Source organism: Cannabis sativa, chromosome 3 (assembly GCF_029168945.1).
Source record: "Cannabis sativa cultivar Pink pepper isolate KNU-18-1 chromosome 3, ASM2916894v1, whole genome shotgun sequence".
NCBI classification, from domain to species: domain Eukaryota; kingdom Viridiplantae; phylum Streptophyta; class Magnoliopsida; order Rosales; family Cannabaceae; genus Cannabis; species Cannabis sativa.
In genome coordinates this window covers 48,774,411-48,846,499 of record NC_083603.1, presented here as the reverse complement: position 1 = coordinate 48,846,499, position 72,089 = coordinate 48,774,411, and the positions used below count along the sequence as shown (strand labels likewise).

At 33.0% G+C, this 72,089-nt stretch overlaps 2 protein-coding genes, 1 non-coding gene and 1 pseudogene across 4 annotated transcripts; 2 read left to right on the top strand and 2 right to left on the bottom strand.

Annotated features, from left to right (window-relative positions):
• Positions 1 to 13,384: 13,384 nt before the first annotated feature.
• LOC115701095 (uncharacterized) lies at positions 13,385 to 14,964 on the top strand. 2 transcript variants are annotated; one of them, XR_009686671.1, is made up of 3 exons: positions 13,639 to 13,653; positions 13,762 to 14,300; positions 14,449 to 14,964. It is a non-coding gene; the product is annotated as an uncharacterized LOC115701095 (transcript). The 2 variants fall into 2 exon arrangements; XR_009686670.1 differs by having other exon boundaries at positions 13,385 to 14,300.
• Positions 14,965 to 49,438: 34,474 nt separating this feature from the next.
• Positions 49,439 to 50,827, bottom strand: LOC115710402 (uncharacterized). Its single transcript, XM_030638767.2, has 2 exons — positions 50,261 to 50,827; positions 49,439 to 50,176 (listed from the first exon to the last, which is right to left on the bottom strand). Exons 1-2 carry the CDS (start codon positions 50,825 to 50,827, stop codon positions 49,439 to 49,441), a joined length of 1,305 nt encoding a protein of 434 aa, XP_030494627.2.
• Positions 50,828 to 55,426: 4,599 nt separating this feature from the next.
• Positions 55,427 to 57,450, top strand: LOC115710235 (carbonic anhydrase 2-like; annotated as a pseudogene).
• Positions 57,451 to 64,352: 6,902 nt separating this feature from the next.
• LOC115709024 (carbonic anhydrase 2) lies at positions 64,353 to 71,791 on the bottom strand. Its single transcript, XM_030637055.2, has 9 exons — positions 69,492 to 71,791; positions 68,749 to 68,832; positions 68,203 to 68,385; positions 67,424 to 67,472; positions 66,232 to 66,348; positions 66,039 to 66,092; positions 65,647 to 65,732; positions 65,414 to 65,519; positions 64,353 to 64,639 (listed from the first exon to the last, which is right to left on the bottom strand). Exons 2-9 carry the CDS (start codon positions 68,799 to 68,801, stop codon positions 64,502 to 64,504), a joined length of 786 nt encoding a protein of 261 aa, XP_030492915.2. The 5' UTR covers positions 68,802 to 68,832; positions 69,492 to 71,791; the 3' UTR covers positions 64,353 to 64,501.
• Between the last annotated feature and the right edge of the window lie 298 nt (positions 71,792 to 72,089).

Below are 72,089 nucleotides of genomic sequence, written 5' to 3'. Positions count from 1 at the left end.
AGCACTAAATTAAGCGAGTTGTTAATAAAAAGCTGACCTGTGACAACTGATGGGCTGGCATCTGCATCAGCCTGCGTGATAGCGAACACCCTGGCTGGAGTGGGTATCGCTGGAGCTCTCTGTGCCTCTGGTCGGAGCTGGGGACATTCCCTCTTGAAGTGTCCGGGCATGCCACAATGAAAGCATCCCTGACCCTTGCACTCACCCCGATGGTGCCTCTTGCAGCTAGGGCACTCGGGATAGGAGAATCGGGTCTCAGTACCACCAGGACGACTCCTCGTTGCGGTTCCCCGGAACCTCTTGTTCGACTCGAGCCGCCGGAAGCAGTGGGTGCCCTCTTCCTCTGATCAATGGCCGAACCACTACTCCCCCTGCTATAGCCTGATGCAGGAGGGGTAGGAGCCCCGCCACTAACCGGAGTACTCGCTGATTCTGACATGCACCCCACTGCGCCCTCAGCTCGCAGTGCCTTCTCCACCATCTGAGCATAGGTGGTGCTGTCGTCTGTGGTGATCATCAGGTCATGCCTGATCTTGGGGTTCAACCCGTCCAGATATTTCTCCTTCTTGCTGAAGTCAGTCGGCACAATTCCCGAGGCTAACCTCGCCAACCGATCAAACTGAGTAGTATACTCAGTGACGCTCATGTTCTCCCGCTGGGTCAGGTGAACGAACTCTTTCCTCTTGGCGCTTCTGACCGCCTCATTGTAGTACTTTGCGTTGAAGAGTTCTTGGAACCTTTCCCAGGTCATGGTGGTGACGTCATGGATCTGAGACACCATGTCCCACCATACCAGGGCGTCCTCCTGGCCCGAAACGTGGCGCACACCACTCGTCGTTACGGTGACACCCATGAAATTCGGGATTTTGGTAATCACCGTCGGCCACGTTCGGCTTTCATCACGTCCGGACCTCCCGGGAATACCGGAGGTGCTTGCTTCGGAACCGCTCATACAATGGTTCCAATCTATGGGCCGCCACCACTATCTCGGCTGGGCGGCGGGGGCGGGTGCCACGGAACTATGGGCACGAGGCTGCGGAGCACCTGCTGTCTCAACCTACGAATCTCGAGGTCTTGCTCTTCGATCCGGGCTTGCATCTCCGCAAACCGCAACTCCCAATTCGGGGCTCCACGATCGGGCTGGGGAGCACAGGGCAGCTGTGGCGGGTTCTCATCACCCGGCCACGAGCCACCGCCTCGGGGACCTCTGCCTCGGCCCCTAGCGAGGTGGGGAAGCCCAGCTCCCTGTCCTTGGTTCGACCCCACGGAGTTGCCCTGACTCCTGGTAGTCCGCCTGGCGTCCATCTAGTTAGAACCGCCTGCGAAACCAAGAGTTGGCATATCAGGTCGTATTCAAGGCGAGCTTACTAATGCCGCTTAATTTGGAAATTAAAAACGAAACATGCGCCTATTCTACTATCAGGCTACTAACATGCTTCCTAACAGGCTTTTCTTTTTCATAGCGAATAAAATAAACTACTAAAGCAATAAAGGCTTGCGAACCGTGAACCGAGCTAGCTGGCGATGATGATTGTACATGTCGTGACGATCTTCGGAAGACAACACAGCGGCTACGATACAGCATTGTAACACCCTAACTATCTTAGGCGTATTACGTGATTTTTAAACGTACTGTGCAGCTCGTTGCTAATCAACAAGGTTTATGGAAAAACGTGATTAATTAAAATTTTGCTTTTTAATTAAACTTATAAAACCATATTACAAAAGACTCGGGATCCCGATTATAAAAATATTTACAAAAAGTTTAACTGTTTATCTGTTACACCAAAATAAAGTCGTCTAACGACCAGTTACAAAAATTCAGCCTTGCTGTCCCGAGGATCGTACGCTCCAGGCCTAACCGCCCCGACATGTACAATCTCATAAGCTCGGTCACGGTCCATCAGCTATAGCCTTGCCTTTACCTACACATGAACATAAGCCGTGAGTCGACGGACTCGGTAAGAAAAGCATAATAATATCATACATAATACTAGCTGCCGTGTCCAACACGATGCCGAGTCCCGCTCGCCATGTCCAACATGGTGCCGAGCCACTCTTGCCATGTCCAACATGGTGCCGAGTTTTGAACGTTCATAGGGACGGTACTATTGACAAGTATCCTCACGATCGGTCGAGCCGGTCATACTCCGGCTTGGTCATACTCCGGCTGTCTGCGACGGGATAAGTCAATAGACGAACCACCAACCAAATGTCGGCTGATCGGTCGAGCCGGTCATACTCATTCTTGGTCATACTCCACTGTACCGACGTGACGGGGTTGGATGGTTCGAAGCCTAAATACATAACTAATGTAATCTAGCGGGCTTCCTACATGCACGCTAAACATGTAATCTACATATGCATCTTTGTTATACTAATCTTACACGGATTCCGATTTCGGGTGTCTTGGTCAACCTGACTGGAACTGAAGCTGAGCGGCGGATTACTGGCTCCTAAACCATAAAAATCACAACGCTATAAGTGACACGCTAAATCACTTTCCCGGGGACTAAAACTAGGAACTAAAAGTTTCCCTATCGATAAAAAGCATGGCAATACCCCTAAAAACATAAAAACGAGGAAAACTAGGGTCCCTGAATTTTCCCCAACCGGTAGACCGGTTGCCCAACCGGAATTCCGGTTCTGGAAAATTCAGAACCCTCATCCGGAATTCCGGATGTACAACCGAATTCCGGTTCCTCGCGAGCGACCAACTAAAATTTTCATAACTCGACCAATTCAACCCCAATTGGTACCAAACTTTCCAGGCCTGCTCTAAACACCCCAAAGAACAAATCTAAGGCCTCAAAACCACCCAGAAAACACATATACAAAAATCACCATTGGAGCTCAAGCTTTGAGTTCCAAACTCAAGCTTGAGCAAATCCACCTAAACATGCATTCCACTAGCTTAAATCTACTTAAACTAGCATATAATCACCTCTGAAAACTATAAAGAACAACCAGCAACTTCACAGCAACAAATAGAACCATTTCATTCAAAAATCACATATTTTAACATAGAAACTAAAAGCTTTGAACAACCTAACTAACATGCTTCAAAAAACTCAATTAACATCAATTAAATATGCTTTGAACCTCAGAAAATAACAACCAAACACAGCAATAATAACAGCCACAAAAGCATGCATTTTACTCAACTTTTTCATCATTTTTTTCATAATTTTAAGGAAGAAATCAAGAGAGCTAACCTAGCTTGGAAAAATGCTTAGATTTGGATGAGAATCCACTTGAAAATTTGAGCAAAACCCAGCTCCAAACACTCACATGCACAGCCGAAATGGAGAGGAAAAAGGGAGCTTTTCTTTTCAAAGTTTTCTTCTAATTTTTTGTTAAGTGTTGAAAATGAAATAAAATAAAAGAATGAAGCCACTTAACTATTTTATTTCAGCCATTAAAACACATAAAATAACTATTTAAATTCAAATAAACAATTCACATAAGACAAAACACTAATGGGGCAAAAAGACCATTTTGCCCCTTTACCATAAAATCATGAAAATCATACTAAAGGGGTATTTTTGGGAAATTCTAAATTCCCGGCCATTCCCGACATTCCCAATGTCTAAAACCCGTCCCCAAACTACTAACATACTAAGTTGTGATTTCTACTGAGCCAAACGCCGAGTTCCAAAATACCGGACACCGGAAATGCAAAATATGCAAGATACTGAATAACATAAATAACCGAATAATAAATTATTTAAATAGCTATAAATAATTTCATAATTAAACATAAACAACTGCTAATTTCCAAATTAACTAAGCGGGCTTTACATGGTCTACTTCCATTATAGTATTAAATTTTTCTAAATAGTCTATCGGGTTAGAAGTACCTTTATATTTGAGGGATTCGGATAGACGAAACCCTTTTGGAAGTTGAGCCTGCCGCAACTCTGTAGTAAAAGGCGAGGTGCCATGCAGCTTATATATAGGCTTACGCTGCTGCTCGAGCATCTTCAAAGCCTGCAGAAGCATGCTTTGGTCGATTCCTCCTGTCGCAGGGGCTGGAGTCGCTGCAACTGCGGGGCTCGCAATTACTGCGGCAAGGTTTGCTGGGACATTAATCCCAGTGGTTGCGATCGGCGCGTTAGGCGGGTTATTATCTGTGTTGACACCCTGATCGCCCGCCTGGGGATCACAGAGTGTCTCGGTATTATGTGGGCCGCGGGAGCGTGTCCTGAAAACTGCGTTGAGATGATCACGTAGATCACCTCGGTGTACTTGATAACGTCCTCCCTGTTGTGTCTGTACAGAGCCGGACCTTGTATACCTGCTCGGAGTGCGACCATGCGACGACGAAGAGGCTGATTCTGCGTCGTTGTCTCTCGATGGTCGACTGCGAGGATTACGGCGCTCAGGATCTTCGTCAATTTGTGCGCTCTGGTTTGAAAACCTTGCGGATTGATCCCTTGACATCGGATGGTTCAGGTCCAGAGCTTCAGGGTTAGTTCTTCGTTCCCTGCGTACACGGTTAGTATGACGTCTAGAAGTTGTTACTTGAGGGTTATCGTTGCGAATGGCGGGAACTCGAGGAGGGCGTCGAGCTCGACTCTGTCCATCTACTTCGGCTTGTAGTGCCCGCAGTTGATCCTGAATCGCAGCATATTGATCAGTGGTGAGCTGGATCATTCCTTCGGATACAACCGCAGGAGTGACGGGGGGAAAATGCATGGTTGCTGGTGGCGTGGACGTGTCCCTGACTTGAGGGCCAGTCGTTTCTGGGAATAGGTTGAGAGGTCTGATATTGCTCCTCCCTACTCCGCCGTTGATGACGTCCACAGGTGGCACTCCAGCTCCAGATAGTGGTACACTCATCATTCCAATATTGATGGACCCGTTGTTAGCTCCGTTAGCGTGACTTCCAGCCATGATGATTAGTGTTCTTTGAAGTGAATGAAATCTTTAGTCGATTCCCACAGACGGCGCCAAATGTTGTCGAGTGAATTTCGCAACACCAAAATATATTATTTAATTAATATAAAAAGAGAAATTTCAGAGAAGTGACAAGTGCGAGTATTCAACCTAGAATGGCGAGTACTCGACTGGAAATGCAAGAACAATCAACAAAGCTGGAAAATATCAATAAGACAAAGAATTATAGTGGTTCAGTCAGATTATGATCTGCTTAGTCTACTGTAGCAAAGGATTCGTAAGTGTCATTTCATGGTGGATCACCCCTTTATATACAAAGTAGGTGTCCAATCGGTTACATAAGGATCACATTCATTGTTAATCCATTATTTACATATTGAATTGCAATAATTAAACCCAAACAACGTTAACATTAATAAATGAGTGACAGTTACTAAGTCCATCAACGTATGCGTCTTCCGCATCTGCGAGTTGACTGTTCATGTTCTGTTTGTTGAGCTCGCAAGGTTATCATTACGTTTGGACTGTCCGAGTCCTTAAGCAATCACCTCTTGTAAACCTCGCATATCGAGCTGATAGAACCTAGACATGCGAGCCTATAGCGGTTTATCAAGGCTATTGGGTCGTTGGGACCAAATCGCACCATAGAGAGTTGATCTCTATGCTTTCGCAGAAGTATAGAGAGGATACTCGCATATGTCCTGACACATGCGAGTTGGATCCATTCTCTCCTCCTGCATAACGCGAATTACGCGATCCGACTTTGGTCGTGCTCGCAAGATCTCGCTGGCTCTATCCTAGCGAGGATCAAATTTCGAGGAGCCCCTTATGGACATTTCAGCTTCCATTGGAAATCTGAATATACGTGTCCTTTAAATGGGAGTCTTGTCTCGAGTTTCTAGGTGAGAGGAATCTCACTATAACAATATTTAATTCAACATTTAATAAACACTTTTTGGTTTTGGAGTAAAGCTAACTGTTGTTCGCCATTGACCTTTTTGGTTTTCGAAGCCTCTTCCTTGAATCTCTTTATGAAGTTCTTGAGGGTCTCCATTAGTAGTTGTTTTATATTGGTCAAGACACTTACTTCGAGGTTAATCTTCCTTACCGCCACAAACTGTCGTTGAAAGCTAACTTGTAGCTTGTTCCAATAGTCTACAGATTTGGGTTCTAACTTCTTGAACCACTCCTCAGCGGATCAACTCAGTGTTAGCGGGAAACATAAACACTTTGCGTCATTACTGTCTCATGATAGTCATTACTCTGTTGAATCGAGAGAGATGGTCACCGGGGTCAGTGTTTCTTGTGTATACTGCCATTTAGGGCATTTTGAAATTTTTGGGGAGTTTCACCTCCAGGATATTTCTGGCGCAAGGCTCTCGATCCTCACAATCGGACTCTGAGTCATCTCCTTTCTGTCTCCGCGAGACCCTAGCGATGTCTTTGCGGAGGATTGCCAATTCGGCCAAAATTCCCTCATTTAAGGCACCCTTCGACACCGGTATTGCCTGCTTCTTTTTCTCCAGGTGCTTTCTCAAGTCACCATGCTTATCATTAAGCTTTTGTCTTAAGTCGGCAGAGGGATACTTGCAACTTCTTCTCCCTCTCTCCCCAGGTTCCTGATGCACTGATACGCTCTTTCTGTCCTCTCGTTCCTGACCAGTGCTCTCTCGAGGGAGCATGCCCCTTTGCGGACCTTTCCCTTTCGCGAAATTAGAGTAGACTTTTCGCGGATCTTGGGCTTTTTTGTTCTTTTCGGGGAACGATATAGGAATTCTCTTAGGGTTTCCTTCAGAAGCTTGGCTATCTATTCTTAGGATTTTAGGTACTTGGTGAGAACTCTTCCTGTGTTTTTTCTGGTCTCGGCTGCACGACCTTGGAATGCACGTGGATTCCAACTGTTTCCATATATAGCCTTTTGCATGGCGACCATTATTTCTTGCATCCTCCTATTTTGTTCCTTTTGTGCGGCTAGTTCGACCTCATGATCAGCCGCTTTTTGCCTTAGGGTCAGTAACTCAGTATAGCTGCCATCGTTGTAAGCATCATACCCTTCTTGGTTTTCTTCGTACTCCTCGTCGTTTGTTTCGTCGGGTTCCTCAGAGTCCATGTTTACTCGTGAAGCTGCTTCTTTGTCCCTTGGGTTCTGAGGATCTTAGGGGGGACGAGGGTAACGGGTATGGTTTCGAGTCTCCACCATTGAGGTCTAGATCTTCTGTTGTCATCCTCTAGACAATGCTTCCCATAGCTCTCAATTAAAGTACCAAATATTGACTGAGGTTTTCAGCAATCAAATATCTAACGTAATAACGTGGCCTTAGGGATAATTAATGCAGGTAATTTTTACGTGGCTCGGGCATTAATAAGTCGTGGAAGAGTGTAAGCTAAGAAACATGTGTGTTAATTGTACCTAACAGAGTAATATTGATATCTCTGTATAGTATAGCACTACATAGCTAAACTAAAATATCTTATACTTGTAAACCAATAACGTGCTCAAATTTAATATATATATATATGGGTATTACCCATGTATGGGTATTTTATTCTTGACCATTGGATCAAATATCTAATGGTTGATATTTATAATCATTAATTAAATATTAAAAAATTAATATTTCCTATTTTGTTATTCTCTATATTCCTAAAATAGATAAAACTATTAATAGAAATAAAAAAAAAATTATAAATGGAAATGTTATTTAAAAAATAAAACACACCAAAAAAAACTAACAAACTATTTTTTTTTAATAAAAATCATTTTAAAGATTAAAAACAAAAAAAATGTATATTTATCTTTTTATAAAATTTCTTCAAACTAGAATTCTAAATTGCATTACTGAAAACAAAAAGAAAAATAATAATTTTAAGCTTTAAACTGTAATACATATAAAATGTATAAGATTTTTTCTAAACCTAAAATCATTAATTTTATAATAATTAACAATTATTTATATATTTTTATTTTTTTTAAAATACTTGAGCTTACCAAATCTATAAGAACAAAACCAATGAAGAAAATTTTAACAAAAAAAAATTGAAGAAAAAAGTGTCATGAACATTATTAAATAATGGTAATTGCCAACACAAGAATTTCATGCACAAAAAATTATATTTAACCCCTAGACAAGATTATCATCTTCCAATCCTAAAAATATAAATAATGAACAACACCTCATTAGTTATTCTAGGAAAATGATGCATGGTAATATCAAAAAAATTATTGGATGATAATAATATTTCTCTAACAATGATAGCCTATGTAAGAACTAAGAAGCATTGTAGCGTTTTATTTTTAAGAGTATGAATAATATTAAGACAATTGGATTCCACAATCAAGCTCTTATTCTCCTAATAAAAAAAATACATTAATATACATGTAAATGATTTTTAGTTTTACAATAATAAATTATTAACAAACTCACAATTTCATAAAATAATAAGATATTTTTACATGAAAAATCCATTTTATACAATTTATTACAAAATTACTCATACACGCTTATACCTACTTTTTTACTTACAAAGTTTATTTTATTACACATATACCACTTAGTCATCATTCCATCCATCATCAATCAAATCCTACCATCTTCCCTCTCTTTTTTCATTTTCTATCAATCAATCCATCATTTCACTCTTTTTTTTTTCTTCTTTTCTTTTTATTTTTAATTTTATTTCAGTTTTTTATTTTTTATTTTTAATTTTATTTCAGTTTTTAATTTTTTATTTTTAATTTTATTTTTAGTTTTTAATTTTTTATTTTTTTTCCATAACAATTCTTCTTTTATTTTTATTTTTAATTTTTAATTGTAAAGCTAATTTCTAATATATTGTTGCTTAGGTCTAGGATTGACTTCTATCAATCAATCCATCATTTCACTCTCTTTTTTTCTTCTTTCCTTTTTATTTTTAATTTTATTTCAGTTTTTAATTAAATCTTTTTAACTTATTAGTTTAACTTTACAACTTCTGAAATACTTTCATGACAAAAGAGAAGACTTTGACTAGGCCATTCAACTGATATAAGCATGTACAAATAAATTGGTACAATTTTAATGTCATTTTCATTCTCGCTGGCTCAAAGCCACGTCGAAATAATTAGATAACAAAATAAAATAATAAGAAACAATTACCGATGATATTCTATACTTGAAAAGAAAACGATCTAATTCATGCTTATAGTAGTATTGACGTGAGTAGAGTTATAAAATTAATATTAGAAAAGTATTAGGACAAACATGATTAAGATTTATGAGTGAAGGTGGCAAAGCTAATAGATTAGATTAACCTGGTCAGTCCCATTTTTATCTCATGAATGGGTAACAATGAGATCTATCATGGATGTTGATGTTCAAAGAGTTTTTCCTGTATTTTAGTTTGTATACAGTTGTTTTGTAGTTTTATTATAGTTTTGCTACTTGCATATGTTATTTCACTATAAAATTAATATGCAACTATTTGCACAAAACTTACTATGTACAACTACTATTTCTTAGTCCCCATCAAATTAAATTCTTGCATAATATATAAACTATCATAAAACGATAATGCAACTATAAGGCAACTATTTGCACTGGCATACAGTTGTTTTGTAGTTTTATTATAGTTTTGCTACTTGCATATGTTATTTCACTATAAAATTAATATGCAACTATTTGCACAAAACTTACTATGTATAACTACTATTTCTTAGTCCCCATCAAATTAAATTCTTGCATAATATATAAACTATCATAAAACGATAATGCAACTATAAGGCAACCAAAACAAAAAATAAATCAAAATGCAACTGTATATAACGTAGATGTATTATTCATGAGGTTTTTTTTTAAATTTTTCACATCATACATTGTTTTGGATTTAGTGGGAGCTCCAGATCTGTTTGTTACCGATCTACATTTCATGAATATAGATTTCGATATTAGGGGGAGTTATTTTGATCGAATAAAATAGAAAACAAATGTGTAATTTCAATTTCTTCACAGTTTTTTTTATTTTTTTTCGTCATTTTCAGTTTAGATCATTGCAGGTATTCTTTTCCAGTTGATTTTGCCAGAATTAATAGTTGTATTTTTCTCGTTTTGGTTTCATTTTGGTTGTTTTGCGGTTTTGAAACGAGCGCGTATTTTCATCTTCATGGTTCGCTCTGTACAGCTGAAGGCTTAGTGCATGTGGTATTTTTGTAAATATTTGTATGTGGACTGTATAAATGTTTAATGGGCCGGCCCAAAGTATTTTTGTAATTTTTTTTCCTTTTTTGTATTTTTTTGTTTTTTTCCCAAATAATAAAGTAGTAATTTTAATTAATTTTTAAAAATAATTTATAATTTTTTTTTTTCAAACTATTAGTTGTAATTATTATTTCTAATTTTATAAATAATAAATATAATTTTTTTTTTAAAAAATAATTGTTAGAAACTTGCTATAAAAGGTTATTAGATTATTACCTTATTAATTTTTTTTTGTTTCCATCAATGGGTATTACCCATTAAGAAGTGTTCCATATATATATATATTATACTTAAATATTGTCATATAGGTTACCATATAAATTTTACTATATAAGAAGAAATTTTAAATTACTTAATTCATTTTAGCAAAAATAATATATTTACTTCAACATTTAATAATAAAGAATAATATATATACATGTATATCATAAAATAAAAATAAACTAAATAAATTTGTGGTCATAAGCATATCCTAGTAATTCCACACTTTTTCTCAAAAAGAGGAGATCTCAAGTTTTAATCCTCTCTCCCAATGTAAAAAAGAAAACTAAATAAATTTATAGAAAAAAATGTACTAAATAAATATAATTGATTATTGACAATATAAATAAGACAAAACAAAAGAAAAAAAACTAAAAAAATTAAACTTATTACAAAGTTATGTATAATTTAAAAAAAGAAATTAAAATTTTAATTAAAGTAAAAAAAGTCATATACATATCGATAAGTAAAATACTAAAGGCGAGTGTCAAGCATCAGAAGATTGACATACCGTTATTAGTGCATTTCAATATCAGATCTTATAAATTATGATTTAATAAATGATATGGGAAGACTCTATTTATATATATATATATATATAAATACTAATAATAATTAACTATATATGGACAGTATAAATAAGTGAAAAATAAAAAAGAACTAATAAACTTAAAAAGTTATATATAATTAAACAAAAGTTAAAATTTTAATTATAATAAATAAAGATATGTACTTATAAGGAAAATGCTAATGTATTTATTTTCCATGATTAAAAAGAAAAAAAAAAGATCATTCATAAAATTAAAAAAAAAAAAAATTACTAATAAAAATAAAAAAAAAAATTACGAGCAAAAAAAAAATATAATACAAAAGATCATTTTAAAAAATAATAATAAAAAAAGTAGATCATTCATAAAAAAAAAAAAAAAAAAAAAAAAAAAAGAAGAAATAAAAAATAAAATTATTATTATTAATGACTCAATTAAGGGACTGAAATATAAGACCTTTATTAGGAGTGTTCATAAAATAGCCGATCCAATTCAATCCGCACGATCCAATCCAATCTAACCCACAAAGTGCGGATATCCGCACTTGTGCAGATTGGATTGGATTGGAAAATTCAAAATCCGCACTTGTGCGGATTGGATGTTGATTGACATGTAAAAGTAACCGATCCAATCCAATCCACACATATTTATAACAAAATTAAAAAAATATATATACAAATAACATTTTTAATATAAAAAAAAAATAGTAATTTAAAAGTGTAATACATATAATATATATTGCAAAATTTAATAAATAAAATGTATATTCTATTCTTATATTTTTTTTTTGTACCTATAATTTAAAATAAAATTAAATAATTTTTTATATATACAATTTTTTTTTCTTCCTTTGAATTTGTTATTTGTTATTTTATTTATTTAATGTGTTATTAGAGACATAAAAATAACTATAATTTATTTTATTCTGTTGGTAGTCATGTCAATTTTTTTTCATAAATATTAAATAATTTAATATTAAAAAGTAAGCAATCCAAAGTAACCGATCCAATCCGTACTTTTGCAGATTGGATTGGATTGGATTTGAGCTATTGTGCGGATTGGATTGGATCCAAAAAATAAAATTCGCACTTAGTGCGGATTAGATGTTGTTTAACCAAAAAAGTGGGGATTGGATCGGATGAACAGTCCTAACCTTTATAGTTGACACATGGTCTCTAGAAATGTTAAAAATAACAAATAATAAATAAAAATTAAATTAAATAAAAAATAAAAAAGATTAAAAAATTAAATTAAATAAAAATAAAAAATAAATAAAATATAAAAATCACAATTATAAAATATCATAAAAGTAAAAAAAAATAAATAAATAAATAATACATAAAAATTATAAAAAGAAAAAAAAGAAAGCACAAAAGACAAAAATATTCCTTGTTTGTTTGTCAACATCATTTTTTCTATTGATGTTAGATATATTTATATATATATATATAGGTCATGGATTCAATCTCTCACCACTTTTTTTTTTCAGACCGGTTACTCACTTAATATAACTCATTTATTTAGTAAATTTAGACTTTCAGGAACTAACTTATATGTATGTAGAGCAATATATTCACACAGTAAGTAATAATTTATATCCAGAGTAGATATTATATACTCACGTGCTAATATTTAATAGTTAAGTTAGAAATCGTCTTATTATATAGTATCACTACAATAAAATTTATCAATAGCCGCAATATTATTAGCGATGGGCAAAATTCTCTTCTAATAGTAGTAGCATTAGCGACGGAACCTGAATTCGCCGCTAATTCTACTTATTTATTTTTTTAAAAAAAAAAATTAGCGGTAGACTCCGCCGCTAATAGTATCGCGAGCCCCACTGCTAATAATATTAAAAAAATAATCGTTAGAATTATTAGCGACAGGGCATTAACAGCGGTCCCACTGCTAATAATTGTATATCTACCCAACCCCGACTTTCGATACTTATTTCAATACTTTGTTTTTACTCGTAAGCTTTTTTAGACATAGTCAATTTTATGAGTTCAATATATGCCATTTAAAATGTCACGTTGTCGTGAGGTATAAAAACTCAATAATTGTGCTAAAGAATTAAATGTCTCAAGCATACGATTAATTATAGAATTTTTTATTACATACAAACACATACGTCATGATAAGATAGAGGTTATTTAAGATTTAGTTCATAAAAATAATGATAAATTTTTTTTATAGAATTTGTTATAAATAATTTAATTTTTAAAAATAATTATAAGTAATTAATATTATATATTTTAAATTTTGCTACAAAAAGCAGTTTTTGCGTCAGTCAATACGACGGTCAACGGTCGTGACCGACGTAAAAAACAAAGGGGGAATTTTGGCGTCGGTTACTAACTGTCGCAAACAAATAACAATTAGCGTCAATTGTTAATTCGACGTTAATTGAAAACCGACGAGATAATTTATATATTTTTTTTAAAATATATTTACTTATGCGGGGGTTACTAACGGACACTATATACAAGTTAAGTGTCTAATTCAAACTGACGCTAAATACTTTAAATATAACAAAACCTAAAATTTACAATCAGATCTCTTTATCCCCATTCGAAATTTTACAGCCAAAAACCTAATAGAACATCTCTCTCTTCGATTTTTACAGCCCCAAATCTAAAGGTCTCCATTAACGTTGACAGGCCACCCCGAGCCGCCCTTTAGCAATCTCTCTTTCTCTTCCCTTCTCCGTCGGACATCTCTCTCTGTCAATTAATTTTTTGATTTTGATTTTGCTTTTAGTTTTTATGGTTTGTTGATTAATTGATTTTTAATTAAGTTTATTTGATATTGTATAGCTTGACTCGTCAATTGCTCTACCCCGTTGGCTTGAAGTTCTTCTCTGTGAAAAGTTCTACAACACTTGTATAATTCACGAAGATGCCAAAAAGAACGAGAAGAACATCTTCTGCTTGGATTATTGCATCAGTATCTGTCCTCACTGCTTGCCCCGTAATCGTTCTCATAGACTTTTGCAGGTTTTTATTTTTATATAATTTGTTCATAATTCTTCTTATGTTCTTCACAATTTAATTTCAAAAGGTTTAATTTTTTGATTTTTATTATGCCTTTTTTTTCCTTCTTTTAATACAAAACATAATTTTTACAACCGCAAATCTAAAAGTCTCCATTAACGCCGGCTGCCAAAAATGTAAGTCTCTCTCTCCCCTCTTTTTCTCTCTGCGCGCTAATCTCTTTCCGTCTCTTTCTTTATTTTCAGTAGAGAGGGGAAGTTGGTGGAGTGACATTATTGGTTGATCCAATCTTGGTGGGTAATTTGGATTTTGGAATCCCGTGGCTTTATGATGCTGCCAAGAAGTTTTTGAGGAGTTTTCAGGTACTTTCTCTCTTGTACTGCATCGTCTATTGTTATCTTTAGTCCTCTTTTTTCCTTTTGGGTGAAAAATTAATGGTAGGAATATTTATTTTGGGAGATTGTAAGGTTAATATGGATGAGTGTTCTTATTGTTTAATTTTAAGTGCAGCTAAGTGATCTTCCTGAAATTAATTGCCTGTTAATTACACAAAGCCTTGATGATCACTGTCATTTGAAGATTTTGAATCTCCTCTCTGCTAAGTACCCCAATCTTAGAGTGTTGGCAACTCCAACCTATATATCATTCTAATTGTTAATTATATAAGCACTGTGGTTTGCTGAGTCTTGTCTTGGTAAATGCATACATATAAGCACTAATTTCAGAAACATGAAATGGAATATCTCCATTCTGTTATGAACTTTGTATGTTACTTATACGTTGTGTTCTAGAGTTAATATAAAACATCGATGTTTTGTTCTTAAATCTCTCAGTAAGTGGGGGGGTTTCATCTTACAATGGCAAGAGCAAGGTCCTTGTATTGTTTCAATGTTGTTTACTTCTTTTCTTTTTCTTAGCCGTTTTGTTGTTTTACTAATGAACATCTTTAATCTTGACAAATAGTTGAGATAGTGGATAGTGTAACTTGATAAAGTAATATTTTGGAAGGTTTTATTTCTGTGATTACATTACCTTGCCATTTTGATTATTGCCCTTTATTTTTCAGCAAACTCATTTTTAACCAATCAGTCTTTATTTTTTGTCCCTACCATACCAAAAAGAGGTATGGGAAAATGAATTTTGTTAGACATAATAAGTTGAAAATAAAAATGGTATACACAAAAGGTTGATTAGCTGAATTTGTGAAGCCATAATGGGTATTATTAGTTATAAAATAATTCACTCTAATTGTTACTATTCACTAGTGTTATGCTGTGTTATGTGGTGTCTTCATTTGTTTGTATTATATTAACTATAACATCCAACTCTCCGTTCATTTTTATTTTTTTAAAAAAATTATGATATGGAGTGAAGGATCTTGAAGATTGTAATTGAAAAACCAGCTTAATTAATTATATTTCTAAGCTGAAAGAAAATTCATTATTAGCCACTCTGAAACAAGAGTATAATCAGTAGTGTTGTGTGTCTTCATTCGTTTGTATTAGCTTCAACATCCAATTCTGTTCATTGGTTTGATTTTGATACTTGTTAGTTGAAACTAGTTTATTTAATTATCTTTCTAAGCTGATAACTTATTATAGGTGTGCACCTGTTTGACTATAGTTGTCAAGTCAATAGTGAAGATTTTAAAAGGAAATGATTCTATTACATGACCACACCAACTTTTACAAATACAAAAGTTGTTATTCTATTTAATTCCCAACCTATATATCTTTCTTATCTTTGCTAAATAATATCGTATCATTTTGCCTTTGCACAATTGAATTTAGCTTACAAAACACAAACACATGTAATTTTCTCTTTAGGAGCCAATAACCTCTACCTATACTCTTCAAATTGTGCATTGCTCTCTCTTTTAATATGATTCTTTGTGTAGTTGATATCAATAACTATTTTTTTTCCTTCTAAATTATTTTTTGAGCTTGATGGGGGCAATGAGAAGAGTTGTACGTTTCTTTATTAGTTGTAGTCAGTAGAGTTTGTCTTTTATTTTTGAGAACTATGACCTGATATAAATTGATTTGAGTGGTTGGAAGCTTTTTCTTCCTTCTTTTCCTTCTTTTCTTTCTTTCATTGTTTAATTCAGGTCTTAACGGTGAGTTGGTGATAATTGTACAAATTCTATGTTGCTTGCATCAAGTAGATATGTTGGCTAGAGATTTATTGAAATTTCGTAATCAATATTGTATTATAAAAATATCATATTTTTAGAATTTATAATAGCTTAGCTGTACAATCTTTAAGTTTTTTCTTGTATATGATATTGTTGCCACAGCTAGTTCATTTTTATTCTTACTCTTATATTAGCTAAATTTCTAGTGTGAAGTCCACATGAATAATATCAATATATTATATTGTCATTGCAGATACGAGTAAGTCAATGTGAATAAATTTGCCAATGTCAATTCTTTTGGTTTGCGCATTAAGGATTCTTTTTAACGAGGTACTTCGAATAATATCAAGAGTTATGAAAGTTAGGAGTAGGAGAATCTTTTCTAATCACACATATGGAGGATAGGCTTGTGTATTGTAAGTGTAAATTTTTACTAAGTTATGAAGTTGGGCTTGTATATTGAAAGTATTGTTAAAATATTTGTTATATAGACACTTTATGTAATATTACTTATGTAATTGTCTTAATTTAAATTTATCTTTTATTAATTCTAACTTTATATTATTATTTTTTAATAGTGAACTATCAATTAATAATGTATATGTTTTTATATGGATATATAATATTAACTTATTTTTATATATGGACAAAACATTATTAGTTTATTTGTGGTTTTTTTAATATGTGGAAAGTTTTACTGTGGAAAATATTGTGTACACATAATTGTCAATTTAGAACTGACGCAAAAATTACTTGTTGCGTCGGTTTAAGATTGACGCATAGCTTGTTGTGTCACTTCAAAACTGATGCAAAATACTTTAATTTTTTTTGAATTTTTTGCGTCGGTTATAAAATGACGAAAATAGTTTTTTGTGTCATTTTATAACTGACGCAAATAAATTGGAATTTGCGTCTACGGTTTATACGTCGGTTTTCTAAACCGACGCAAAATCTTTATTAGTCACTTGAAAACCGACGAAAATACCACGTTTTGTATTGGTCCCACTGCTAATAATTGTATATCTACCCAACCCCGACTTTCGATACTTATTTCAATACTTTGTTTTTACTCGTAAGCTTTTTTAGACATAGTCAATTTTATGAGTTCAATATATGCCATTTAAAATGTCACGTTGTCGTGAGGTATAAAAACTCAATAATTGTGCTAAAGAATTAAATGTCTCAAGCATACGATTAATTATAGAATTTTTTATTACATACAAACACATACGTCATGATAAGATAGAGGTTATTTAAGATTTAGTTCATAAAAATAATGATAAATTTTTTTTATAGAATTTGTTATAAATAATTTAATTTTTAAAAATAATTATAAGTAATTAATATTATATATTTTAAATTTTGCACTTAAATATAATGTTTTCTTTACTGTCAACATTTTGAATTGTGATCGGGTCGTTGATTAGGGTTGAAATACCCTGTAGATATATAGTCAATGTAAGCATAAACTACAACATTTGGATGATATGAACAGTGATCGATACCAATCTAAGTCTTTTCACTAGGAAAGCCAATAAGAGCATTACCGATTAGTGTAATAATTGTTAATCTAATTAGAATATTCTGGGTGCAAATTTCTCTTATGCAATTTGTCGTAAGCGTATTTGCTCATTAGTCATTTTATCACCCTATAAAATAGAAGCTTAAGTAGTTAGAATTCTAGGAGAAAAGAGAGATGGAAAAATTCACTGTTAACTGCCACCATGGACTGTTTATGTGTACACTCTTGTACGTACGCGGTATGTTTATATCTACACACCTAATATTTTTATTTCAAAATTTATTTTAAAATTATAAAAATAAAAAATAAAATATTTAAAAAATATTATTGTTGCCCCTGATTTTGCCCAATGTACGTGGACCAACCAGACAAGGACACGTGGACACAAAGGTTTTAGCACTTAAATTAATAGCTAAGTCTTTGTAAAGAAAGGCATTATCCTGGATATGCCTCCCGGAGAAGGCATGCAAGGTTTTCTATGCTCTCGGAGATCAAGGTGGCATCAAAGCATCTCCAGGAGGTGTCAGGCTTCCTCTGAGCAGTCATCTCGCATTTAATGCCGCATGGGAGTAGGCGTGTTGGAACTGCCACACGCAATAAAGTCTGACGACACAACCCCCGATTTGCACCTACAAGACTATGACCACTAAAGTCTAATGACGGCTACTCTGTGAAGAATTACATCAGTCAAAAGAGGATAAGGACAACCCTCATAAAATCCCTACAGCACCTAGGGATTTGACCATGCATTACCCATGTTATATTCATTGGGAATACACAACTTTATTGATAGTTACAGAAATACATGTACTATAATTCTGGGGATCACCCACAAAAATACTATAAATACCCCCTCAAAGCTTATTAATGGGGGTCGAGAATTCTGGGTTGCATAAGTGCAAGAAGAGTAAATACTCACCAAGAACATTCTCTATATTAAATACACTCATAAATATACAGACTCGTGGACTAAGGCTCATTAACGCCCCAACCACGTAAAAATCTCTCTCTTAAATTCTTACAGCTCTCTAAACTCTTATAATTTTATTGGTTGCCGAAAACCTCAGTCAACAATTATAAATTTTAAAATAATTTTTTATAATTTTTAAATAATAATATTAGGTGTACCAATATAAATGTGCTACGTGTACAAGAGTGTACACATAAGTAGTCTATATTGGCAATTAACTGTAAAAAATAGATGACACTTTAAATTTATTAACAGTTTAGTCGTTTGGAAGGTTTTATTTTACCACCAAAATTTAAGCTTGGAAGATTAAGTACAAATAGACTAATAATTGAAAATACTAAAAAAAAAAAAATACCTCTTTCAACTTACTCCTCTCTTTCTTTCTTATTTTTTTTTTTTTATGAAAAGATAATTTATTTTATATTAAAAAAGAATGACTTTTTAGTGGGGCACAAAAAATATTATATTTGGCTGAAGAGCCATAGAATTTAATTTTTTAAAAAATAAAAAAAGTATTATTAATTATCTTTGTTGGTAGCCTTAGAATAGTAATAAATTAATAATTAGTGAATAAATTTAATAGCTTTAAATAAATACTTTAAATGAATGCAAGATTCCTTAAAAAAAAAAAAAGGATTGCAGGACCAGTCACGCTGTGTGACTGCATCTGCATCCTATATATATATGGAACACTTTTTAATAGGTAATACCTATTGATGGGTACTAAAAAAATTAATAATATAATAATCTAATAACCTTTTATAGCAAGTTACCAACAATATTTTTTTTAAAAAAATAATTATATTTATCTTTTATAAAATTAGAAAGAATGATTACAACTAATAGTATGGAAAAATTATATATTATTTTTAAAAATTAATTGAAACTACTACCTTGTTATTTTATTAAATTGTGAGGACATTAATCATTAATTTATCATTGTAAAATTAACAATCACTTACATGTATATTAATGTATTTTTTTCATCAGGAGACAGAAACCTTATATGTTATTATTGGAAAAATCAGTAGACAAAGATAAATTGAAAAATTCAGAAACATAACAAGCAGTAGGCAAAGATAAATTGAAAAAATATATATTAATGTATTAATGTGTAAGCATAACAAGTAGTAGACAAAAATAAATTGAAATTTTTTTATAAAAAGATAAATATACATTGTTTTTCTTTTTAATCTTTAAAATAGTTTTTATTAAAAAAAAATTGTTAGTTTTTTATACGTGTGTTTCACTTCTTTAACAACAATTCCATATATAATTTTTTTTTCCTATTAATACTTTCATTCATTTATTTTAGGAATGTAGAGAGAATAAAAAATCAAACAAAGAAGTGGGAAAATAAGAAATATTAATTTTTTAATATTTAATTAATGATTATAAATATTAACCATTAGATCTGATCCAATTGTCAATAATAAAATACCCATACATGTGTAATACTAATTAAGAGCTTACCCATATATATATGACAGATATTATTAATTAGTATTATTTTTATGAAGGAGTAATATTAATAAAAGGGTTTTTTCAATTTTCACTAAAAAAAGTAATAATATTACAAAAATACTTCCAGCTAGCTAGCCAAATAAACAAATATACAACCCAAATAAAAAAAGTACACAAATACCACTTACACACACCTTCAACCCAGGATTTGTGTTTCCTGGGCAACTATCACGCAAAACACAACTGAAACGAAAATCCAACCAGAAAGAGAACTACCATTAATTCTAGTGATTTCACTTGAGAAGATGACCAGGATCAATCAAAACAGGGGCTGTTTCGAATTCATGAAAAAAAAAAAGCATAGAAAAACTACTACGAAACTAAAATTCGATTGGAAATCCAGTTTAATTTGCATAAAACTAATATTTTTTCAATTTTTAAATCCATGAAAGGCATATCTCAAAAAATTGAACTGGAGTTCTCAAACAATTCAACTCAAGGATAATCCAAAAAAATTACGTCCTAGTTTATTTTCATTATTTTCTAAATTTATAATAGTGAATTTGTTCATATTAAATCATAAAAGGTATAAATATTGTTCACATCTTATGGAAGTATTTTTGTAAATAGTGTCAATTTATATTTTCAATGTAATAATTTTTTAATAAAATTTAAATTTATATGCTTAATATTCTTATTTATAACTAAAAAAAAATATCTTTCTATATCATTCAAATGTACAATTACTAGTGAAAAGTTAAAAGAAAGGTGGTTTATAGCCCATTCACAAAAACTTGAATAGGTCTAAAAGAAATGTAGTGTATGACCTATTCACAAAAGTAAGCATAGGTCTAAAAGAAATGTGGGCTATGGCCTATTCACAAAAACTTGCATAGATCTAAAAAAAATGTGATCTAAGTAATATCAGTCTACATTTCTTTTAGACTTATGCAAGTTTTTTTTGAATATTAGCAAATGTACAATTACTATGAGAAGCTAAGTAATATATATGTATTTATTAATTAAAAATACGAGCATAAGTTATTCTGCCAAACGTATTTGGCGGGTTAGAATCGGCAACCTATATATATATATATATATTGTTGACCTCGCTTTTAGTCAACGACAATAAGTCAATTAATAAGCGATAATAAATGTAATTAAGATAGAGCAAAAACCAGTAAGCAATAAAGAGCACAAGATTTTAAAGAGATTCGACCCCTTTAGTTCGGTAATAGCCTACTCTCCTTAGATTGTATTGACTTGAGAAAAAAGAATACAATGTTTTCTCTCTCAAAGCTCTCACAACGAAATCTCTGAGTGTTTTCTCTTAGATCTCTTTAAAGTAATTCTTTCGACCCCTTTTTCAGTGAGAATGGATCACTATTTATAGGGCTAAATGCACGAGGAAAGGTTTCCCTTTTGCTTACAATATCTATAATTGGTAAGAACATGAATTACATATTTAGAATACATAAATTGAGGGATTCAGACAGCTTTCCATATCCTTTTGATACGATCCTATGATTGTAGGGATTATTTGTGTGCTTGAGCTTCACGATATCACTCTTGAAGTTGTTAAGTCTTGATGCACGACTCGGAGAGATGACTTCGTTTGCTGCCCGGATCATCTGCCCTTGTCCTGTTCAGTCAGACAGACTTTGTCCATACATATGCATGGCTGAGGTCTGTTCGGAATATCTCTCCAGCCAAATCTAGAGAATAGCAGACACGTTTTACCAGTATGCATTGTCACATCCTAGTGCAAAAAATAGAATAACATATACCATATATAATGTATATATATATACTATATTATATATTGGATATAATATACACTAAAAATTTATAAACTCATTATTTATGGTAGATAATTAATTATTACTTTAGGATATTTATTTAGATTTAAATTCCAAATAAATATCATAATTATTAATGTGAATTTCATATTCAAATTGATAAATATTTTAATTATATAATAATAAATAATAATATAGTTTTATTATTTTTTTTATAATTAAGCCAAAATAATATAGTTTTGTGGGATATTTATTTTTTTAAATTTAATTTTGAATTTGAAATTCAAATTCAAATCTATAACTATATTAAGACAAAAGTTGTCTTAATCTCAATTAAAATAATAAATGTTGTTATTTTAGGACAAAATTAGTATGGTAATAAAGTTGTTTTAAATAAAAGATTTAATTAAGGATAAATTAATTAAACTTGTTTTAATTAATTTAGGGGTTCGAGAATTATCTTAAATAAATAGGTTCTTTAAGAGTAAATTAATTCAAATTATTTTAATTATTTTAAAGGATTTATAAGATGTTTTAAATAAAAAATTTATTTAAGAATAATTAATTAAAATTGATTTCATTAATTTGGAGGCTTACGAAAATCTTACAAAATTATAAAAATGCTCTTGCAACGATGGAGATTAGTTTTGTAATTTATTTTTTTAATTTTTTCAAATGTTGTAAAACTAAAAATATCAATAATAAAAGGAAACTTAGTGATTTTATGCATAATTTAACTATGTAATTAAGGAAAATATTTTTTTTACACCATATCAAAAATATGTTTGTATTTAGTGTACAAGTCTCTTTTATCTACGACTAAATAAGACTTGAGGGTAAATGTTGCCTTAAGTTTTTCCCAATATACGTGGCAGCTATAATGCGGGACACGTGGCAAGTAAAGGCCTATCACCCGGGGATGAACAAAAGACTTAAGTAAATATCCTCAGAACCAATAATTATGGTTCAAGGGTAAGCTCCCGGACATGAGCAAATAGCTCCACTTCTTCTCCGGGAGGTAAAGGATGAATAAACTCCTCCGGACCAGTAAAGTTGGAGGTGAACAGTCACTTTGCATTTAATGCGGCATGAGAAAAACGTTTGGGAATACCCATAGAGGACGTGTCAGACGTCGTAAACTGGCTTTGGGCGATTACACAATAATCAAGGGAGCTAGTGACAGCTCTATTATGAAGAATCACATCAATCAAGGAGGGATGAAGGCTAATCTCACCTAAAACCTAAGCAGCCTACTACGTAGGTAATGCATGCCCTATTTTGTACTTTTGGGAAACTTGTGCATGGCCATAGTTGGCACTTGAAGACCAGTTACCCCTTTTTTTCTTCTCACAAATCGCTATAAATACCCCTCACTAAAATTGGTGGGGGATCGGAAAAAAGACACAAAAAATATTCTCTATAAGAAATACCCACTCATGAATAACAGAGACTCGTGGACTACGGCTAATTAATGCCCGAACCACATAAAAATTACCTGCACTAATTATCCCTAAGCCCTCTTTATTACGTTAGATATTTGATTGCTAAAAACCTCGGTCAATATTTTTGTACTTTAATTGAGAGCTATGGGAAGCATTGTCTAGAGGATGACAACAGAAGATCTAGACCTCAATGGTGGAGACTCGGAACCATACCCGTCAGCCTCGTCCCCCCAAGATCCTTAGGTACCAGGGGATAAAGAAGCAGCTTCACGAGTAAACATGGACTCTGAGGAGCGCGACAAAACAAACGACAAGGAGTACGAAGAAAACCAAGAAGGGTATGATGCTTACAACGATGGCAGCTATACTGAGTTACTGACCCTAAGGCAAAAAGCGGCTGATCATGAGGTCGAACTAGCTGCACAAAAGGAACAAAATAGGAAGATGCAAGAAATAATGGTCGCCATGCAAAAGGCTATATATGGAAACAGCTGGAATCCACGTGCATTCCAAGGTCGTGCAGTCGAGACCAGAAAAAGCACAGGAAGAGTTCTCACTAAGCACCTAAAAGCCTAAGAATAGGTAGCCAAGTCCCATACGATATCCCTCTGAAGGAAATCCTAAGAGAATTCCTATATCGTTCCCCGAAAAGAACAAAAAAGCCCAAGATCCGCGAAAAGTCTACTCTAATTTTGCGAAAGGGAAAGGTCCGCAAAGGGGCAGGCTCCCTCGAGAGAGCACTAGTCAGGAACGAGAGGACCGAAAGAGCGTATCAGTGCATCAGGAACCCGGGGAGAGAGGGAGAAGAAGTCGCAAGTATCCCTCTGCCCACTTAAGACAAAAGCTTAATGATAAGCATGGTGACTTGAGAAAGCACCTGGAGAAAAAGAAGCAGGCAATACCGGTGTCGAAGGGTGCCCTAAATGAGGGAATTTTGGCCGAATTGGCAATCCTCCGCAAAGACATCGCTAGGGTCTCACGGAGACAAAAAGGAGATGCCTCAGAGTCCGATTGTGAGGATCGAGAGCCTTGCGCCAGAGATATCCTAGAGGCGAAACTCCCCAAAAATTTCAAAATGCCCTAAATGGCAGTATACACAAGAAACACTGACCCCGGTGACCATCTCTCTCGATTCAACAGAGTAATGACTATCATGAGAGTCAGTAATGACGCAAAGTGTTTATGCTTCCCGCTAACACTGAGTGGATCCGCTGAGGAGTGGTTCAAGAAGTTAGAACCCAAATCTGTAGACTATTGGAACAAGCTACAAGTTAGCTTTCGACGACAGTTTGTGGCGGTAAGGAAGATTAACCTCGAAGTAAGTGTCTTGACCAATATAAAACAACTACCAATGGAGACCCTCAATGTAAAGACCGCTTAGTTTAATTTAGAAATTAGCAGCTAATTATGATTAATTATGAAAATTATTTATAGATATTTAAATAATTATTTATGTTGTTATTATTGAATTCTGAAATGCATTTTATGTCATTGTTACGAAAATTCTGTTTATTACGCAAGTGTACGTATCAAGTAGTATCTCACGCAAGTGAGGTCGAACCACAGGGAATTGGATTAAGTACTACTAAACTATACTTATGATTCTATTTGGTAAAATAATAAGTTGCAATTTTAAAAGTAAATAACTCAGAAATTAAAGAGAAAATAAACGAAGATTAATCAAGATGAGAGATTAGGGAGGTGAATCCTATTGATAAGCTACCCATGTCAATACCTAATTGCTATCCTTATCTCAATGTGAAAGACAGATTATAAATTAACCTAACTCTTTTCAGATCTTTTAGGTTCTAAATAATATGTTCTCTAATTAACTTCTTAATTAGATCAACACAAAATCAACATTAAGCAATAATCTATTAGTCACTAAGGCTATGTAAATACTTTCGTTTTACATCAAAACCTAGACTATCCAAATTTTAGCATTCCCAATTCTCACTTTTCAGATTTCGAATTAGGATCATAGAACATGTAAAAGGTGATCAAGCTTGCACATGAAATTAAACACAAATAAAGATAGTATTCACACATAAGATGAAGGAATGGCAATTATTTATTAACTAGGCATAAACTTAAACAATAATCATCATCCTCCCTTATTGGGAAATTTAGTTCATAATAACTCTAAAAACATCCATGATTAATTCAGAAATAAAAACAAACATAAAGAAGAATAAAAAGGGTAAAAGAAAGAAACTAGAAGGTGGTATCGCTCCGGGTCTTCAAGATAGCTTCCTCTCCACTTGCCTCCACTATTAGGTCTGTTTTTGCTTCCTTCTGACCTTCAATGTCGTATTCCTTATATAGGGATGAGTGGTGTGCCTCCAATTGAGTGAAAAATCAAAATTAGGTCAAATCTGCGATTTCCGTACCTAGTCGCGACTAGCACTTAAGCTGGTCGCGACTACAGGCAAAACTCGAAAAACTGAGTTTCTGCCAAACTCACGAAGTCGCGACCAAGGTCGCGACCAAGAAAAAGGGTCGCGACCTGGCTCTCTGGAGGTCGCGACTACTGATGCTTCTGGAACCGAATTTTCCAATTTTTTCAAAGTTTGTCCCAGTTTTTCGCCATTTGACTGAATTCGAACTTTAACACCCCGGGAACCTGAAATAATGAAAATCAAGCGTAAAACTGCTCCAAAAGACACCAATAGACGAGATAATGCTAACTTTAAAGACCCGAAATATAGGTTAATTATAACCTAACAAAATCCCCTAAACTAGATTCTTACTCGCCCCCGAGTAAGATAAAAAAAAAACTAACTACGCTATCAGATAATCACTACGCTGCTGACTCATGCTCTGTTTTCTTCCTTGCATAAACTAGAATTTTGATCCTACTAACTCTAACAATTAACTCGGATGCTCAATTAATAACACTATGTACAACTGCAACAATCTACTCAAATATGAAACATCGTTATAAAAGTTTTACTCTTTCCATTAGTTCCACAGCCCGATAACTCATAAGGTTGCATGTTTACCTTTCTCCACTAATGTTGACAGTATTCTTTGGAATCATTAGGTCTTTTCAAGGCTTAGGTAATATGGCTCAGATATTCAGGGATAGGCAAGAGACAATTTTGGCTCAAGATATCATAAGCACACAAACAGAACCCCAAACCCCATACTGTTCCTAAGTTTACCAAGATTGAGAGAAGATATATTTCTTTATTTTCCAACATTACTGAAATCATATTCTTTACTTTTTTTTTTCTCAATGCTTTGTTTTTTTTTTAGTGACATTGAATTACACAACTTTTTCTCTTCTTTCATCTCAATCTTACACAAATTTTTCTCCCTCTCACTATTTCGTTACACTAAATGTTTCTTTTCCCCCAAACTAATCATATAGCTTATGATATCACGGATAATCATGGTGAGAATAAAAATTAATAGTGTGGTTGTAAAATTTCAAATCAGTGGGTGAAAACACAACAAGTTAAGGCTCAAAAGGGTAACTAGGGATACACATTATTGTAGGCTTGAAAGGCTCAAACTATCCAACAAATGCCTAAGTCATATTCCAATTGAACACTATCGAGGATTTCGCCTCAAAAGAATAAACATGCAAGTTCTAAGCTATCCTGTCAATCTTACCACAAACCATAGTAAAACAGTTATAACAATTTTCACAAATTGAGTATTTGCAGAAAAACACAGGTTTCTAAGCATCCAAACTAATCTAAAGAGTTAACAAAATCAAGCACACAGTTATTTTACAGTTTCAGATCACATCACACTAATCAGCAGTATACAACTATCATCAAGCTTATTGTCATTCCTTAACTAAAACAAAAAAACTAAAACATAAAATTAAAATGCAGAAATTAAAGTGCAGAATTTAAAATTTTTAAGCCTCTCCCCCCAAACTAAATATTACATTGTCCCCAATGTATACAGTAATATGCAGAGAGAAGAAACTTACCTGAGACCCTTTCAGAAAGGGTTGGGTGGTGGCGGCTGGTCATAGGGATAGAACCGAGGAGGTTGTGCCAAGTAGTTCGGGTCATCAATCCCAATGTTCATTCTGTTGATGAGAGAGTTGAGTTGCTGAACTTGTCCCTCATCATAGATACTCCTCTGCACCATGTATTGTTGCATGTGGTTGTTCTGCTGAATTATGTAACTCAGCTGTGCATGAGTGTATTGTGTTGTAGGATCGATGGGCCCAGGAAATTGTAGTGGTTGCTCCTCTTCTTCTTCTTCAACACTAGGCTCACGTTGCCGCCTACGCCCTTGCGGTGCATCAGGTGGTGGCTGCCCATAGGGGTGTGGCTCTTTCAGCCTGTTGACAAAGGCGATGTCCATCTTACGAAGTGGCAACACCGTGTTGTCAAACTCTAACTGGGGAACTTCATATGCCCCGCAGAGTTCTGTGATAACTCCCGCCAAACCGAAACCACCTCCCGTGGCTCCTTGCACGATTTGGTCAATGCTTTGCCTTATGACTTGTCCAATGTTAATGTTGTACCCCTTCATTATGGCGTACACATATTTTAGGCGATCCATTTGGACATCGGAAAAATGCTTGTTGGGCACTAACCGAGCACTCACAAAGTACAGCCATGTTTTTGCCACCGGGTTCAGCTCACACCGGTATAGAATATTGGGCGACCCCTCGGTACCATCATTGTCATGGAACCTCAACCCAGGAAATCCCACTGTCTCCGCGACATCCACCATATCAAACTGCTCTTCCTCCTCAATAATTCGGAGGCGTTGTTCCTCCCTAGTGTAATCTGGGACAGAGAACATCACATTGAATGCGTCAGCAGTGGCGGGAACTTTCTTTCCACGAACCTTCACTTCCCCATTCCGGCGGTCGGGCCAATTCGCAAGGAATTCACAGGCCATAGTAACGTTAGCCCGACCCCGAGTATCCACAAAGCTTCCCCACTTCATTCTCTCAATTTGCGCTCTGATCGTTTCAAACCGAGGTTGGCGCCTCAATGGATTTTCCGGGAATTCAATACCCCGATCTTCAATATAAGCTCTATTCTTCAACCTTACGAAGCGATTGTGAGCCTCGATACTACCAAAGCGGGTTCTATCAAAACCCGTTGGTGGTGGGTTCGAAGACGAACCTTCCTCAACATTTCTAGTCCTCTTTGGTGCCATTTTTTTTTTCAATTTTTTTTTTTTTCGAATTTTTTTTTTTTTTTCTGAAACTTTTTTTTCTAAAACTTTTTTTTTTTTTTAAGAAAAATTGGGCAGCACCTCCCCTTAGATTTCCTCTATCCCAAAAATAAAAATTCACTCAAACAATATTCCCAAACACTCAATACCACAATACAATAATAACAAACCCAATATCATCAATATTTTTGCATCACACACATTTATATCACTCAAAATCTAAAAGTAATTACTCAAATTCTTGAAAGAATGAAGAAAGTGATACTTACAAACCCAAAAAAGCTTTACTCCACCTCCATTGTTGAATGTTCTTGAAAGCTTGAGGTTGAGGATGAAAACAATGGTGATTTTTGGATTTGGGTAATTTTTTTGGTGTGGGTTTTGATGATATGTGTAGATTGTTGAGTGAAATTGGGTTTAAGGAATTTGAGAAAAGATGAAAAGATTGAAGATTGGAGATGAAAAATTGAATTTTTGAGATGAAAATAGGGTAGGGTCGGCTGAGAGGATTTGAAATTTGAATTTGGTTTGTGTAGGGTTGAATGAGGGGGAAAGTGTGAATTTATAGAAATTCTGGTCAGCAAGTCGCGACTTGGCCTAAGGCTAGTCGCGACTAGCTAACGATGAAAATTCATGCCTTTTTGGAAAATCAGCAAGTCGCGACTGAGGTCGCGACTTGGGAAATAGGTCGCGACTAGGCTTAATGCTAGTCGCGACTACTGGGCTTCAGGTCGAAAATAAATTATTTATTTTTTTTCACGCTTTTCACGATTCAATTAAAAAGAAATAATGTCTGGTACTAATCTAAAAATTGAAAATACTAACAATACTAAAGCAGACTAAAACATAATCAAAAGTTTAACAAAATAATACTTGGGTTGCCTCCCAGAAGCGCTGTGTTTATCGTCATACAGCTGGACGCTGAGCCTTGCACTTCAAAGTGGCGCCAAGATCATGGCGGACTTGGCTTGGTCAAACTGACCTCCCAAGTAGAGCTTTAAACGCTGTCCATTGACTTTGAAAGTTGTTGGACTTTCACCTTTTAACTCCACCGCTCCATAAGGAAACACCTTGACCACCGTGAATGGTCCCGACCATCTTGATTTCAACTTTCCAGGAAACAGTTTCAGCCTTGAATTAAAAAGTAACACTTGCTGCCCTGGTTGAAACTCTTTCCGTATTAGACCTTGATCATGCCACTTTTTAGTTCTCTCCTTGTATATCTTTGCATTTTCATAGGCTTCGTTCCGAAACTCATCTAGTTCATTTAGCTGTAACAGTCTTTTTTCCCCTGCAGCTTTTAGATCCATGTTAAGAGTCTTCATGGCCCAAAAAGCTCTATGCTCTAACTCCACCGGTAAATGACAAGCCTTTCCAAACACCAACCGATATGGGGACATGCCAATCGGTGTTTTGAAAGCTGTTCTGTATGCCCACAGTGCGTCATCTAACTTCCTTGACCAATCTTTCCTTGATCTTTGCACTGTTTTCTCCAGAATCATCTTAATCTCTCGGTTAGAGATTTTAGCTTGGCCATTACTTTGGGGATGGTGTGGTAAAGCAGTTCGATGTTGGACACCATATCTTGAAAGAAGTGCTTCAAACTGCTTGTTACAGAAGTGGCTCCCTTCATCGCTTACTATTGCTCGGGGAGTACCAAATCGAGTGAAAATGTTCTTTTGTAAGAAGCGGAGAACTGTCTTTCCATCAATTTGAGGTGTAGCTGAAGCTTCAACCCCCAAGAGAATGTACTGATTGTTAAAGGATGAAGGAAAAGGACCCATAAAGTCTATTCCCCATACATCAAACAATTCAACTTCTAAAATTCCTGTTAAAGGCATCTCGTTTCTTCTTGAGATATTACCTGTTCGTTGACAACGATCACATGCCTTTACAAAAGTAGTAGCATCCTTGAATAGCGTTGGCCAAAAGAATCCACTTTGCAACACCTTTGCAGCTGTTCTATTTCCACTAAAATGTCCCCCACATGGTAAGGCATGACAGTGATTTAGGATAGAATACATCTCCTCTTCAGGCACACATCTCCTTATGATCTGATCAGCGCAGTGCTTGTAGAGGATTGGTTCTTCCCAATAGTAATGTTTCACCTCAGAAAAGAATTTCTTCAATTGTTGACGCGAAAGCTCGGGTGGAGTTATTTTTGCAGCCAAGAAATTAACATAGTCAGCGTACCATGGTACCATCAGGTTTTCCCTCACACTAAAGAGTTGTTCATCAGGAAATTGCTCATTTATTTGTACCTCCTTTGTATTCTGACTCTCTTGCAGCTCTAATCTTGACAAGTGGTCTGCTACCAGGTTCTCGGTGCCCTTTTTATCTTTTATCTCTAAGTCGAACTCTTGAAGTAAAAGTACCCACCGAATCAGTCTTGGTTTTGCATCCTTCTTGGTCATAAGGTATTTAATTGCTGAATGATCTGTGTAGACAATTACCTTATTTCCAATCAGGTAGGGTCGAAATTTGTCACACGCAAACACTATTGCCAGCATTTCTTTCTCTGTGGTGGCGTAGTTTAATTGAGCATCATTCAGAGTTCTACTAGCATAGTAGATTGTGTGGAATACTCTGTCAACTCTTTGACCCAGAACCGCTCCAATGGCATAGTCACTAGCATCACACATCAACTCAAACGGCAGTTCCCAATTTGGTGAAGTTACTATCGGTGCTGTAATCAATTTCTCCTTTAAAATCTTGAAAGCTTTTAAACAGTCTTCTCCGAACTCAAATGGAACTCCATTTACAAGTAAGCTCGATAAAGGTTTTGAGATTTTAGAGAAGTCCTTGATAAATCTGCGGTAGAAGCCAGCATGTCCCAGGAAACTCCTCACTCCTTTTACAGAAACTGGAGGTGGCAAATTTTCTATTGTTGAGACCTTTGCCTTATCCACCTCAATTCCTGCCTTTGAAATTTTGTGCCCAAGAACAATTCCTTCTGTTACCATAAAGTGGCACTTCTCCCAGTTTAACACCAAGTTAGACTTCTCGCACCTTGTTAGTACTTTTTCCAGGTTTTCCAAACAATGATCAAAGGAAGAACCAAACACTGAGAAATCATCCATAAAAATTTCAATACAAGATTCAATCAAATCTGAAAAGATAGCCATCATACACCTTTGAAAAGTGGTAGGGGCGTTGCACAAGCCGAAGGGCATTCTTCTGAAAGCAAAGGTACCGTAGGGACATGTGAAAGTAGTCTTCTCCTGATCTTCAGGTGCTATAGCTATCTGGTGGTATCCAGAATATCCATCAAGAAAACAGTAATATTCTTGGCCCGCTAATCTGTCTAGCATTTGATCAATGAAGGGCAAAGGGAAGTGATCTTTTCTTGTTGCTTTGTTGAGTTTCCTATAATCGATGCAGATCCTCCAACCAGTGACTGTTCTTGTAGGAATCAACTCATTCTTTTCATTCTTGATCACCATCATTCCACCTTTCTTCGGGACCACTTGCACCGGGCTAATCCACTTACTATCTGAAATAGGATAAGCAACTCCAGCATCCAACCACTTAACTACTTCTTTTCTGACTACTTCTTTCATGGGTGGATTGAGTCTTCTTTGAGCATCAATAGTTGGTTTGGCGTTGTCTTCCATGAGAATTCGATGCATCACTGTTGAAGGACTGATTCCTTTGTTCAGACTAGATGGACGCCAGGCGGAACACCAGGAGTCAGGGCAACTCAGTATGGTCAAATCAGGGTCAAGGAGCTTAGTTTCCCCCGCATGCTAGGGGTCGTGGTAGAGGTCCGAGGGGCAGGGCCCGTGGTCGGGGTGATGATAACCCGCCACAGGGGTCCCAAGCCAATCAGGAAGCCCAGAATTGGGAAATTAGGTTTGCTGAAATGCAAGCCAGAATAGAGGAGCAAGACAGTGAGATTCAGAGATTGAGGCAGTAGGGTGCTTCTGCAGTGCCGGTGCCAGAAGTTCCAGTGGCACCCGCCCCTGTTGCTCAGGCCGAGATAGTGGTAGCGGCGAACAGAATGGAAACCCTGTATGAAAGGTTCCGGAAGCAGGCACCTCCGGTTTTTCTGGGAGGTCCTGATGTCATGAAAGCCGAGCAGTGGCTAATGGTGATCACAAGAATATTGAACTTTATGGGTGTCACCGGGAATGACAGGGTGGTGTGTGCCACCTTTCAGTTTCAAGAGGACGCGTTAGTTTGGTGGGACATGGTGTCCCAGATTCATGATGTCACCACCATGACCTGGGAAACGTTCCAGGAACTCTTCAACGCGAAGTACTATAATGAGGCCGTTAGAAGTGCCAAAAGAAAAGAGTTCGCACACCTGACCCAAAAGGAAACATGAGCGTGACTGAGTATACCATCCAGTTTGATCGGTTGGCGAGGTTAGCCTCGGGAATTGTGCCAACCGACTTCAGTAAGAAAGAAAAATATCTTGATGGACTTAATGTGAAGATAAAGCATGACCTTATGATCACTACGGACGACAAGACCACCTATGCTGAGATGGTGGAAAAAGCAATGCGAGCTGAGGGCCCAGTGGGATGTATGTTGGAGTCGGTTAGGACTCCAGTGAGTGGCGGGGCTCCTACCCCTCCTGCATCAGGCTTTAGCAGGGGAGGTAGTGGTTCGGCCATGGACCAAAAGAGGAAAACATCCACTGCACCTGGTGGCTCGGGGCAGAACAAGAGGTTCCGAGGGAACCAGAGTAGAGGCAGTCGTCAGGGTGGTGCTAAGACCCAGTTTTCTTACCCAGAGTGCCCCAGTTGTAAAAGGCATCATCCGGGTGAGTGCAGAGGTCAGGGATGCTTTCAGTGCGGCATGCCCGGACATTAAATGAGGGATTGTCCCCAGCTTAGATCAGAGGCACCAAGGGCTCCGGCGAGACCCACTCTAGCTAGGGTGTTCGCCATTACGCAGGTCAGCCCTTCATTTGTAACAGGTCAGCTCTTAGTTAACAACTCCTTTTACTCAGTATTGTTTGATTCTGGGGCCACACATTCTTATGTGGCAGCCAGAATCTTTAGGAAATTGGATAGACCGTGGGATAGTTATGAATCAGGGTTTGGAACCCTATTACCTGGCGGAGAGTTAGTTATCTCCAAAAGGTGGATTAGGTCTATGCCAATCAGAATAGATGGTAGAGAGTTAAGTGCTGACTTGATAGAGATGAGCCTAGTAGATTTCGATATTATTTTAGGAATGGATTTCCTATCTAAATACTCAGCCAGTATTGACTGCAAGAGGACGATGGTGATCTCCAACTGGAAAGTGAAGAACCATTTGTATTCGTTGGTTTAGTTCAGGGATCTCGAGTTCCGGTGATTTCGGCCATGTCAGCTAGGGAGTTACTGCATGGCAGTTGTTTAGGGTTTCTGGCCGTGGTGATGGACACCACTCGGCCACATACCATTCGGCCAGAGGACATCAAGGTGGTTCGTGAATTTTTAGATGTTTTTCCCAAAGAACTTCCAGGTTTACCACCTCAGAGGGAGATTGATTTTGTTATAGATTTGGCACCCGGAATGGAACCGATTTCCAAGGCTCCGTATAGAATGGCTCCAGCTAAGCTTAAAGAATTGAAGATCCAGCTTCAAGGGTTACTTTACATAGGGTTTATTCGGCCTAGTGTGTCACCCTTGGGAGCTCCGGTTTTATTCATCAAGAAGAAAGATGGAACTATGAGGATGTGTATCGATTATCGGGAGTTAAACAAGCTAATAGTAAAGAATAAATATCCATAACCTAGGCTCGATGATCTTTTGATCAACTTTAGGGAAAGACGGTCTTTTCTAAGATTGATCTCCGATCGGGTTATCATCAGTTAAAGATCCGAGAGGAGGACATTCCGAAGACAGCTTTCCGTACTAGGTATGGACATTACGAATTTTTGGTTATGTCGTTTGGACTAACCAATGCTCCTGCGGCATTTATGGATTTGATGAATAGAGTATTCAAGGATTTCCTCGATATCTGTGTGATTGTGTTTATCGACGCCATCCTTGTGTACTCTCAATTAGAAGAGGAGCATGAGTTACATCTTCATATGGTTTTGCAACGGCTTCGGGAACACAAGCTTTATGCCAAATTCAAGAAACGTGAATTTTGGCTATCTCAGGTGTCCTTCTTAGGGCACATTGTTAGCAAAGATGGGATCAAGGTGGATCCCGGGAAAATATAATCCGTCAGGGATTGGCTAAGACCGAAGACAGTGACAGAAGTTAGAAGCTTCTTGGGTTTATCCGGTTATTATCGTCGGTTCGTGGAAGGGTTTTCTAAGATTTTAACACCCTTAACCGAACTTACGAAGAAGAATCAGTAGTTTGTGTGGTCAGATAACTACGAAGCTAGTTTTCAAGAGTTGAAACAGAGGTTGATCACAGCTCGAGTGCTAGCTTTGCCTTCAGATAAAGAGAAATTTGTAGTTTATTGCGATGCATCCAGACAGGGTCTGGGGTGTGTGCTGATGCAAGTCGATCGGGTTATCGCTTATGCCTCCCGTCAGTTAAAGGATTATGAACAGCGATACACGACTCATGACCTAGAGTTGGCCGCGGTGGTTTTTGCATTGAAGATCTGGCTGTTGGGTTTTATGCCCTAAATAAAACTCATTTCAATATAATCAGATTTACTTATTAATATAGATCAGAAATAACATTTAATGTTGCATGGTTCACATGATTTATTTCATGATTATATGTACATAATGTATGAATTCATCTGAAACCCTTTTCACATACTTGATCCTGTTTATTGTGTTGTCAACACATTGGAAAGTAAACATGACTATGTGAATAAAGTTTCCTAGATTTATCAGACACAGGGTTTTACTGATATGATAATCTACAACAAGAGTTTACTTGCATTTGGAGAAATGTTATGTTCTTTCTAGAGCATTGGTTAAAGTAAAGCTCAGGTTGGATGCATGGAGTATGCATCGGAAGGGACCGATATTGAACTTTGACTTATATTTATTAAACTTACCGTAATATCTATTCAAGTCAATATCGCCTAGTTGATCCTAGATCAAATGATCTTAATCCTGTTATGATTAAGCTCAATCTCGAGAGGCTATTCGTGTTCTTTGATTTGTTAGTTAAGCCTACTTTTAGGTCAGGGTGATCCGTACATTTTGGGAACACGGTAGTGTAATTGAGTGGGAGCACTAACATAAACATGGAATCTATTGCTTCTATCTGGCAAATAGTAAGTAAAGGATGATCTCCTTCGAGCTTGACCAAACGAAAATAAATGGTGGAGATCTCATTTCACATAAGCTGAAATATCATTTATACGGGGTTAAGTATTTTAAAGATTAAATACATTGTAGGGTGTAACGGTAATCTAATCCCTTTACAGTGTAGATCATTCATATAGAGGATCATTGATCAAATTAGGATTATAACAATGGATAACTAATGATGTGTCTATATGGTGGAACATATAGAGCATTCTATATACTGAGAGTGCAATTCTAAGTTCTATGCGTAGATTCAACGAAGAATTAATAAGTTAGTGAATTTAGGTTATAAATTCTTGATCTGCTTATTGGAAGCTCGGTTATATAGACCCATGGTCCCCCCACTAGTTGAGACAATATTGCTTGTAAGACTCATATAATTGGTTTTGATTAATCAATTATAATTCTTAAATTAGACTATGTCTATTTGTGAATTTTTCACTCAATAAGGGCGAAATTGTAAAGAAAGAGTTTTAGGGGCATAGTTGTTAATTATGATACTTTGTAGGGTTCAATTAATAAATATGATAAATGACAATATTATTTAATAATTATTCATAGTTATTAAATAGTTAGAATTGGCATTTAAATGGTTGAATTTGAAAATTGGCGTTTTTGAGAAAATCAGATGCAGAAAAGATAAAACTGCAAAATTGCAAAAAGTGAGGCCCAAATCCACATTGCATGGCCGGACACTTTTGTAGGGTTTTACCTCTGATATTTTCATTATTTTAATGCCAAATAATTCAAATATAACCCTAGTGGAATGCTATAAATAGATAGTGAAGGCTTCAGGAAATTTACATTTAAACACACTTTTCTTTTGACTTTTCATTCAGAAAAAACTGAGCCTTCTCTCTCTCTCTATCTTTGGCCGCCCACTCCCTCTCTCTCTTCCTCCTTTAGATTTCGAAATACTTAGTGTTAGAGTAGTGCCCACACACAGCAAGTGATACCTCAATCATAGTGAGGAAGATCGTGAAGAAAGACTTTCAGCAAGAAGGAGTTTCAGCACTAATCAGAGAAAGAGATCCAGGTTCAGATATTGATAATGCTCTGCTACAGAAAGGAATCAAGGGCTAGATATCTGAACAGAAGGAGTCATATTATTCCGCTGTACCCAATGTAAGGTTTCCTAAACTTTATATGTGTTTATTTCATCGTTTTAGAAAGTTCATATTTAGGGTGTTAATCAACATACTTGTGAGTAGATCTAAGATCCTGGTAAAATAATTTCCAACAACTGGTATGAGAGCCATGGTAATTGATTTGCTTACAAGAAATTTGGACTTTAAAACGAATGTTTGATGTTTTGGATGGTATCATGTTGTATTGAGTGTTATTTGATGATTGATTGATGTTTGTGAATTTTCGTGAAAAATAATTGAATATCTTTTTTTGGAATTATTTTTATTGGATATTATGAAAAAAATTTAAGCAATTTACCTTTTTACAAAACTCAATTTCGATTTAATTTGAATTAGTTATGATTTTTTTGAAGTTTCGAAAAATATCGGGATCGAGCAACAGGGACACGCGCACGGAACAGGTTGCATGCAGCCTCCTGCGCCGAGAAATCATGCCCATGCACTCCCCATACACACGCGGACGAGTATGCACAGCATACAGTCCGTACAACTCGCATTTTTTTTTCGTTTTTCTTCGATTTTTCATGCTTTTTCATGGATTTAACTTCCGATTTTTTGTGTAGTTCTGTATTTATACATTTACTATTCCGATTTCAATTCTAATTATCATAATTAAATTAATTAATATTTTTTAAATTTGATTCATGATATTAGTGTAATTTGAATTTGAAAAATAGTAAATATCTATCTTTTTGCTTAATTATCTATCTTATTTTTAAATTTGATTATATCTTATCTTATTTTTAAATTTAATGTCAGATATTAAATTTTTTAAATTAATTTTTTTTAAATAATTTGACCTTATTTAAATTTTTTAAAAAAAAAGATAACTATAATCATGTAATTTTAAATAGATGTAAGATATTTTGCTAACTTTTAAATTTTGCTATTTTATATATTTAAATTACATTTAAAATCTGAAAAAGATATTTATTTATCTTTTTTAATTTTTTATTTAATTTTTATTTATAAAATAACATTAAATATTTAAAAGTAGTTAGCAAATTTTGAAATGATATTTAAGTTGGTTGAAACCTAATTTTTCAAAATTGTAGGTTTAATTTTAAATATTTTTTTATTAATTTCGAAAATATGTAAATATTATTTTTCGAAAATTAAATATATATATTTTTTATTTATTTAATTATTTTTCGAAATTTAATTATTTAAAATTAAATAAATCCTACATCCAACTATCCATCTAACCTTGTTGGAGGAGTATGTGTTTTTAGCTTGTTTGTAAGTTTTTAAAACCTATTATTGCTTGATTGCAAATAGCCATGGTTAACTTGTTAACAGATCCAATGATCTGATTTTAACTCATGGCTCCCTTGGTCAAGTAAATAATTTGTAATAGGTAATTTTCACAATCTTCTTTCATCTGTGTATGACCTAGCAACATGTTAGGATCCATCCAAATTGTGTGCCTGTGTGAGCCTATGTGTTTAATTTTATTATAGATGCATATAGGTTGTTGTTGCTAAATAAAATATCATAGTTTTTGATAGATTTTATTTAGGCCCATTTAGTTTTGGGCCTTTTCAATTAATAACAGTTGTTCATTTTAAGGTTAAATTCCTCTCTTTTGGGTCTTGTGTGAGAGTTGGGAACCATAGTAGTGGGTACGACTTACTGAACCCAGCACCCCCAAACATGAACCACCCCAATTGTGAAGGCCCATTTGCCTGATTTGAATAACTGTACCAGGTTAATTAAACTAGTTTAACCTAATAAAATTGATTAGCAACATAATTAATTTCATTTATTTTGAAATTAATTTAAGAAAACCATAGTTTAAAGAATTTTATATTCTAAGCTAAACTATATGTATTTTCTTGTATTTAATTAAATATAGAATTATAACCATCGAGATTCTTTCTATAGCTTAATTTAAATTATTCATTAAATATTCCTATTTAAGTTGATATTTAGTTATCTCTAACTAATCAACTTAAATCTGAATATCTTTTGGATTTAAAATTTCAAAATTAAGTTGAGGAATTCTAGGAATTGGTTATTAAGATTCTTTAGATATTTTTTTTTAAGTTGATATCTTTTCAAATATTAACTTAAAATGGAATATTTTTAAATTAAGTGGTTGCAACTTAATTTTTGATATTTAATTAAATTAAATTTGAAAATATTTAAGTTCTAGATTTTTTCTAATGCAACTTAAATTAGATATTTTTTCAAATTTGGTGAAAAAGATACTTAGTCAAATAAGATATTTTCTAGATAGTTATTTCTAGACTACTTATTATTTCTAATATTAAATAGGAAAATATTATAAATTGTGAAATTAATTATTTAAATAATTAATTTTGGTACAATTTATTTTAAGTATATTTTTCCTAGTATTAAACTAGAGATTAATAATTAAGCCTTCTCTACACTTAATTATTTATTTATTGAATTTAATACATTTAATTAATTTGAAAATTAAATATCTAAGTTGATTTTCATCATGATACTTAAATATTTCTTTTTCATGACACTTAATTAAATAGAAAATTATTTTTAGTTGAAATTTATTTTTTCAACTAAATTTAAATAATTTTCAAAATATATTTTTCTTTATTTTATTAATCAAATTTTGAAATTGCATTTCTTAAATGCTGGAATTTTGAATTTTATGTTGAAAAATAGATTAAGTTGTAAATTAATTATTTATTTTAATTAATTCTTGGACCAACTTAAATCAATGATTTTTTTATTTATTGATTAATAAATGAATTAAAGTATATTATTAGAAATTGAATTAATTAGTCAAAGGAAAATCTAGATAGGTGATATTTTTGCTTGAAGTATTTTTCTAGTGTTTTTAATTAAATAGAAAATTAATATTTAAGTTGATTTTCATCATCATACATAAATATTTGAAATTTTTCTTATATATATTTAATTAAATAGGAAAATTATATTTTTTGTTGTAAATTAATTTTATTAATTAATTTTGGGCCAACATTAAATTAGAATAATTTTTCCAGGATTTATTTTTAATTTTAACATGCATTTTCGAAAATTGTATTCTTAAATACTTTAATTTTTCGAAATGCAATATATATTTATAGAAAATTAAATTTGAGTTGTAAATTAATATATTAATTTTGTAACAACTTAAATTGAATATTTTTCTAAATATTTATTGGAAATTATTACTAAGATAGAAGAAATTCATGTTATTTTCATATCCATCTAAGTAAAATTTATAAATATTATATTAAAATTTATATTTAGAATTCTTCATTCTAAATTAAAAATTTTAATTAAATAAATATATATTTAAAATAAATAGATAAAATAATGAGATTCAAAGAAAATACAACTCTCTTTAAATAATGAGCTTTATTATTAAGATATTCGATCTCCATTGTTGGTTTTACATCGCGTTTGTTTTAGTGAGTAATCCTCCCTAATGGAGGAACGTTCATTAGCAATTTCGCACCGTTTAATCTCCAAAGATAAGTAGTTTGTAAGTGTTTTATATGGTATGGATCACCCTAATGGTGGCGACCATATTTGACTTGCAAATTATGAAACAATGGTGGAAGCTCATAAGATAGAATTGCCATGACTCTCGCCTAAACGGGACAACGCTGAATTCCAATCTTGATCGAATAAAAGGTTGCTAGAATGTTTAACATTTTAGATGAGCTGACAACTCTATTCAATGGATGGTAGCTTTGACTCTCGCCTAAACGGGACACTGATATCAGTTTGTTGAAAACTTTGGAAATTATTTAGGATTGTATGCTTTAGTATTTTCACTTGTCATTCCTACTTGCTATATGTTTAATAATTTCTGAATTGTGTATGAATTTATATTGAACCATGTTATTTTCTGTTATTAAATTGTAGTTTAATTTCGAATCTTCATTGTTGGTCTAACTTGGTTTGTTTATCTAATGAGATAAATCCCTAGTGGATTTTCACCATTAGACATACATAATAGTGTTAGATCTCAAAAGATAAATATTGTATATGCAACATCTAGTTGTTCATCAATTGATGACACCTTAGACTAGTATTTTTACAATATGAAACAAGAAAATTGTATAAATAAGATTACTTTGTCTTTCGCTAATCAAAGCATCGTTGGATTCTTATTTATAAACGAAATTATCCTAATTCCTCTTAGCTTATTCATTTCGAATTAGCTCAATAACATATCATTGGATTAATGGTCTATATATCATTTGATGTCATTATATTTTCTCTTAAGAAATTAAATGACGCATATGATTATAATCTCGAAATTCTATTCCCAATCGATATAAACCCTCAATCTTAGAAATCTCCTACTTGTATGGGCAAATCAGACTTAGAGTTTATATTAGTAATGGTGGTCCAAGAAAGAATTACTCATTATATTTGGCATAAATTTAAGCCTTTGACTTTCATTTTAGAATCCAAACAGAAGTTTTCTTATATTTCTATTTCCAGGAAGCAATACAGTTACACTTCTACAAGTGTTTAATATCCATCTTCTATTAATGGATTCAAACTGTATGGAATATGAGTTTAGTATTCTGTGACCAGGATCCACTTGCACTATTCTAAGAACTCTTTGATGTAACTACACCTAAGTCATCAAAAGACGCAACCACACATTTTTTAATCTATGGCATTTGTATCTTGTTCATAGTGGTTTTGACAAGATCAATCTCTGCAAAGAGTTAATATGCCTATATCCACTGAAAGTAGTTCATCTCATTCGCATATGGATGTACATTCAGGGGTGGATATGAGTTTTTCGCTGTATTCTTAAAACGATCACTCTAGATTATACCTTACGCAAAGAAATTTAAAATGTTTGAAAATTTTCATAAATTTCTAGCAATGGTTAAAACCATTAGGGTAAGTGGTTAAAGATCTTGCGAACTGATAGGGGTGGAGAAATAGTTAGTAGATATGCAGTTCAAAGATCATTAATTTGATTTTTGAATTATATCCAAACTTACCTCCCCAGAAATTTCGATTCGCATATTGATGATTAGTTACTAGTCGTTGCCTAAATCCTTCTATGGTAATACAATTTCAGAATGATGTAATGGTTGTATACTTAATGTAAATCATTACTACATTCATGGATGACCTAATCAAAATCTTAAGAAAAGCTAGAACTGGTTTGCATGGTTTGTTAGCTATTCTAAGTGATTAGGGGTGACCATCCCATAGTCAATAGATAAGAAAGTATTTGTTTAAACAAATACTACTTTTCTAAGATAATGACTAAGTCTGAAAAGTAGCAAATAAAGGAGATATTTTTTCTTGATTCCAAAAGTGTTTTATCATCTTATATGACATATGATGATCCCACTGCCTCTATTATCTTGTCACAACCGAAGAGGTCAATACCATTTAGTTTTCTTAGACATAATTCACGGTACCTTGTCGTAGTGGGAGAGTTTCTAGGAACTCACCTTCTTATGACTTGGGAGACACTAGTGATTAAAATCCATTGTGAGTTTAAACAAGTAATGGATTGTCAAGATAAGAAACTAAGAAGAAAGCCAAAAGAACTATGGTTTAATCCATTCACATGGAGTAACCTAAATTTTTCTATTACAAGGACATAAAAGGAAATTTTAGTTAATAAGTCTATTCAATTGACTTAACAAAACTTCCTGTTCCTAGTATTATAGGTTTGATTTTATCTAAACCTATGGCTTGTGGTATACCTGGTTAATTACTTACTCTAATGCAAGCAACATACTTTAGTAAGATGCTGAAGCATTTTCTTTCTAATGGCAATCTATAGAAGCTTCTCGACTTCTAGGCATAGATTTTATTTATCTAAGGAAAAGTTTCAACTATTCAAAAAAAGATAAAGCCATGAAATAATTTCTTAAATTAACAGTGAGAGGTCTTAGATATGCTTTTGTATGCCTTAGACCATACACCTGCTGTTGAGTGGGAGTAATGAGTAGGTATCAGATTAATCCAGGAGAAGAACAATGGAAGACAATCAATTAAATCTTAAGATTAAGAAGAGGAACTATATGTTAGTCTATAAGGGTGTGTTTAAAAATCTTAGACTACACCATATCAAATTTCGAAATTTGCCTTTGTGCTAGAAAATCTTTCTGATAAGATGGTGATTACTCTGGGGGTGGAATAGTGATTTTGGAGAAGTGTAAAAACCTATCTGAAATCTCTAGGTCTACCAGAAAGGGACTGAATGTTAAAGTTGCAGGAAAGGTACTTATTCAGTCTAAGGAAAGTTCTATACATCTTTGGCACCATTCCAAATTGCCTAAACTACTAGTGTTAATTTCCTGATTAACCAGAAGTAGTTGCCAAAAGGTATAGAATCCAGTATCCCAAAAAGAGTAGACATATAGAGAGGAATTTTACATTATCAATGTTTTTGTGATTAAAGGAAGAGTAATGGTGGAGAAAAGGTTGTGTTTAATTTAACCTTTCAGATCCTATTACGAGGAGTTTACTACTACTACACTTGATTTGTATATCAAGGTGTTGAGATTATTTGAAATGCACATTTTGTTTTATATTAGTGCAAGTGGGAGTTTGTTGGGTTTTATGCCCTAAATAAAACTCATTCAATATAATCAGATTTACTTATTAATATAGATCATAAATAACATTTAATGTTGCATGGTTCACATGATTTATTTCATGATTATATGTACATAATGTATATAAATTCATCTGAAACCCTTTTCACATACTTGATCCTGTTTATTGTGCTGTCAATACATTGGAAAGTAAACATGACTATGTGAATAAAGTTTCCTAGATTTATCAGACACAGGGTTTTACTGATATGATAATCTACAACCAGAGTATACTAGCATTTGGAGAAATGCTACGTTCTTTCCAGAGCATTGGTTAAAGTAAAGCTCAGGTTGGATGCATGGAGTATGCATCGGAAGGGACCGATGTTGAACTTTGACTTAGATTTATTAAACTTACCGTAATATCTATTCAAGTCAATATCGCATAGTTGATCCTAGATCAAATGATCTTAATCCTGTTATGATTAGGCTCAATCTCGAGAGGCTATTCGTGTTCTTTGATTTGTTAGTTAAGCCTACTTTTAGGTCAGGGTGATACGTACATTTTGGGAACACGGTAGTGCAATTGAGTGGGAGCGCTAACATAAACATGGAATCTATTGCTTCTATCTGGCAAATAGTAAGTAAAGGATGATCTCCTTCGAGCTTGACCAAACGAAAATAAATGGTGGAGATCTCATTTCACATAAGCTGAAATATCATTTATACGGGGTTAAGTGTTTTAAGGATTAAATACATTGTAGGGTGTAACGGTAATCTAATCCCTTTACAGTGTAGATCATTCATATAGAGGATCATTGATCAAATTAGGATTATAACAATGGATAACTAATGATGTGTCTATATGGTGGAACATATAGAGCATTCTATATACAGAGAGTGCAATTCTAAGTTCTATGCGTGGATTCAACGAAGAATTAATAAGTTAGTGAATTTAGGTTATAAATTCTTGATCTGCTTATTGGAAGCTCGGTTATATAGACCCATGGTCCCCCCACTAGTTGAGACAATATTGCTTGTAAGACTCATATAATTGGTTTTGATTCATCAATTATAATTCTTAAATTAGACTATGTCTATTTGTGAATTTTTCACTAAGTAAGGGCGAAATTGTAAAGAAAGAGTTTTAGGGGCATATTTGTTAATTATGATACTTTGTATGGTTCAATTAATAAATATGATAAATGACAATATTATTTAATAATTATTTATAGTTATTAAATAGTTAGAATTGGCATTTAAATGGTTGAATTTGAAAATTGGCATTTTTGAGAAAATTAGATGCAGAAAAGATAAAACTGCAAAATTGCAAAAAGTGAGGCCCAAATCCACATTGCATGGCCGGCCACTTTTGTAGGGTTTTACCTCTAATATTTTCATTATTTTAATGCCAAATAATTCAAACCTAACCCTAGTGGAATGCTATAAATAGATAGTGAAGGCTTCAGGAAATTTACATTTAAACACACTTTTCTTTTGACTTTTCATTCAGAAAAAACTGAGCCTTCTCTCTCTCTCTATCTTTGGCCGCCCACTCCCTCTCTCTCTTCCTCCTTTAGATTTCGAAATACTTAGTGTTAGAGTAGTGCCCACACACAGCAAGTGATACCTCAATCATAGTGAGGAAGATCGTGAAGAAAGACTTTCAGCAAGAAGGAGTTTCAGCACTAATCAGAGAAAGAGATCCAGGTTCAGATATTGATAATGCTCTGCTACAGAAAGGAATCAAGGGCTAGATATCTGAACGGAAGGAGTCATATTATTCCGCTGCACCCAATGTAAGGTTTCCTAAACTTTATATGTGTTTATTTCATCGTTTTAGAAAGTTCATATTTAGGGTGTTAATCAACAGACTTGTGAGTAGATCTAAGATCCTGGTAAAATAATTTCCAACACTGGCGGCTTTACCTTTACGGAGAAAGGTGTGAAATCTATACCAACCATAAAAGTCTCAAATACTTCTTTACTCAGAAAGATTTGAATATGAGACAGAGGCGTTGGTTGGAAATAGTGAAGGATTATGACTGTCAGATTCTCTATCACCCTGGGAAGGCCAATGTAGTGGCCGATGCCCTGAGCAGGAAGGGTCCCGGGCAGGTAGCTAGCATGATTCAGATCTCACCTCTATTAGCAGAGGACATGGTTAGATACAGCATTGAGTTTGTTGTAGGCCAGCTTCACAACTTGACGCTGGAATCTGATCTGCTGGAAAGAATTAAAGCCGCTCCGATGACTGATTCAGAGTTAGTAAAAATTAGAGACGAGGTTTCGGCTGGTCAAGCCAAGGACTTTTCAGTGTCAGACAACGAGATGCCTCACCTGTCAGCAGATTAAGGCTGAGCATCAGAGACCAGCAGGGTTGTTACAGCCTTTAACCCTACCTGAATGGAAATGGGAGGATATCACGATGGATTTTGTGGTTGGGTTACCTAGAACCACGGGTTTGTTCGATTCCATCTGGGTAGTGGTGGATCGATTGACAAAATCTGCTCATTTTCTGCCTGTTAGAACAACCTATTCAGTGGATCAGTTGGAGGAATTGTACATTAGAGAGATTGTACGACTTCACGGGGTACCGAAGTCTATAGTTTCGGATAGAGATCCGAAGTTCACCTCCAAGTTTGGCAGAGTTTGCAACGAGCAATGGGTACAAAACTGAAATTCAGTACATCATTCCATCCTCAGACAGATGGGCAGTCCGAAAGGACAATTCAGATATTGGAGGACATGTTGCGAGCCTGTGTTTTGGATTTTGAAGGCTCTTGGAATAAATATCTACCGTTGATAGAGTTTTCTTACAACAACAGTTATCAGAGTACGATAGGGATGGTTCCCTATGAACTGTTATACGGTAGGAAGTGCAGATCTCCCATCCACTGGGATGAGATAGGGGAGAGGAAATACCTAGGTCCGGAGTCAGTGCAGCGGACCAATGAGGCAATTGAGAAAATAAAAGCTAGAATGCTTGCCTCACAGAGTAGACAAAAAAGTTACGCAGATCTGAAACGCAGAGATGTTGAGTTCCAAGTAGGGGACCATGTGTTTTTACGGGTGTCTCCAATGAAGGGGATCAAACATTTCGGGAAAAGAGGCAAGTTATGCCCTAGGTTTACAGGACCTTTCGAGATTCTCGAGAAGGTAGGTCAAGTGGCATAGTGGTTAGCGTTGCCTCCAGCTCTATCAACAGTTCCCAACGTATTCCATGTCTCTATGTTGAGAAAATACGTTTCAGATCCTTCTCATATACTCAGTTATGAGAGCCTTGAACTGCAGCCAGATATGACATATGAAGAACAGCCAGTGCAGATCCTGGATAGAAAGGATAAAGTCCTTTGGAATAAGACCATAGCATTGGTCGAGGTACTCTGGAGAAACAACAAGGTGTAGGAAGCCACCTGGGAGCTAGAGTCAGATATGAGAGCTCAGTATCCAGAGTTGTTCAGGTTAGATTTTAGGGACGAAATCCTTTTAAAGGGGGGAATAGTTGTAAAGAGCGCTTAGTTTAATTTAGAAATTAGCAGTTAATTATGATTAATTATGAAAATTATTTATAGATATTTGAATAATTATTTATATTGTTATTATTGAATTCTGAAATGCATTTTATGTCATATAGTGAATTTCATAATTTTTCATTTTCGGTGCCAGGCAACATGGAACTCGGTGTTTGGCTCAGTAAAATCACAACTTAGTATGTTAGTATTGTGGGACGGTTATTTAGACATTGGGAATATCGGGAGTGGTCGGGAATTTAGAATTTCCCAAAATACCCTTTAGTACCCTTGTATGTTATTTTAGTGTGGAGGGGCAAAATGGTCATTTTGCCCCCATGGTTAATTTGTCCTTTTGTGGACTTATTGTGATTTGATTATGTGACTATGTGGCATTTGTTTTGGCAGAAATAATAAGAAATTAAGTTTATTTCATTTTTATTCAAAGTTTCAAAAGTGAGAAAAATCAAAGTTAAAATATAAATCTTTTTCTCTCAAACTCTCTCTCTCTCTATTTTCGGCCTCCTTGAGCAGCAAGGATTCTTGACTTTTCTCTGGAATTTCAAGCTAATTTTAGCAAGATTTAGTGATCTCAAGTTGTTGGTATGATTTCTATAGCTCTCTTTTAAGTTTCTTGGAATTTTTGGAAGAAAATGAAGATTTGCATGCTTGATTTGGTTGTGTTGTTGCTGTTAATTTTTGATGATGTTTGCAGAAGTTTATTCTTGATTATTTGAGTAGATTAGAGCTGCTTGTGATGCATGTTAGTGGTGTTGTTTAAAGTTGTGAATTTTAGTTCAAAAGCTATGGTTTTCAAGAGGAAATGTGAAGTAGTTGCTATGTTTGTTAATGGTGCTTGAGTTTGTTTTCTGGGGTTATTATATGCATATTTAGGAAGATTTGAGTTGGTTTGAATGCATGTTATTGATATTTAACCAAGTTTGAGTTTTGAACTCAAAGCTTGATGCTTTAATGGTGATTTTTGATTGTATGCATGAAGCTCGGTTTTGATGCTTTAGAAATGTTCCTTAGGGTCTAAATAGCAGGTCTGGAAGGTTTGGTATGAGTTGGGGTTGTTTGGAATGAGTTATGAATTTTTGGTTGATTCCTGCGAGGAACCAGCAGAATTCCGGATGTGCAACCGGAATTCCGGATGAGGGTTCAGGAATTCCCAGAACCGGAATTCCGGTTGCAGAACTGGTCTACCGGTTGGGGGATTTTTAGGAACCCTAGTTTTTCTCGTTTTTATGTTATTTGGGGTATTGCCATGCTTTTTATCGATAGGGAAACTTTTAGTTTCTAGTTTAAGTCCCCGGGAAGTGATTTAGCGTATCACTTATCAGTGTTGTGATTGTTATGGTCTAGGAGCCTGTAAACCGCCGTGCAGTTCGTTCCACTCAGGTTGACCGGCACACCTGAATTCGGAATTGAGGTACGATTAGTATAAAGTATGCATATGTATTACATGTTTAGCGTGCATGTTAGGAAGCCTGATAGATTAGATTATATATGTATGTGGCTTCGTACCATCCGACTGTGTCACATCGGTACAAGCTAGAGTATGACTAGCAGCTGGAGTATGACCAGTGTACCGAGTATAGGCTTACACTGTATCACATTGGTTAGGCTAGAGTATGACTAGCAGCTGGAGTATGACCAGTGAACCGAGTATAGGCTGATACTAGGGTTGGTGGTACTGTACTATTTGACCGTATCACATCGGTTAGGCTAGAGTATGACTAGCAGCTGGAGTATGACCAGTGAATCGAGTATAGGCTGATACTGTAACACATCGGTAAGGCTAGAGTATGACTAGCAGCTGGAGTATGACCAGTGTACCGAGTATAGGCTGTTACTGGGTCAATAGTACCGTCGTACGAACGTTCGGGACTCAGTATCGTGTGGGACACGGCAGTTAGGGTTATGGTCAGGGGTATGGGCGTTTGATCATAACCTGGGATTATGTGTGTTTATGATCTATGCTTTTCTTACTAAGTCTGTCGACTCACAGTGTTATGTTTATGTGTAGGTAAGGGCAAGGCCAAGGCTGAGGAACTGTGAGGACGAACCGATGAAGATTGTACATGTCGGGGCGGTTAGGCCTGGAGCGTACGATCCTCGGGACAACAGTGCTTTTGTAATTAGTCGCTAGGCGACAAGTATTTTTATTAGACAGTAAACTTTTGTAAAGTATTTTGTAATCGGGATCCCGAGTATTTTGTATAAAGTATTTTATAAGTTTAATTAAAAAGTAAAAATTTTATTTAATCACGATTTCCATAAACCTCGTTGATTAGCAACGAGCTGCACAGTATGTTTATAAAATCACGTAATACGCCTACGCTAGTTAGGGTGTTACACTCAAGAACTTCATAAAGAGATTCAAGGAAGAGGCTTCGAAAACCAAAAAAGTCGATGGCGAGCAACAGTTAGCTTTACTCCAAAACCAAAAAGTGTTTATTAAATGTTGAATTAAATATATTATTTTTGGTAAAATGAATTAAGTAATTTAAATAGTTAGATTTTTTTTTTTTTTGAATCAAGAATTTCATTAAAAAAATCAGGCCTCGACCTGAACAATGTCACACAAGAAAGAAGGAGCATTCAACTCATTAAACGTATAACCTGACGATAAATAAGAGCCCTAGCAACACAATGGGCATCCTTATTTGCAGATCGATTGACAAAAGAGCAAGGACATTATTTAAACTAGATAAAATAGTACGAAAGTCCTCAACTAACAAACCAAATTGGGATGGCATATGAGCTGAGCTATTAATCGCTTGAACCACAACCAAAGCATCAGACTCAATAACCACCGCACCCCACCCTTTGCGCTTTATCCAACTAATCGCCTCCTTAATACCAATTACCTCAGCTATCTCTGCAGACACACAACCCCATCTACTCCCAGAAATAGCTTCAATAAGCTTGCCATGACTATCACGAGCAACACAACCAAAACCAAACTTTTGGTGAGCTTCAAAAGTCGCACCATCAACATTCACCTTGACCGTAAAAACATCAGGTTTACGCAAACAATTACTGTTTGTAGTGTCCCCCGTAGCAAACAAAGCATTAGGAGACTCAAACTTTGTAATTTTCCATTGGCCAAGGACATGTCTAGCCGATCTTACCACTTCCAAAGCAATTCGGTTTTTATTTTGCCATTGCACTTCATTACGAGTATTCCAAATACTCCAACACAACATAGCAGCTTCACTCGCCACAACCTCACTGCCGGTAGCAAGGATACCAAAAAACCAATCACAGAATTCGGCATGAACACCAGCATCCGACTGGTTTATGGCCGATAATGCCCAGCAGGAGCGTGAGAAAGAGCAGTCCACCTAGACATGAAAAATTGTCTCCACATGCATATTACACAAAGGACATAAAAGATCAACATTAACATGTTTTGATTGAAGTTGTACCTTTGTTGGGAGGCAACCAGAGCAAGCCTTCCAAAGAAAGTGGTGAACTTTAGAGGGAACGGGCAGCTTCCAAAGTTTCTTCCAAAAGTTGTCGTCTTGCATGAACAACCAATTTCCTCTCGATGATTGGAGAAACTTATAAGAACTTTTGACTGAGTAAATACCCGAAGATTCCATACTCCAATACCAACCATCTATAGCCCGTGAGTGACTAAGTTGAATACTTCTAATTAAGTTGATATCACGCTCTTCAAACATATCATTAAGAAGTTCAACATCCCAAGACCGCTCCCCAGTTATCATCAAACTAGACACATATTGATCAACTAGGCCCGGATTAGTGGACAAAACAAAGGGATTAGAATCATTGGGTAACCAAGGATCATGTAAAATACTAACCGCAGTTTCATTAGAAATAGCTCTTCTAGCACCTTGCTTTACAAGATCTTGAGCCGCCCAAATACTTCTCCAAATGAAACTTGGGTTTTCTCCTAGTTCAGCATTAAGAAAAGAACCATGAGGGAAATACCGTGCTTTATAAATCCTTGCCACAAGTGTGTCCTCCATAGTAAGCAAACGCCAACCTTGTTTGCCCAAAAAAGAGGTTGTAATCACAAAGATCACGAAAGCCAAGACCACCAACATCTTTATGTTGACAAAACTTCTTCCAACTAACCAAACTCACTCCCCTACTAGAAGAACTCGATTGGGATTTCCACCAAAACTTTGCCATCATTCATTCAAGGCTCGAACAAATTTCTTGGGTCAAGAGAAAGACACTCATTGCATAACTTGGTAAGGCTTGAGCTACTGACTTAATCAAAACTTCTTTGCCCGCTTTTGATAAAAACTTAGTCTCCCAACTGAAGATCTTCTTCTTCATCTTTTCCTTCAAAAAGCCAAGAATGGCATTTTTATTTTTCCCCATGATGCATGGAAGACCTAAGTAGAAACTATCATCTGAAGCCGCATTTAAACGCATAAGACTACATAATCGATCCCGCATAGCCGAAGTAATATTTTTGCTAAAGAAAATAGAAGATTTAGCAAAATTTACCTACTATCCCGAAGCTAGCTCATATCTATGCAAAAGTCGCAGCACATTCTGAGCTTCATTCTCATTGGCCTTACAAAACACGTAGCTATCATCTGCAAATAGCATATGAGACACCACACGAGCACCCCGAGCCGCTCGACAACCAGTCAACCAATGTTGCCGCTCATAGTACTTCAACAACAACGAGAGACCCTCCCCACAAATCAAGAACAAATAAGGCGATAATGGATCTCCTTGTCTCAACCCTCTGGTAGGATTAATAGGCCCCATAGAATGACCTCCATGAGTAATATTATAGGAAACTGAAATTACACAGGACATAATCAAGTGAACCCAATGGCGGTGAAAGCCCATTCAAATCAACATATTCTCAATAAAGTTCCACTCAACTCTGTCATATGCTTTACTCATGTCAAGCTTGATAGCCATAAAACCCTCCTTCCCAACTCTCTTCCTTTTCAGATAGTGCATAATCTCAAAGGCAACCATAATATTATCCGATATTAATCGGCCCGGGAGAAAAGCACTTTGATGATTTGAGATCACCACGGGCAAAACATCTTTAAACCGATTTGCCAACACCTTAGAAATAATCTTATAAAGCACATTACATAAAGATATAGGACGTAAATCTGTCATAGACTCCGGATGTTTTTTCTTAGGAATAAGCACAATATTAGTATGACTTAACTCTCTTGGAAAAGAACCAATGACAAAAAAATTCTTAACAAGAGTGATAATATCATTACCTACAGTGCTCCAACATTTTTGATAAAATCCCGGGGTCATTCCATTAGGTCCCGGAGATTTATCCGGATGAACCTCATCACCTGTAACCGGTTCCAACAACCGGTTGTTGTGTTCACTTGTGACAGCCGAAGGAACACATTGGAGAACATCATTATCATTCACGGCTGTAGCAGTTAACAATGCAGAAAAATAATCCACCATGACCGAAGGAAGCCTTCCATTCCAATCAACCCAAATGCCATCTGCATCTTTCAGCTTTGGTATCGAATTTCTGCGTCTTCTAGAGGTAGCCGAACCATGAAAATATTTAGAGTTACTATCCCCTTCATGCAACCAAAGTTTCTTGCTTCTTTGCTTCCAAAATATCTCACGCTGCAGTAGCACTTTATTAAAGTTGGCTGAAGCATTTTTATAGTTCTCTATGGACACATCATCACGGCCCCGCTTCCATCGTTGCACCTCCAACTTATAATCTTTAATTCTTTTGGGAAAGTTCCCTGAGTAATCCTTTCCCCAACGCCAAAGTACCTCACCACAGTTCTTGACCTTAGCCATAATTCCACTCGGTTCGTCATTCCTCCAACAACTCTTTACAATCTCAAAAAACAAAGGTTCTTTCAACCAAGTGTTTTCAAAGCGAAACACTTGATTCCTAGCGACCACCACTTCATTAACCAACACCAAGTTTAAGGGAGTATGATCCGAAGTAGACACCTCTAAGTTAAAAAGTTTGGCTAAAGGAAAGAAGTCTAGCCAAGATTGGTTCACCAATGCACGATCAATTCGAACTTCCACCCACTCCGGCTTACCACGACTACGCTCCCAAGTATACGGGTAGCCATACAACTCAAGATCATGTAGACCATAGTCCACCAAAGTTTCATTAAAGCCCTCTACTAACCACCTCGGATAAGGATTACCGCCTTTTTTATGATCTTGGGAAGTAACATTGTTAAGATCACCTATAATACACCAAGGCAAACTAGACTTACTTTTCAGCTCCCGGATTAAATCCAAAGTTCTTTTTCGCAAGTTTCTATTTGGCTCACCATACAATCCCGTCATCCGCCAATGACCTTGATCACAACCACAAATTACTACATCAATATAGGACACCCCATACTCCAACACTTGGACATCCTCCTCATCTTTCCACAAAAGAGCAACACCACCACTCTTCCCTTGACAATCGACCGCCAGAACACCTTCAAACCCAATTGCCACACGAATTTTCTCCACCAAATCCTTCTTAGCAAGAGTTTCACACAAAAATAAAAAACTGGGCTTCTTTTGGACCACAAGGTCCTTCAAGAATTGTTGAGCCCATGGGTTCCCAAGCCCATGGCAATTCCAAGAGATAATACTCATGATGATGGGTGGGCCTGCATACCAAGGCCCACCTATGATTCGTTTTTTGACCCAACAAGCCCATCAACTCCACTTAACCCCTTAGCCAAAGCTGCCTCCTCACCATGCACGACACCAGCCCTCCCAGTACGTCTTCTCTTACTGTCCAGCAACACCACCAAATCTTCCTCATCATTAATGTCCTCATCAGATGCCAATGATTGAGCATCTCCATCCCCACCAGGCTGTCGAAATGCCTTCACACTTTCCATAAATATTTCTTTCTTTTTTTGCCTTCCTAATTTCATGGGATCATGATCACCACCATGGTCAACACAATCAACATCCATGATTTTTGGGGAAGCATTTACTTCAGTACCAGCACCAAACGAACGACCGGCGCTACCACCAGCCACCACTCCGCCATCTAGATCAGTCTGAAGCCATTGAGAACCAACACGATAATTTTTCCTCCTCATATCCGCACGCATAGCAGCACCATACGGCTTTACCAACTGCTCAACAGGCTGTTCAAATCGTTTCGGACAAGAACGTTCCAAATGTCCAATAATTCCACAAACAAAACAAAAAGTAGGGAGGTGTTCGTATTTAAAGTTTGCCCAAATCCACTCTCCATTCTCCTTACAAAGTTTCATCCTTCTCTTTAGAGGTTTAGCAATATCAACCGTCGTACGAACACGTAAATATTCTCGCCAAATACCATTAAAATTCTTCGGATCAGATTTAATAAACGTACCAATACAGCCGCCAGCACTCCGAACTACCCTCTCCAATATGAAACCAGATTTCAGATCATGAATCTGAACCCATAAGTCGATCTTGTGTAGTGGCACTACCTTAGGGTCTTCTCCTTTCTTCAGTCTATGAAACACAAGAGGACATCGATTAAATGTCCAAGGGTTGCCATCTATAACAGTTTGGACATCCAGTTCATGAAAGAATTGGAAGAGGTATCTATTCGGATCCAATTCTTTGATGAAAACACCCTTACTTGGTTGCCAAAGCGAGGCCATCAAGTGCCTCATCGCATCAAAATCCATCGGCCTTCCCGTAAGAAACTTCCTAACCAAGCACCACCGATCATCAAATAAAACTTCTTCAACTTCATCATCCCCCCCCATTCAAGACTCCTTCCTCCTCATCATCCAAACTTATCTGAGTATATTGCTCATTCAAATCAAAAGTGTGTTGACCACTAGAAGCCATGAGAATCAAGAGACAACAAAACAACCTTAAACACTTGAGAGAACTTTTACCGACATGTCATACGACAAGACTAATTATTGTATTAAGATATTAATTTTGACTGCATTAAAAAAAAATGGGGTAAAAGAATTGATGAGATACTTTTCATTTGAAAGTTAATAATCTTCTTATAATTGTGAAGCATTTAAATAGTTAGATAATTACATATTAAAATTCTTTTAAAATTAATAAGTAATTTTATATAGTAAAATTTATATGGTGACAATACTTGAGTATAATGTATATATTAAATTTGAGCACGTTATTGGTTTACAAGTATATAAGATACTTTAGTTTAGCATTAGTGCTATACTATACAAAGATATCAATATTACTCTGTTATAGGTACAATTAACACACATGTTTCTCAGCTTACACTCTTCCACGAACCTACGCCAGCCAACGCTTTTCATCGAAAACATAAATTCAATAAAATATAAATATTATAAGTATATATATATGTACTAAGGAGTCCATTCTTGACTCTTATGGTCCACCAAAACAAATATATAATATATTTATGACTTTTACGTTGAAATCTGATCTGGTCAATGTGTTAAAAACTGAACTTTATGTGAGAAACATATAAACAACAATTAATATGCATATTTCACTCATCAATGCTATATATATATAGTAATTGTATATTTATCAAGAATAAAACACGTGCACGCGTCATGACCCATGCATATTATTTAATTCAGTTAATTATTATGCATCATTATATCCAATTAAGAAAGTTTGGCTTATAAATAGAAGAGATTATGAGTCCCCAAACATATATCTCTAATTATCTTCTCTGCTATATATTATAATCTCGTATAGCTGCAATTCCAAACTATACATAAATATATATTAATTCTAGTTACTTATTCGACTCATACACTTGAGGAAGAAAATATTATCGATTCTTCAAAAGGGTTAGTTAATATATACACTGGTATAAATTAGCTGTTTTTCTTCATTTATATTGTTATATATTTATTAGTACTGCAACTATAACACAAAGGGGTCTATGTAATTAATATATATATATATATATCATATATACACTCAGCTGAATCTGAATCTATGTGTAATAATAACAAACGCTTAATTGCCTGAATTGGCAGAAAGGATTTATACAAACAGATTGAAAACAATGGCCGAAGAACAGTATTCCCAATTGGCCAACTATGAATGCGCCGTCAAGAAGAATCTAGTGATCATAAGGTAGGTACCTAATTAATTACTATAGCTAGATTAGATATTATGTATATATATATTTATACATTAATTAATTTACATTATAGTAACTAATTATTAAAAAAATTGATTGAATAGTGAGAAGGTCGAAAGCGAGAGCGAGAGTGAAGAGGATGAAAGCTTTGACAAAGTACGACCTGAGCACGATCTCATTGTTGATCCTCTTAAGAGAATTGCTCATGGATTTAAGCACTTTCTTTCCAACAAATATAAGTAAGAGTTAATAAATTATATATAACTTTTTTTTATGTTTATATAATATCACTAACATTTATAATATAAATATATGCATTTATTTTTTGAAAAAAAAGACCACTTGCCTAATGAATTATCTTATTTCGATGGGATGATTTTGCAGCAAGTATCCACGTTTGTTCGATGAACTTGCCGTAACTCAACATCCAAAGGTACGAATGCAAACCTTAATTAATAATTAACACAGATGTTACACGTACATATTTATTTTTGTTGATCTATCTCTGTATATTTACTTAATCTGAATTGATTGCATAACAGTTTTTGGTGTTTGCATGCTCTGATTCTCGAGTGAGTCCTTCGCATATCTTAAATTTTCAACCTGGAGAAGCTTTCATGGCTCGCAATATTGCCAATTTGATTCCGACTTTTGACAAATTAATTAATTAATAGTTAATCAAAATATATATTTTAAAATATCTAATTAATTCTAAATTAATTCACTAATTAATAATGGATGTTATTATATAATTAATTATTTTTGTAGGGTAAAGGCTGTGAAGTTGGATCAATCATTGAATATGCGTAGAAGAACTTAAAATAGAGAATATTTTGGTGATTGGGCATAGTCATTGTGGTGGCGTCAAAAGGCTTATGTCTCACCCCGAAGATGGTTCACGTCCCTTGTAAGAATAATATTAATTTCAAACTTATTTTCTTTACTAATTAATCAATTTGAATGTACACATAATTTCTTTTATTAATTATTAGTATATACTTAATCATTATAATGATATAATTAACTTGTTGATCATCATTAAATTTGCAGCAACTTCATTGATAATTGGGTCAGCATCGCTCAAGCTGCTAAGGATAAAGTCAAAGCTGAACACAAAAGTTTATCATTTGAGGAACAATGCGAAATATGTGCTGAGGTATAATACTTAAATTTAATAAATATATATATATATATATATATATTTATATGAATGATGTTACATAAATATAGCAATTAATCTAACATATTTTATTGGTTAATAATTAATTGAATTGCAGGAAGCAGTGAATATCTCCCTTAAAAATCTATATTTTTATCCATTTGTTCGAAGGGGAATTCAAGAAAAAATGATAGCACTTAGGGGTGGATACTACGACTTTGTGGCTGGATCTTTCAAACTATGGGAACTTCAGTAGTACTTAAATATTAATTATAATTTAATTTACACCCCAAATTTCAAGTTATGTTTCATAACTAATAATGTCTTGTGTTTAATGTTTGTACTGTATGTTTTACTTATTAATTAGTTAATTAAGAGCATCATTTTTCTAATTTGTTATACAACAATTAATAATAAGAAAAATTGCAACGTTTATTTATTGTTTATTCTTGTCTTGTTTGCTTCTTTTATATTGTAATATTTTCAATCCAGTGTATAGTCATGATCTATACATCTATAAAATTACTAGTTATTGGGTACTATAGTGTTACAAAAGAGTAAAATAACAAAGGATCAATTATGTAAATGTAAAACAATAAAACCATCTAAGCAAAACAATTATTAATTTTGATTTATAAAAACAAATACAAAACACTTAAAAGGCTTCTTAATTTAAATAAAAGACATCATTTTTAGAAAAAATACAATACTTTCCTTTTATTTATTTTTTTTATTAAAGTAAAAGATCTTATTTTTGGACAAACTACATTTAATAATTTCATTTATCTCTAATTATTTATTCTTTTTATAATAAAAGATGTAATTTCGAGTTGGACCCTCATGTGGTACTATTACATTTAACGAAATTTTTTTCTTTTTACATTTATATTTATAAATACAAGGGGAATTATTCTATATATTATTTTTTTTAAATTTTTCTTTCAAATTTACGGTTTGGATTTCTAAAGTGTGGTTGCAGAGCTAGTTGCAATAGAGGTTTCTATACGATTTTTTGTTGCAATTTACGTTGCAGCGCTAGTTGTAATAAGAGTTTTTATATAAAAAAGTCCCTAAATACAATTACATATATATATATATATGAGCACTCTTCTTTACTTCGTCTTTCAAAATACATCACTAAAACACTACAAAAAACTGCTACTTTTAGTGACAATTTTTTAGTCACAACATAATTTTTTTGTGACTAAATGTGACTTTTAATCACAACCAAATGTTACTTGTGACTAAAATGTAGTCTTTAGATACAAATTGTCATTAATTTAGTTTTAGTCACTACAAATGTTGACTAAAAATATATTTAGTTACAATAAATTGTAATTTTTGTGACTAATACTTTTTGTCACGGACCGTTTAGTCATAACATAGGCATAATAATTTATAATTAGTCACGACTTTTTCACTTTTAGTCACAAATTTTGTTGTTACTAAAAGTAAGATTTTTTGTAGTGAAAGTTTATTTTTTCTATTTTACAACACACTTTTATATTACACCATACATCAATTTCTTTAAAATACATCACCCAAACTCTACTTTTTTTTTTAATTTTAATATATTTTATTTATTTCAAATATATAATATATGTATATACATATCTCCATATAAAAATAATTATTCAAACTAGAAATAATACATAAAATATGTTTAGAGTAATGAATAATATTTTATAAATGTAGAGCACGAACAATAAATTTAAAGAAAGCTTAAAAATAAAGAATGAACAACTGTATCATCTTTTAAACTTTTAAGTATGATTTTTTAAATATTTTAAAGCTTCTCTGTTTTAGAGAAATTATTGTGAATGCTCTAGCTCACTATATAAAGGATGTTTACATAGACCTCCCAATTAGTTCATTTTTAATTGGTTAAAAAAGAGAGTGCATCCAATCTGCAGTGGTGCATCTTGCATAAGACACTCTATTTTATTTTTTGAAAAAATTGAAAACACAAGTAGAAAATCACACGACATGCTAGATTAAATAGAAAATACTATTGCTCAGTTAAAATAATAAATAAATATAAATATCATTTAAAAAAATACTAATCTAAAATATCAATAAATAAAAAAGTAAAAATGTCCATGCTGGTAAGTATTGTAACTGTCTAGTAGACGTAGACGAGTCAATATTATTATGATAAGAGTTGAAAATTCTTATAATTTACACAAATATTTGAACCCTAAAATTTACCCGAGCACTCAAAGAATGAGATTCTAACCCTTTGCAAAAATGAGTTTCCTTATATTTGTAGTGCTAGGGTTCTAGTTGGTACACACCTTGCCCACTCATGGGGTAAATACAAATATTAAATTGACTTTGGACTCATGTGATAAAGCCCAACCCATGAGGCATTGATCTTTTGCTGATGTGGAAGTTAATTGATAGTTGTCAAACAGTGTCCTACCTTTGTGGATAATAAAGATACATTAATGCTTGATTAATAATTACTTTGTTTCTATATTCTGAAGATATTATTCTTGGACACAATCCTAGGAATTAAGTCCTGACATTGTGGGATTTGATAATTAATTAATTAATGTGATATGGATCTGGATATCTGGAGGCCCATCAATCATTCATTTAGAAGATCTAATTTGATGCCATCCAGAGATACACTGTGTCGGAGATGTATCTTGTCTGGACAAGCCATATGTCCAACATCCATAAGGCTTGACTTCGCTAATAAATCCAGTCTATTATCTTGGTTGGGCCTGCGATTGGGCTTGAAACAATTGAGTTGAAACCATCTTGGTTTACGGTTGATAACTTCTTGCTTTTTGAAATAAAGCGACATGTGGCATTATTTTTTTGGCTCATGAAAGTCATGCTTACGAGGAAGGATGCGTGTTGCGTAAAATTTTGAAACAATGACTGATTAAATTAGTGAATATCTTGAGGAGAATATCGTGATGAGGATGCCTTGTTTCCAAGCGATGCATTAAATGCAAAACTGGTCGTTTTTCTAGATCGTTGGATGTACAATGTGTTTTCTTGGATATCAACTTGGCCCTTGGTCTGAGTTCACGCGGTTCACCATCTTTGTTGTTTAAATACAGTAAAACTTTCCTGTTTACTATTTTTGCCCAAATTTTATTTGAGATAGAATTTTGAGAGAGAAAAAAGCAAAAATGTTCTTCTTCAAATTCATGAGCGAGAATACGGCCAAGAGCACCACCCCAGTCTTAACTATTGATTCTTCTACACCATCAGAACTACTGGATGTTTAAAGGTAGATCGAAGCACTCATCAACAAAGCTTGCTCCCTTCAGACCAGGCTTGTGTGACTTGACGAATGTTGATGGTGAAAACTTTTCAACTAACTTAAGCTCGTTTTATTAAAACTCAAACACTAGACTTGGACTGAAGATGAAGAGGTAAAAATTCAAAAACTTAAAGAAATATTCAAAGCAATAATGGAGGAAGATAATGCTTGAATTTCTAGGCATGAAGTGTTACAATGATTTTTCAATCCCCTCTCACATTTGAGAATAATGTATTTATAGACTCTAATGGCTTGGGGTACAATTGTGGTCCCAAAGGGACAAGATGACATCCATGAGCTCCAGGTTTCACGTTGTAGATGGTGGTTTTGTGTTAGGGTTTATGCCTTGAAAATTCTATAAAGACATTTTTGATTATTAATAATGAGTTGAACATTTTGATATATGCTTGAATATTAAATTATTAATATTTATTATTGGATAATTTATATATAAATATCAGAAAAGTCCTTACTCATATATGAAGTTGTGGCTTGTAGTTGTACACTAAGACCACTTAGCTAAGAATAAAACATTCAACAACATATTAAAGTTATGGAATCTTTAATCAATGGTTGCTAGTACGGTTCACTGATACTCGTTCTTTGGTGCAAGTAATCTCGTTTCGAATTATGGATGCAATATGACATCAAAGTGAAGGTGTTGTATATAATAGAAAGTATATAATATATATGACAATGACTGATATGAATGAAGTTATCTTTATCTAACATGTCGTTTACTATAAAGACCTAATAATTCATATCATAACGACGATCAATGGTAGATCGGTTTAACCTCGTGATTACATTATAAATTAGAAGGGCGATTAGCATTAATTATTGATATTTTATGATTATACATGATTTTATATTTTTATTATGGGTCCCATTTTTAGAAAATGAACATTTTTAGAAAGAATAAATGTCATAGTAAATTCTTATAAATAGGGGCAGAAATCATTGTAAAAGGGATGGTCAGTTCTTTTCCAATTGAGAATTTATGTTAAGTTTATCTTGTAATAAGAAAACTTAAAAATAAGAGTGACTCATAGCGTATGTAGATTTTAACTACAAAATCACGTAAAAAATTATTGCTTTTATCGATATATTATTAATTTCCTTATAATATTTATTACAGATCATTAATTATCAAGAGTTTCATTAATGTCAATAAAATTTTGAGCTAACACTCACCTAAAATAATTCTTTTATTAGTACATGTCGTGCATCAAATTAAAGAAAAGAAAATGAATGGACCTACTTTTCTTATTTATTAATCCATAGGGGAGGTCTATAGTGTGGCACGAATTTCGTGCCCCATTGGTGCAATTCTCGATTGGTCGCGCGTGACAAATTAAAAAATGGCATTACGGTGTGGCTTCCCACACCAAAAGCCCCTTTTGTTTTCTTTAAACAATTAAAATGTTCATTTCAATCTGTCAGTTGGGTCAGAATATGTTCGTTGGTCGAATTAAATAAAAAATATATATTCAAAATGACAACATGCGGTCTTTCTATAGTCTCTTCTTCACTTTCCACTATCTTTTCCACCATCTTTTCTTCACTTTCCACCCTCTTTTCCATTAATTGATGCAAAATGCACATCCAATTACGCTACCTTCGCTCATGCCAAGCGATGAAATATGGCTAGGTAATTTTAAAAGAATCAGATTTTGATTTTATTTAGATTTAAACCAAAACTCATATCAATAGTATACAATATGAATGAGCAAAATATAAAACATTTGTTTCTGAAATCAATGAAGAAAAGACTATGGGCCCGTTTGGTACAGTTTTTGAAAAAGCTGAAAGCTGCTTTTTGAAAAAAAATGTGATAAAAATGTGTTTGGTAAACAATAAGAAAATAGCTTTTTGAAGAAATTTTAGAGAAGCTACAGCTAAAAGCTGAAACTGCTCCAATCCAACTTTTAGAAAAAACTGTTTTGATTAAAAGACTATAATAATTTTTCTTGTGCTAAAACCATATTTATTTATTTATTACATATTAAAAAATAAAAAAAAAATAAATGAAACTAATTATAATAAAATAGATAATTATTAAATCTGTTATTTTTTTTTTTAAAAAAAAAATAATAATTTATATTTTATTTTATTATTAACAAACAACATCAACTTAGAATTTTTCTTATATACTTGAGTTTCTAATTTTTTTTTACATTTGATAAAACATAATAAAAAAATACTATAAATTATTTTTATCAAATGCATATAAATTTATATTTAAAAAAAATTAAAAATATATAAAAAAAATATTAAATAAAATAAGTTTTTATATATTTGTGATTATAATAAACTAGATTATAATATTATCATTATCATTATAATAGATCTTAACAACTCACAGTACTTTAAAAATTATAATTTACCAAACACTCAGCTCAGCTTTTTTCCACAGTTTTGCTACAGCTGTTTTTTCTCACAGCACAACTACAGCTGCTTTTTTCCACAGCACAACTGTACCAAACTGGCGCTATATGCAAAAGAGGGAATAGAAGAACATAGAGAAAATAAAGAAGTGGCGATGGAAAAGAAAGTGAAAAGTGAAGAAGAGACGATAAAAAAAAAGTGAAAAGATTGCATGACGTAATTTTCTACATATATATAATTTTTTTAATCCGACCCAACTGAAATATTTTAACCAAACTTAAATAATTTAATTTAAAAATGTCGATCTCGTGGTTGGAATCCCAAATTATGTTTGTGGTCAGGGCTGACCTTGATTTGAAATAGGTCATAGGCAAAAAAAAAAAAAATTGCCCTTATTATATAAATAAATGATATTTTAAAAATTATTAAAAAATATGTATATTTTTTTGTTCGGGCCCCTAAAATGGTTCGTACTATGCTGTACCACTATTATAAAAAGAGGGGATTTTTTTCACTAATATACATAAATAGAAAATTATTTACAACAATAACTTTACACAAACAATTCACAATCTTTAATGTGCCACATCAGCAAAGAATACTTATATTTAACTATTAGTGTCTAAAAGAAAAAACCTAGAAACATGTGCATAAAATGTCTACATTTTTTTTTTTTTTGTTTAACTGAGAAACCATTAGATGTCTTTTTTCTTTATTTTTTCCTTTTTGTGTTTTTTTTTTCTAAAAAAGATTGTACATTTCTCTCACTCAATAATTTTTTTTAAAAATGTTCATGAAAAAAAATTAACAAAGAATTTTGATTACACCACTCTATTTTAGCTCAAAAATAGTATTATCATAATTTATTTTTTAATATATCATTTTAATTTTAATATGTGGGAAGTATATATTTTTTTCATTATGAAAAAAAATATATTTTAAATTAAAGTGTCATCCTTTTAGTTTATTTTATATTTGTTAACCAAATAGTAACTAAAAGATTTAAACAAAATTTTTTCTTAAAAAAATTTAATGAAGAGAGACAAAGAATAAGAAATCTATGCATAAAAATAATAATAAAATTAGTTGGTATATTAAATTTTGATTAGGTTGATGATTTCTTTTTTTGTTTGCCAAATAAAAAAAAAAAAAAAAACTAATTACATACTTTTAATTTTGTCATTTTCTTTGATAACAAGAAAAAATATATGTTTCTTACATATTAAAATGATTATTTTTATAAGTTGAACACGACGGTTTAATTTTTAATCTTAAACAATGATCAATATAGTCAGAATTTTTTTGAAAAAATTATAAAAAAAAGATAAAGATAAAAAAAAAAATTATAAAATAAAGCAAATGGGTTACAGTACACATACAAAGAAGATTGAGAGAAAAATGAAGGAAAAAAAAACAGAAGAAAAAAAAGTGAACTGACAATGATGAGAGAAGGTCTTGACTCTCATTTTATACCGTGTTATAAATTTGAAACTCTAGCACGTTATTTTTGTAAAGTTAAATGAGCAACAATAATTCTGTAAATTAGATAAAAATGTCATTTGTAAATGTAATTTTTCTTAAAAAGAGTGTATTGCATTATAGATTCTCTCTAATCTATATTTCATAATGAAGCAGCATAAATATATTATTTGCTTAAACTATAAGTATAAGTAGCACACATGTATAATAGTTAAAGCATACATTATTGATTATTTAACGCATAAGTTGTAACACAATCACACTTAAACGTGGGGTGAAATTAATTAATATTTCAGTCATGCAAGTTCCCAAAGCTTGAAATTTCCAACCACAAAATCATAGTATCCACCTCTAAGTGCAATCTTTTTCTCTTCAACTCCCTTCTTAACGTACGAATAAGTAAGCAGATTGTTTAGTGACAAATCCACAGCTTCCTACACAAAATTATTAACCAACAATATTAGAGTTACAGCTGTATTATAGGATAATATAATATACATGATATATACATATATTATTAATTTAATATATCTATCTTATTGTCAATAATTTTATTAAGGGAAACTTACAAAAATACTGAAATTTTGGTTAACTTTTGCAAAAATACTGTCACACGGAAATTTTTTCAAAAATACTGTGTTTTTATAAAACACCAGTAAAACACAAAGCAGTATAACTCAAAACAACAGTAGAACACTAGTAAAACACCAGTGAAACTTAACACAGTATACCGCAGTATGAAACATAAAAAAACACAGTAAAAAAGTAAAAAAATACCGCTGACAGTATTTTTGTAAAAAAATGGCAAAAGCTAGTATACCATGTAAATTTCCTTTTTATTAAACTGGTCTATGGCTTCTTCTTCTTTTTCCTTGTTTTTAATTAGTGGATTATAATATAATGTGAATTATTATTATATTATAAATATATATGGATTTTCATTTACCTATTTTGGTTATTTTTGTCTTTTTTATTTAATTTAATATTAATGTACTTCTCTCTCTCCTCCCTTACAAATATATTTTCATTTTTTACTTTTTTTTTTCCTCAAAAATCTCTTTTTCTATCTTATGAATTAGTAGTAAATATAAATTATATATGCTATATATATATATACCAATATTTTAGTTAGCTCATTTTTATCATCTAATAAAATGATAACTTGTATAAGATTTTGTTTTTATAAATCAACTAATTATATGTATTACCTCAGTACATATTTCGCATTGTTCCTCAAATGGTAAATCACTGTGCTCAGCTTTGACTTTGTCCTTGGCAGATTGAGCAATTTTGACCCAATCATCTATGAAGTCACTACAAATTTTGACATATTAACATATATCACAATAAACTATTATCAATCAAATCTAATACATATATTAGTAATCTAACTAAGCTAATAATTTGAATTCATAATCAAAAAAAAATATATATATCTTACAAAGGAACTGAACCATCTTCTGGATGAGACATAAGTCTCTCTATTCCACCACACCGACTATGACCGATAACCAAAATATTCTCCACCTTGAATTTTTTAAATTGATGAAATAAATTGTAAACATTAGTATTTTTTTAATGTGTAATAATTAAAAAAATTGAAATTATGCCACTACAAAACATTTTTTTATGGATTATTATGTTATATATATCTTAAAACAAACTAAAATATAAACGAGACTAATTCGGAATTTGATTTCCCCACCTGATAAAATTACAACTCTAATCACCAAAGCCCAAGACATATATTTTTAATTTTAACAAAAAAAGTGATGGATAATACATTACAAATTCAAAGTAAAATTAAGAAGAGGAAAATAAAATAAAGCTTACATTGAGCTGTGTTACCGCATATTCAATAATTGCTCCAACTCCAGAATATTTAGACTATATTAATTAAAGTAGTTAGGTATTAATTAACAGTAAACTAATGTATAGTTAATAAACAAATAAAAAGAATAAGTTGATAAGGATTATATTAGATCTTTGAAAACTCTGTAGTATTAATTTATACTAAACTATTTACCTTGTCAAAAGTTGGAACCAAGTTAGCAATGTTGCGAGCCATGAAAGCTTCTCCAGGTTGGAAATTCAAAATATTAGAAGGACTCACTCGAGAATCAGAACAAGCAAATACAAGAAACTGTTCATTTAAAAACAATTAGGATTAATTAATAATCAATTATTAATAAAGTATAAAATCTATTTCTTTCATAATCAATTATTAATAAAGTATAAAATCTATTTCTTTCATAATCAATTAAAAAATGACACATTAGCAAGAGCAATTTAAATTCCATTTATGTATATACTCTCATTTTCTTTTATTAATATCATGTTTGGCATCATATATAATACATTTATGTATGTATACATACGTATACGCAGATGTAATATCTCTAATATTGGAGAACTATAAAAATATTGTATACTATATTTTGGCTCATCTTAAAAAAATTGAAGCTCCAAAGTGTAAAAGGTGTGCCAAATTATACATGCTAAAAATTTAGTTAATTTTGACACAAAATATAATATTAGTCAAATTTATACTACAATTAATATTATTTTTTTTTATTTACTCTCAACTGTCACTAATTAATAATTTTACTAAATATTTTATTTAGTCATTTAAATAATTTTTTATATAGTTTTAATAAAAAATTAATGTTAAGTTGACTTAATACTGGTCTTACATCACGAGTATAAAAACAGTAGTTTTTTTTTTATAATTTTTAAAAACACATTTTTTTAAATTTTGCTTACAATATTACAATATTACAATTTAAAATAATATTTTTTTAAAGTTTTAAAATTACAAAAACACACTTTTTTAGCAAATTAAAAATAAGAAAAAAAATTAAAAACAACTAGAAATTAATTTCATGACAACTGTAAATAAAATATAAAAATAGCTAAAAAATAACCAAAAAAAATAACTATATGACAACTATAATATATCTATAAATAAACTATAAAACAACTAAAAAAGTAGTCTATTATTTTGACTTATATTAAGAAGTATTTTTGTAAATAAAAAATAAAATAAAGAGTAAAAAATGAATATAAATTGTGTTGAAATACTTTTGTAATTTGTTTTAAAAAAAATTGTTCTATTTTGTAAAAAAAAAATATATCTTTCTCACTTGTATTTTTTTTTTCTCTTCTGTTAAACAAAGAAAAAAGTGTATTTAGTTAATTAGGTCTACCCACGAACTTACCTTGGGATGTTGTGCTTCGGCAAGTTGACGAAAATAATCAGGATACCTGCTGCAAAATCATCCCATATATGCATAACAAATCACATTAGTACAATTATATATTTATATACATATATATTAATATACTTTTTTATTTTTAAATTTTAATTTTGAAAAATAAAAATACGGTTTATAAGTATTTTTATTTTTTAATTTTGAAAACAGAAAACAAAAGTGTGTTCTGTAAATTTTATGATAATTTTCATTTATTGATTTTATTTAAGTTGGATTCGGGTTCGAAGCTAGAATCGGAGGCCGAGTCCAGGTCCAAAGTCGGGGACATGGTCCGTTCGGATTCCAAGGTCTAGATTGAAGTCAGATTTCAAAATATTAATGATTAAGAAAAAATATTGTTTGAAAATAGATGCACTGATGATGCATCATTTTTAATTTTTAACATTCAAAAGATTATAATTTCAATTTTTATTTAATAATAATATATATTGTAATTATTTGAAATATGTAGTAAAATTTTATAATAAATAGTAGGATTCAAACTATCGTATAAAATAAAAAACACGCATGCATCTAAACTTTATTTTCAATACATTAAATTATTTTGATTTTAAAAAAAAATTATAAAATATCTTAAATATAACTATAATATACAAAAAATTATGTAATTAAAACTATATATGAGGATGACAAAAACATATAAAGAAGTGCATATAATAAACTCATTTTTAAGAGCTAGCTTTTACCATAAAACTTGTGGGTATGTATAAATATTATTATCTTACTAGAACTTATGGATGAGAAAGTGATTAAATCCACAGGCAATTCTCCTAACAGGATCAAAGCTTGCATTGGGATCCTGTCCAGCTTGCACTTCTTCACTCTTCATCATCAACACCTTATTACTCTCATCATTTAAGGTTTCTGCAGCTCCCACATCTTCCCCACTAATTTCCTTATTATTCCCACTACATATACAACATTAATAATAATGAATTATTAATTAAACTCATGTTGAATCATATTCCATCAATTTATTTATATTATATAATATCTATAATTGTTAGTCATGTAAATATGTGATTAATTATTTTAGGTAATACCTTAAAGATAATTTAGTACTTTTGAAAGCGAAGTATATATATTATAATTAACAATATATATAAATATATCTATATCTACGACAATAAGGGCCATATATTTAATACATGGAGAAAAATGTTGTACAATTAAAGTAATATTAAAATTTATATAAATAAGATATATATATATATATATGCACGTTTTGATGATCAAGGTTTAAGCCTTAAATACTTTTATTAATTAATCACCTGATGAACAGCATCGTCTTCTTGAGAGCCGACTGGGTTAACTGTTCGGCCATGTTTATTTACTAATAATTTATATATTTTTTTCTGTAAATTCAATATAAAATGAGATTATTAGTAATACTCGTGAATATTGATCATTATATAAAGATAACACAAATTCTTGATTTTCCTTGATAATTTTTTTTTAAAATGTTATGAAGAAAGTGGCGAGATTTTACATATATGGATGGATGCATGCAATTAATTCAAGCCAAGAATTCACTTAAACTAATATAGAATTAATATATATACCAACAAAAAAATGCAAAGACATGCAAAAATATATATAGATATATAAGTAAAGAAATCAGATTTTATAATATAATGGTATGGGATTTTTATTGTTCGTCTTAATTAATTTGATTATTTCTTAATTTGTAGACTCCAGGGTGAGATTTTTATAACTGCTTTGTTGGTATTCCTTCATCGTTTTATCCAACAAAGACAGTTCTTTTAATCTATTAATAACTATATAAATTTTTTGAGAATATGTTTTTCTTGAATATATCATTCAAAAAAAATATAACTATACATGTATATATGTATACTAATTAAAGCAAGATTAATAATAAAATCACATATATTTGAAGCTGATAGAAAATTAACAAAAAAAAAAGTACGTTTCATCAAAATCAAGAAATCAACGATAAAAAAAAATATTTTGAAAAATGAAAAAGAAAGACTTATTTGTATCATAAACCAACCCTTTTTTAGAATCGTAAACAATTTTTGAAGACAAAGACAATATTTGCAGATATATTTGATGAGGTACGTAAACTCTTCTATTTATAAGCCAAGTTTTCATTCGATGTCAGCTAATACACATATGTCAATATGCACACGTGTTAAACAATATTGTATACTTTCTTGCACAAAAAAGAATATATAGAATATAGAAATATTCAAATTTGAATTAGTTATGAATATTGAAACAAAATATGCATTAATTATATTACTAGTCAATTTTCAAGTCACATTAAGTTTCGCTTTCTAGCACTATTTTACCAGCTCCACATTAACTAATTATTAGAAAAATAGTAGCATGTCTATTATTATAATTATATATTTATGAGCATTGCTACGGTGTCTAGCACCCTTAAGACATGTCGCCTTATGATTGGCTACCGATACTCTCTAAAAACTATTATATTAAATTATATAGGACCCGATACTAAATTAGACCAATAGCGATATTGACACATATAAGAGTGCTTGACAGTGCCTTTTAGCATTTCTCTATATTTATATATATTGATAGTGAAGAAATTATAAAGTAGGTGACTAGTAATAATTAAGTCCATAGTATTATATTTTATTATATAATATTAGGTATGTAGTTGTTGGTGGTTCTTCTCTTGAAGAGGTTTTTGGTCATACTATATTGATCTCCGAAAGCTAATTAATTAATTAAGAAGAAATAGGATTTTCATCTTAAATATGATCTTATAGGATTTTTTCCTTCAAATTATTATTATTATTTGTAAAAACTTCTCCTCAAACTACAAAAATAATCGTAAATTTTTTCCTTCTATTGTATTTCGTTCATTTTTTTTAAATAATTTTCTCATGCAAGACTAATCTAATAGCTAATTTACTATGATTCGAGAGTTCAAGTAAAGAATAATTGCATAGATAAACATCTAACGATAAAAGTTGGAACTATATATGTATGTACGTACCTATAAAATATTTTATTTGTATATGTATATTTGATAAAAAAAAAAATAGATAAAAATAATATTTTTGTTATTTTTTAAATTGATTTTGTATTTGTATTTGCATTTATTATTTTCGAAAATATTTTCTCATTTTTTAATGTGAAAAGTCTTTCAAATTAGATTATAACTTTGTTGGTGAATAAATAGGGCATTTTACAAAAATACTGGATTTGGGGTAATACTTTTCAATTTTACTGCCACACGGCAGAATTTACATTTATACTGTCCTCTCCTTTTTTTTTTTTTATACTGTCAATACCAAAACAAAAGTATGAGGCATCCATCTTTGACAATCACAGACATAACCACCACAACAACACCAGGACAACCGGAAAATAACCATTAATTCCGACAAGATTGAACAAAAGCAGTAAAATCGACGTCAATAAATAATCATGGCAAAACAACGGTAAAACAACACTAAAACAATCAAACAAAACAAAAGATAAAAATGATTAAAAAAAACAAACAATCTGCTGCACAACCTCAACACCAGATGCAAAATCAACTATATTTGCAAGTCTATTCCTAGAAAATTATAATAAAAAAAACTACTAAAACAACACTGAAACAACACAAAAACAAATGAAGCAAATATAACTACTTAGAAAAATATAAAAGAAACACACACCTCAAAACTCTCTTGTAAGTGAGCTCGTCAAATGTATTTATAGGAGAACCAGAAGAAAAAAACCACAAAAATAGCCAAAGAGAACGAAGAAGAAATGTATTTATAGCCTCCATCTTCCACACTCACAGACAGAACCATCACAACAACACGAGAACACCCAAAAAATACCTATTAATTCCAGCGAGATGGAGCAAGGGCAGTGAAATCGGCATCAAATAAATAAATCATGAAAAACAACAGTAAAACAATACTAAAACAAACAAAACAATAAAAGAAAAAAATGATCAAAAATTAACTATGTTGTGCACATCCTCAATACTAAATGCACTATATTTGCAAGAAAGTTCTGGAAAATTAGAACAAAAAAAACCACACTAACTCTTATATTTTCAAAAAAAAAAAACGTAACTAAGAACTTTAAAAAATTTAAAAAAAAAAAAAAGAAGAAGAAGAAAAGAAAAGAAGATGAAGAAGAAGAACTGAACATGAAAAAAAAAATAAAAATCATGAAAAACAACAGTAAAACAATACTAAAACAATACTAAAACAAATAAAACAATAAAAGAAAAAAATGATCAAAAATTAACTATGTTGTGCACATCCTCAATACTAAATGCACTATATTTGCAAGAAAGTTCTGGAAAATTAGAACAAAAAAAACCACACTAACTCTTATATTTTTTTAAAAAAATGTAACTAAGAACTTCAAAAAAAAAAAAAAAAAAAAGAAGAAGAAGAAAAGAAAAGAAGATGAAGAAGAAGAACTGAACATGAAAAAAAAATAAAAAAGTTATATGTTGATGGAGAGAAATAGAAAGAACTTGAGGAAGTAGAGAGTAAAAAAAATGAAGAAGATGATGAATAGTAAGAGAGAATAATGGAGAAGTGAGATTAAAGTAAAAGAAATGAGTTTGAAATATTTTAGGTGACATATTTTTATCATCAATTTTAAT

What these genes read in the sequence shown, in the direction of transcription:
- LOC115710402 (XM_030638767.2), bottom strand. Translation starts at nt 50,827, where the DNA reads ATGGAGGACACACTTGTGGCAAGGATTTATAAAGCACGGTATTTCCCT. An exon ending in CTGGTTGCCTCCCAACAAAG is followed by an intron (nt 50,177 to 50,260) that starts GTACAACTTCAA and finishes TTTCATGTCTAG; the next exon opens with GTGGACTGCTCTTTCTCACG.
- LOC115709024 (XM_030637055.2), bottom strand. Translation starts at nt 68,801, where the DNA reads ATGGCCGAACAGTTAACCCAGTCGGCTCTCAAGAAGACGATGCTGTTC. An exon ending in GAAGATGGTTCAGTTCCTTT is followed by an intron (nt 65,520 to 65,646) that starts GTAAGATATATA and finishes CAAAATTTGTAG; the next exon opens with TGACTTCATAGATGATTGGG. An exon ending in AATGCGAAATATGTACTGAG is followed by an intron (nt 64,640 to 65,413) that starts GTAATACATATA and finishes AATTTTGTGTAG; the next exon opens with GAAGCTGTGGATTTGTCACT.